The 63,909-nt window shown below is 41.2% G+C and overlaps 2 protein-coding genes and 1 pseudogene across 2 annotated transcripts; all 3 read right to left on the reverse strand.

Moving 5' to 3' along the window:
• Window positions 1-11,785: 11,785 nt before the first annotated feature.
• oaf (out at first) lies at window positions 11,786-39,978 on the reverse strand. The gene is made up of 6 exons (XM_068346391.1): window positions 39,820-39,978; window positions 37,419-37,532; window positions 29,552-29,686; window positions 29,054-29,240; window positions 13,289-13,407; window positions 11,786-12,044 (listed from the first exon to the last, which is right to left on the reverse strand). The coding sequence occupies exons 1-6, from the start codon at window positions 39,910-39,912 to the stop codon at window positions 11,886-11,888; spliced, it is 807 nt and encodes a 268-aa protein (XP_068202492.1). The 5' UTR covers window positions 39,913-39,978; the 3' UTR covers window positions 11,786-11,885.
• On the reverse strand, window positions 18,932-19,050 carry LOC137616816 (5S ribosomal RNA; annotated as a pseudogene).
• A 4,906-nt stretch (window positions 39,979-44,884) lies between the features above and the next one.
• Window positions 44,885-55,003, reverse strand: Chd64 (calponin 3). The gene is made up of 4 exons (XM_068346392.1): window positions 54,845-55,003; window positions 47,696-47,832; window positions 47,020-47,224; window positions 44,885-45,802 (listed from the first exon to the last, which is right to left on the reverse strand). Exons 1-4 carry the CDS (start codon window positions 54,890-54,892, stop codon window positions 45,632-45,634), a joined length of 561 nt encoding a protein of 186 aa, XP_068202493.1. The 5' UTR covers window positions 54,893-55,003; the 3' UTR covers window positions 44,885-45,631.
• Window positions 55,004-63,909: the final 8,906 nt, after the last annotated feature.

Below are 63,909 nucleotides of genomic sequence, written 5' to 3' on the forward strand. Positions count from 1 at the left end.
AGGCCATAATACTAGTTAGGTCTTCAGTGGCTTGTAAGAGTTCTGTTTTCCTGGCCAGTATACCCAGAGCCCAGTCTAAAAAGCTGAACACTTCAAAGGATCGGAAGATTCCCTTGACGAGGTGGTCAAGCTCTGACATAGACCTCATTACCTTAGCAGAGTTAAGGGCATGTCTTCTGGAAGAATCTACAATGCCGGAGAAGTCCCCCTGGGAGCGGGCAGGCACTCCCAGGCCAAGAGCTTCTCCAGTCTCATACCATATGCCCGCCTTAGATGCAAGTCAAGCTCGTGGAAACGAGAAGGTGGTCTTCACTGCTTGCCTACGCTCCTTCAGCCAGTCATCGATCCTAGAGAGAGCCTTCTTAGCCGAGATGGACAGTTTCATCTTGATGAAAGCTGACTGCTTCTTTGCCTTCTTCCTGCTGAACTGCAACTGAGGAGAACCAGGGGCAGCAGGTTTAAACTCCTCGCCATACAGCTCAAGGAGGGAGCGAGAGAGAACCTTATAATCAGCAGCTGCATTAGCAGATTTATCCTCATCCTCCGAAATATTCTCCAAGTCTTGCACTCCTTCCAACTCTGTCTCCCTTTGGACTGAAGGAACTAAGTCGGAGCTTCCTTTAACATCCCGATTACTTCCAATCCGGCTTGCATAAGGATCACTTTCTTCCAGCTGTTCACCTGCGTCCGAGGAGAAAAGCAGATCGCCGGATGCGTCCTGTCGGCGAGGACTTGATGCGTCCTGACACCGGGAGACGCGTGCGTCCTGGCGCCGCGCGCTGGTGACATCCTGGCGTCGAGCGCTAGAAGCGTCCTTGTGTCGAGAGGAGGATGCGTCCTGACGTTGAGAGCTGGAAGCGTCCTTGTGTTGAGAGCTGAATGCGTCCTGACGCCACGAGATGGAAGCATCCTGGAGAGGCAGGCTGGATGCGTCCTGACGTTGCAAGCGGGAGACGGAAGCGTCCTGACGACGAGAATCGTAAGCGTCCTGGCGTCGTCTAGAGGAAGAAGAAACGCGGCGTCGAGCGCTTGACGAATCACGGCGTGTTTCCCTGGGAGAGGAGTGACACTGTCTGTCGTCCTGCAAGGGAGAGGAACTCCGTTCCCTCTTACTAGCCGATTTCTTAATCGGTAATTTGTCGTCCTTACGCCTGCCCGACTGGGGGGGGAGGGCGGCTAAAAGCCTGAACAAGTGACACCAGTTGTTCATGCATGACGGTCATGAAAGATTTCCCGACCGCTGCTGGGTCTCGCGATTCCGAAGGCGAAGGCTGCTGAGTCACGCTGGTAGTAGGAGAAGGTTCTCTCGAGGGTCCCCCGTCACCTGAAAGAAGAGGAGATCCCTCCTTCCTTCCATCTCTAGGTTTAGACCTTTTCACTGGAGCGGTGTCTCAGTCATCGTCGGAAGGAAAAGGTTCCGGGCAACTTGACAGGGGAGAGTGAGAACGGGTCTGGTCAGCTTGCTGTATCCACCTTCTCTTGGTCGTCCTCGAAGCCTCATACTGCCATCTGCATCTAAGAGAGGGGCTCGGGGAAGACACTATCACTTCCGACACGCCTTTTCCGTGGCGGTCATGAGCTGCCTGGGAAATAGCAACAGGACTGCTTGAGGCGACGGCTGACTGAGGATACGTACCTCTCACTCCCTTGCGGCCGTCGACGTACCTTCTCCCTTGGTCCTGGGAACTTGGTAGAGGTCTAGACCTAGGGGCGTGACAGGTTCGATCAGTCGCCACCTCCACTGCACTTTCACAAGCACTAATTCCACTTGGACTCTTACCTTTCAAGGCTGCAAGCTGGTCCTTAAGAGCCTTCATGTCAGCTGCCATCCTGGCGTACTGAGGGTCATCCATAGTTACCGTTCCTGTAGAAGGAGTAGGGGCTACTACCTCAGGAGAAGGTTCAACTTCTACAGAAGAATTAGTAATTAAGGGGTCAAAAGAAATGTCTAGGCTAACCTCACTAGCAGACTTAGATTTCGATTCCCTCCTGACTTTATCTAATTCTAACTTACGCACATAGCGTTTCATATCCAACCATTCCATTTCGTTTAAAACCTCAAATTCTTTGCACCTTTTATCAAGGGCACACTCAAAACCCCTGCACCCAAAAAAAACAGTGTGAGCGTCCTCCGAAACTTTTGGTAACCTCACCTTGCATTCTTCATTCACACAAACTCGAAAATGAAGTTTATCAGACATCGTAATAAAAAAAAGAATAAATCACAAAAGCGATTGCCAATCCACAGGTCAGTATACGTCACCAAAAAATAAGTTCAATACAGCGACACAGGGAAAGCGAGCGAAAAACTCCAATGGTGGACCAACGATGTTATCAGTCCAACCGGCAGAGATGATCTGAGGAACAGAAAACGGGAATGATTCCAAGTACCACCCTGTAAGGATTGTTAACCACCTAACCGGACAACTACCACTCAGCGGTTGCCGTGAGTTTTGGAAAATTCTGCCGGACGACAGAGACTATAGCTATATATATATATATATATATATATATATATATATATATATATATATATATATATATATATATATATATATATATATATATATATATATATATATATATATATATATATATATATATATATATATATATATATATATATATATATATATATATATATAACTGCCAGGTAAATTCTATTCATAAAAAATGGTTTTTATTATCCATGAGTAAAATCTTTTGATAGGAATTTTGATGGCTCAGATTACGTGCAAAGCTTTCATAGCTATTGATCACTCATTCTCATTCACTTGGAACTTACAGTACTGTGGTAGCCCCATTTATGAGTTTAATCCCTTCTAAGAGCAAGCTCACTGCTTTCATTCTTCCTAGATTTGCTAATCTATTGTTTTTCATGATCTAAGTACAAAATCATTCCGCCATTGAAGCTTGTTAACAAGATAGTCACAGGGGGAAGTAGATAACGGGAGGGGTAAACTGCTCTTTTCTAATTTGTAAATGAAAAAAATATTACTTTAATTTATTTCATCTGTTCGAAGAAGAGTACACCTTTGTTTTTTATATAAGAAGTAAATAGTTGTTGTTAACCTATGAACTAAGAGTTGCTACTTCCAAGTCACATGCTTAAGCCACAGAAAGATGACTCATGTAAACCCCTACACAGCTTGTCCTTCCTCAAGCAAAGGACTCAGAGGGGCTTTGGGCTTATCCTAAGAGTTCCCGTCTGGCCAAAAAGGACCAAGCAATCTACAACCAATCAACCAGAAGGCTGATAGGTACCTGTAGTAGAATTTGAAATGGCTTAAGATAAATCCAACACAGGGAACCTCACCTTTCCCATTTACAAGACAGATCTAGACTATAGCAAACTTATAGCAATTAAATCTGAAAGATAATAATCCTCCACACACAATTCCTCTCCTTGGATAACAAGGTGAGCAAAGAAAATTAAATCAACTGACGGCAGCTTTTGAACTGGTGCACAATTGGTTAGCTGTTAAATACAAAAGGCTAGACTAGCACATAAAAAGCCTGGACTGATTGTGGTTGGAAGGGGAAGATAGAGCAAGCATCCAACACATTCTCTTTTCCAACTTATGCCTACCTTTGAAATTTAACCTGAGTTTACCTGTAAACCATAAAAAATTTGCTATTTCTTTCAAAAAGAGTTCAAGTAACTATATAATATGTGGAGCAGCCTCCAAATGTATTAAGGAAAAGTAGCCTAAGGACTGTGGGGAAACATCCTTAAATACAAAGAAGACCTCAGTTCTATAAACCTAAGGCATTTAAAAGTTCCTCTTAAATAACAAAAATGTTACAATTCCCAAAACTGGCAGCATTTTACACAGGCCATAAAGTTGACCCCTTTACCAGACAGTTAAAACATTTTACCAGATTCTCTCAAAGCTGGAAGGAAAAATATTCATAGACAAATCCTCTTTTCTGCTGGAGCTATTAGATGGAAATCAAAATACTGTACATAGCTAATATGAGTCTGAATGAAGTAGCATCTGGTTGCTGAAAAAAAGAAGGCTAACATTGGTGAAAGTTTCCCAGGGTATCTTTGACAACATGACCATTCTCGCAAATATCAACAACCCAGGAACCCACTTGGTGTTGCCATGCTAAATAGCAATGGAAATATTCACTTAGGAAGATAAGTGCCAAGTTATGATAGTCTCAAGGTTCACTGAGGGGGGGGGAGGGTGGAACATTGTTGCTGACATATTGAGGAGAACGTTTCAAATCCTACCATCAGAGTAGTCCCTCCATGTTGAGGTAAGAAAGGTCATGTGACAATTGTGGGGACTCCTTTAATGCATCTATCCAAAACTGTATAATACTACCTCAATGATGATTAAAGCCTCTTATGTTTATTAAACAAAACATCCTTTCCTTACAAACCAATTTATTGTAAATCAATTGCCTTTTCCTTTCCCAACTCTCATTCTGTTTGATTCTAATGAAAATCGGTGAGGAGCATTATACGAGGGTCCCGGCAAGTGCAGTGACTTTTTATCTTTTTCTAAGAACAAGTTGTTGCACCTCTGATGTTTGCTAAGGAAATTAAGCATCTCATGATTAATAAATATATATTCAAAGATGATTTGTGCAATAAAATTATCGTATCACATTGCAGAAACTGTAAACTTCAGCTTTCAGGTTTGTGTAGTACTCTAATTACAGTCCTTAACTACTGAAATAACCACAGTATCCCCTTAGTTACAGTCCTTAACTACTGGAATAACTATATCCCTAGTTACAGTCCTAAACTACTAGGATAACTATTTCCTAAGTAAAAATGTTATTTTCCTTAGTAAAATAAATTTTTGAATATACTTACCCGGCGATCATGTAGCTGCAGCTCTGCTGCCCGACAGAAAAAACCTACGGGCGGGATACGCCAGCGATCGCTATACAGGTGGGGGTGTACAACAACAGCGCCATCTGTCGAGTAGGTACTCAGGTACTTCTTGTCAACAAGAACCAATTTTCTCCTCGGTCCACTGGGTCTCTATGGGGAGGAAGGGAGGGTCCTTTAATTCATGATCACCGGGTAAGTATATTCAAAAATTTATTTTACTAAGGAAAATAACATTTTTCAATATTAATCTTACCCGGCGATCATGTAGCTGATTCACACCCAGGGGGGTGGGTGGAGACCAGCATACATGTTAACAATAGAAGCTAAGTATCCCGTATTTCATTTTAGCAGTTATTCAAAATAACAAACATAAAATAAATAAGTACCTGGTAAGGAAATCGACTTGAACTATTACTCTGCCTTTTTAAGTACGTCTTCCTTACTGAGCCTCGCGATCCTCTTAGGATGCTGAGCGACTCCTAGGTGCTGAAGTATGAAGGGCTGCAACCCATACTAAAGGACCTCATCACAACCTCTAATCTCGGCGCTTCTCAAGAAAGAATTTGACCACCCGCCAAATCAACCAGGATGCGAAAGGCTTCTTAGCCTTCCGTACAACCCAAAAACAACAATAAAAAGCATTTCAAGAGAAAGATTAAAAAAGGTTATGGGATTATGGGAATGTAGTGGTTGAGCCCTCACCTACTACTGCACTCGCTGCTACGAATGGTCCCAGGGTGTAGCAGTTCTCGTAAAGAGACTGGACATCTTTAAGGTAAAATGATGCGAACACTGACTTGCTTCTCCAATAGGATGCATCCATTACACTCTGCAGAGATCTGTTTTGTTTGAAGGCCACTGAAGTAGCGACAGCTCTAACTTCATGTGTCCTTACCTTCAGCAAAGCATGGTCCTCCTCATTCAGATGAGAATGGGCTTCTCTAAACAAAAGTCTGATGTAATAAGAAACTGCGTTCTTCGACATCGGTAAAGCAGGTTTCTTAATAGAACACCATAAAGCTTCTGATTGTCCTCGTAATGGCTTCGTACGTCTTAAATAGTACTTAAGAGCTCTTACTGGGCAAAGTACTCTCTCTTGTTCGTTTCCAACCAAAGTGGACAGACTTGGAATCTCGAACGATTTGGGCCAAGGACGAGAAGGGAGTTCGTTTTTAGCTAAAAAACCAAGCTGTAAGGAACATGTAGCCGTTTCAGATGTAAAACCTATGTTCCTGCTGAAGGCGTGTATCTCACTGACTCTTTTAGCTGTTGCTAAGCAAACGAGGAAAAGAGTCTTCAAAGTGAGATCTTTAAAAGAGGCTGATTGAAGTGGTTCGAACCTTGCTGACATCAGGAACCTTAAAACCACGTCTAAGTTCCAACCTGGTGTGGCTAACCGACGCTCCTTTGAGGTCTCAAAAGACTTAAGGAGGTCCTGTAGATCTTTGTTGTTGGAAAGATCTAAGCCTCTGTGGCGGAAGACTGCTGCCAACATGCTTCTGTAACCTTTGATCGTAGGAGCTGATAGGGATCTTACCTTCCTTAGGTGTAAAAGGAAGTCAGCTATCTGCGTTACAGAGGTACTGGTTGAGGATACTGAGTTCGCCTTGCACCAGCTTCGAAAGACTTCCCATTTTGACTGGTAGACCTTGAGAGTGGATGTCCTCCTAGCTCTGGCAATCGCTCTGGCTGCCTCCTTCGAAAAGCCTCTAGCTCTTGAGAGTCTTTCGATAGTCTGAAGGCAGTCAGACGAAGAGCGTGGAGGCTTGGGTGTACCTTCTTTACGTGCGGCTGACGCAGAAGGTCCACTCTTAGAGGAAGAGTCCTGGGAACGTCTACAAGCCATTGCAGTACCTCGATGAACCATTCTCTCGCGGGCCAGAGGGGAGCAACCAACGTCAACCTTGTCCCTTCGTGAGAGGCGAACTTCTGCAGTACCTTGTTGACAATCTTGAACGGGGGGAACGCATAAAGGTCTAGATGGGACCAATCCAGAAGAAAGGCATCTACGTGAACTGCTGCTGGGTCCGGAATCGGTGAGCAATAATTTGGGAGCCTCTTGGTCATCGAGGTAGCGAACAGATCTATGGTGGGCTGACCCCACAGGGCCCATAGTCTGTTGCAAACATTTTTGTGAAGGGTCCATTCTGTAGGGATGATCTGACCCTTCCGGCTGAGGCGGTCTGCCATGACATTCATGTCGCCTTGAATGAACCTCGTTACAAGCGATATCTTTCGATCTCTTGACCAGGTGAGGAGGTCCCTTGCGATCTCGAACAACGTCCGCGAATGAGTCCCTCCTTGCTTGGAGATGTACGCCAAGGCTGTAGTGTTGTCGGAGTTCACCTCCACCACCTTGCCTAGAAGGAGGGACTTGAAGCTTCTCAAGGCCAGATGAACTGCCAGTAGCTCCTTGCAGTTGATGTGTAGTGCTCTTTGATCCGGATTCCACGTGCCCGAGCATTCCCGACCGTCCAGTGTCGCACCCCAGCCCGTGTCCGATGCGTCCGAGAAGAGAAGGTGGTCGGGGGTCTGAACAGCCAGTGGTAGACCTTCCCTGAGAAGAATGTTGTTCTTCCACCAAGTCAGTGCAGACTTCATCTCTTCGGATATAGGAACTGAGACCGCTTCTAGAGTCATGTCCTTTCTCCAGTGAGCAGCTAGGTGATACTGAAGGGGTCGGAGGTGGAGTCTCCCTAACGCGATGAACTGGTCCAGCGATGAAAGCGTCCCTATTAGACTCATCCACTGTCTGACTGAACATTGGTTCCTTTTCAGCATGCTCTGGATGCATTCTTGGGCTTGAGTGATTCTGGGGGCCGACGGAAAAGCCCGAAAAGCTTGACTCTGAATCTCCATACCTAGATAGACTATAGTTTGGGATGGGACGAGTTGGGACTTTTCTATATTGACCAGGAGACCCAATTCCTTGGTCAGATCCATAGTCCATTTGAGATTCTCCAGACAGCGACGACTTGACGCAGCTCTTAAAAGCCAGTCGTCCAAATAGAGGGAGGCTCTGATGTCTGCTAAATGAAGGAATTTGGCAATATTCCTCATCAGCTTGGTAAACACTAGAGGTGCCGTGCTTAGGCCAAAGCACAGGGCTTGGAACTGGTAAACCACCTTCCCAAAGACGAACCTTAGGAAAGGTTGGGAATCTGGGTGGATGGGGATGTGAAAGTACGCGTCCTTTAGGTCTAACGAGACCATCCAGTCTTCCTTCCTGACCGATGCTAGCACCGACTTCGTCGTCTCCATGGTGAACGTCTGCTTGGTGACAAAGACATTTAGAGCACTGACGTCCAGCACCGGTCTCCACCCTCCTGTCTTCTTCGCTACTAAGAAGAGACGGTTGTAGAAGCCCGGGGATTGATGGTCCCGGACTATGACTACCGCTCCCTTTTGTAGCAAGAGAGACACCTCTTGCTGTAAAGCTAGCCTCTTGTCCTCCTCTCTGTACCTGGGAGAGAGGTCGATGGGAGTTGTTGCTAGAGGGGGCTTGCGCAAGAATGGAATCCTGTACCCCTCTCTGAGCAACTTCACAGACTGTGCGTCTGCACCCCTGTTCTCCCAGGCCTGCCAGTAGTTCTTGAGCCTGGCTCCCACTGCTGTCTGGAGAAGATGGCAGTCAGACTCTGCCTTTTGAGGACTTGGAACCCTTCTTCTTTTTGCCACGTTGACTATCGGCACGGGTACCTCCTCTGCTGGAGGTTCTGCCACGAAAGGGCGGAATGAACCTAGACGCTGGTGTGTCCATCCTAGGTCTAGGCACGGAAGGTAAAGCTGTGACTTTACGTGCGGATGACGCCACCAGGTCATGGGTGTCTTTCTGGATCAACGAGGCGGCAATCCCCTTGATCAGCTCTTCAGGAAAGAGACACTTGGATAGCGGAGCAAACATCAGCTCTGACTTCTGACATGGTGTGATACCCGCCAACAAGAAGGAGCAAAGGTGATCTCGCTTCTTAAGAACTCCAGACACGAAAGAAGCCGCAAGCTCGCCAGACCCATCCCGAATGGCTTTGTCCATGCATGACATGATGAGCATGGCAGAGTCCTTATCCGAAGGGGAGGTCTTTCTGCTCAACGCTCCCAAACACCAGTCCAGGAAGTTGAAGATCTCAAACGCACGGAAAACTCCCTTCAAAAGATGGTCCATGTCCGAAAAGGTCCAGCAAATCTTGGAGCGTCTCATAGCCAGTCTGCGGGGAGAGTCTACCAGACTTGAGAAGTCGCCCTGGGCAGAGGCAGGAACTCCCAAGCCGAGAACTTCTCCCGTGGCATACCAGACGCTAGATTTGGAAGCAAGCTTGGTCGGGGGGAAGATGAAGGATGTCTTCCCAAGTTGCTTCTTGGCCTGCAACCACTCTCCCAATACCCTTAAAGCTCTCTTGGATGAGCGCGCGAGTACGAGCTTCGTAAAGGCAGGAGCTGCTGACTGCATGCCTAAAGCGAACTCAGAGGGAGGTGAGCGTGGGGCTGCAGACACAAACTGGTCCGGATACAACTCCTTAAACAGGGCAAGGACTTTCCTAAAGTCTAAGGAGGGAGGCGTAGTCTTGGGTTCATCTATGTCGGAGTGTTGATCGTCCAAATGCGCAGCTTCGTCGTCATCAGAGATTCCTTCATCCGAATGCTGAGGAGGAAGCGGCAAAGGAGGAGAAGAAAGCTGAACGGCTGAATCCGGCAGCACGGGTGCATGCGTAGCTGCACTGGATCCAACATCATGCCGCTGCTGGTCAGTCTGAGAGCTGGCAACAACAAAAGCGGAGGGGTGGTGCGTGGTGGGGACTGCCGTGGGTTGCGGAGACTGCCGCATTGCGTCAAAACACGGCAGCTTGACAGCACCTTCCCACTGCTGATGCGGTAGCTCACGCATGTCAACGGAGGGTGCCGCACGTCGGCTAACGTCAACATGCGTCTGGCAGGGTCGACTGCGCATCGGTGGAGGAGCTCTCACAGCCGGAGTGTGGGAGCAGGCAGCCGCAGTGTCAGCTGAGCGCACAACCGTGGCAGGTTGTAGGTTAACGGGTGCATCGTCAACCTTCTCAGCACGATACTCCTGCATGAAGGAAGCTAGCCGAGTCTGCATAGACTGCAGCAAAGACCACTTAGGGTCTACAGCGGTTGGTGCGGCAACAGACGGAGTGATTGCCTGCTGCGGAACCACTCTACCTCTCTTGGGAGGTGTGCAGTCTTCGGAAGACTGCGGCGAGTCCGAACTGACCCAGTGGCTACACCTGGGCCGTTGGACTCGCTCGGAAGGGACCTTGCGCTTGAGAGGTCGTGAGACCTTGGTCCAGCGTTTCTGTCGAGAAACTTCTTCCGCAGACGAGGAATGAATGGGCTCACTCGTCTGTTTGTGGGTGGGACGATCTCTGCAAGATACGTCCGCAACCACTGAGGGTACATCTGTACGCTGATCAAGGCCTGTCGAACCCTTTGGTCCTTCGACATTGCTTCTCCCCTGGGCTTGGGAGCTTGCAAGAGGTCCCGGACTGGGAGGACGACTGGCACGAACAGATGCACCCTCATGCGTAACACTGACACTTTTCACAGCACTTGCACTCACTACACTTCCCACTGCACTTTTCTCCCTCAACTCTTTGACGTCGGCCAAGAGTTGATTGCGGTCATTCGCTAATGACTCAACTCTGTCACCAAGAGCCTGAATGGCACGCATCATGTCCGCCATCGAGGGTTGCTGAGAGCTAGTAGAAGGGTCGGGTGTAACCACTACAGGGGAAGGAATAGGTTGTGGGGCATGGGGAGAGGAAAAATCAAACGAGCGAGACGAACTCCTCCTGATCCTATCCTTCTCTAGCCTACGTGCATTCTTAAGGAATTCTTGAAAATCGAATTCCGAAAGCCCAGCGCATTCCTCACATCGATCTTCCAATTGACAGGCTTTACCCCTACAATTGGAACAAACGGTGTGAGGATCTATAGAGGCCTTCGGAAGACGCCTAGAACAGTCCCTAGCGCTACACTGCCTGTACTTGGGGACTTGAGTAGGGTCAGACATCTTGAATTAGTCAAAGGGGGAAATCCAAAATCTATCCAAGTCGTCAACAAATAATCCAAAATCTAATCAATAAAGCTTGATAAGGTATTGATGATAACTCCTGTACAGCGAAAGCTAATAACTAGAGAGAATACATCACCAAAAAGCGTGAAAATCAACTCCAGAAACAACAGCGTATCAAGTAGGTCTTGCCGGTGGCACGACAGAGAGAAAATTGATTCTTGTTGACAAGAAGTACCTGAGTACCTACTCGACAGATGGCGCTGTTGTTGTACACCCCCACCTGTATAGCGATCGCTGGCGTATCCCGCCCGTAGGTTTTTTCTGTCGGGCAGCAGAGCTGCAGCTACATGATCGCCGGGTAAGATTAATATTGAAAATTAAACAATTACAGGTACAGTAGTAATTTTAACCTTGTGCTATTAATTAACAGGTTTAGAAGCATGTTAATAACAGGGCATAGATTCTAGTACATATATATCACATCAGATACACTATGAACATTACATTAACCCTTTTACCCCCAAAAGACGTACTGGTACGTTTCACAAAAGCCATCCCTTTACCCCCATGGACGTACCAGTACACTCTTGCAAAAAAATGTAAAAAAAATTTTTTTTTCATATTTTTGATAAATTTTTGAGAAAATTCAGGCATTTTCCAAGAGAATGAGACCAACCTGACCTCTCTATGACAAAAATTAAGGCTGTTAGAGCAATTTAAAAAAAATTTACTGCAAAATGTGCTCGGAAAAAACTAACCCTCTGGGGGTTGAGTTGGAAATTTCCAAATAGCCTGGGGGTAAAAGGGTTAATCTTCTAACTAAACTCAAAAGTAATTTACTAGAATATTTACAGTAATATCTACTTTCCCATAAAAAAAACAGGAAGGATAATAATAAACCATAAAAAGATTTATTTTAATAAATGTAAAATTCATGCATACACGATATTAGAAAGTATTTTGAGACAAGATATGGCACTACTGAGATTAAATAACTACTCCTTAGTCGTCCCACAGGCAAAGATGCCTCTGGGGCACAAAGTAACTAAAGTTACGACATTTCCGGCAAGTGCGTATACCGCATCTATACGATACGGCTTTCCCAGAGTTGTCTCGGCCCTTACAGTACTTGAGGCCGCATGGATACCATGGTATGCACACCTAGAGAATGAAAAAATCCTTTTAGGTGGGGTATGCAACATGGAAAAATAATGGTTCTTATAGGTAAGAGTCCTATGAAAGCTAAAAGCTAGCTACTTGAGGCCCAGTATGAAACCATACTTGATGTTGCCATGATTTACAATCTTTACATTAACCTTAAGTAGCTTAATTTGTTTGATCAATTGATAGATTTATTAAAGTCTATCTGGCATCATAACTGCTAAAGTCATTGATGCTGGATCTAGTTTGTTTCCTTCAAAATGCAAGGAAAAAAATCCTCATTCATCATCATCTAATTTCAACCCTAAGACGTAAAATAAGCTCTCTCCCATTTCTACTGCCTTGTACTCTTTTTACCTGAGCTTCTATTAGATCTAGGTCTTCATCCAAATACTACTACTTCCATATCTATTAGTTTTCTGACCAACTGTCCCATCCCAAGTTTCAACATTGCAATCTTTAGTGAGACCTTAGTCCTTTGTGCAGCATCTAAACACCATATCTCTGCCAATACATAATCCTTTATACATCCTTTACCTTATAATATGGCTGTGATCCACAACGTCCTAAAGTAACAACAGACTTGAAACACTTAATGTTGTCATGTGCTTCCAAAATGGGGTACAGTACTGTACATGTATTGTGTCGTAGTTTAACAAAATCTGAAAACTATATTTTCTTTGCTTTTTATATAAACATCCTTCAGCTTATGGTCTTATGTTTCATTATTGGTCTTCAGAACTCACTATTAGGTGATTGCCAAAACTAGGAATTTTATTTTTAAAATGAACATTATAGAGAAGCATGTGACTAAGAGAAATAAACAGTAGCTTGGAGGAATTGGTAAGATTGTGTTAGTTTTAAAATTTAGATGGGTAGATATGATTAAACAACAATAACTTTCATACTAGATTATTCTTTTTATACTTTCAACACATAGACATGAATGATGTTTCCTTAGCATTACAACTTAAAGTTTAAAGGCCTCTTCAAATAGGCCTTGAAACCTTTCCATAATATTTAGAAACTCAACATTTATCACTAGTTAACCAATGCTTGAGGCAACTTTCACAAATCTTGACCATACAAGTAATGAGGTTGATTAAAACTGATTTCTTGAGATGAAATGGCTCAAAAATGCAATACTGCTCCAGGTAAGTATACAAATTTGGGTTTTTTTCCCTCCCATATTATGTAAGATTTTCCCACAGAAAAATGCAACAAAGTTAAAAAAACAATCTTACCTGGTAGTGACATGCACAAGGATTAGCAAGATCATGACCTCCATCACCACAACGAGCTACTCCTCTTGTTGGCAAGTGATGTGTAGCATCACTAACCAGGGACCAATCTCCATCCAGTTCTGTAAACAGAAAAATACTTTCTACAACTTATATCATAGGAAAAAAAGAAAGAAAAAAAAAGATAATTTTGAACATAAAAATGACAAATATGGAAGTAATTTGTATTTTTTCTAACAATACAAACCTATAGCTATTTATAGGGGATATTACTTTCAGCTTCAGACGAGCCAGGAGACTTTTAGCGAGGGTTAACCATCCACCCGCTAGTTAACGGGGGGAGGGTAGTTTGCTACACCGCTCACTCAACACACCTGGGCTGAGTAACCACTTTTGCTTGGAGGTTGGACTTCTAGGGGGATAGGTGCTACAAGTTTGTATCGTTAGGAAAAAGTACAAATTACTCGCAAATTTGTCATTTGTTCTGTCACTAATACAAACCAACGCTATTTATAGGGGATGACTTACCACTTAAGAGGGTGGAAGTCCATGCCAACTGGCTTCTTGGCATTAACCCGGGGTACCCCAGTACGTGCTCCGCACACTAGTAGAAATCCTACACCTCACTAAAACCTTGCTAGGTGCGGCCAGCGGCTTATGCAAGCTGTGTGCCAGTGATACTAACAATGTGACTGTCTAGGTAAGAGTTCTTCGAATCGTAGGAATCTTCCAAGGGTACCATAGACATTACCCAATCCCCCTCACTAGGGGTATGGGGATGCAGATGAGGGTGAACACCTGTGAACTGGCGAACGACGAGCAGCTTGCGAACGATGAACAGCTGGGAAACTACTAACAGCTGGCGAGTGACGAGCAGTTGGAGAGTGATAGGTGACTGGCAAATGGTGAGTCAAAGCAGGTGAGGGACGAGAACGTGTAGGTTGATGGCAAGACTGTCGGTAACGATCTTGTGATGGCAAGGGAGGAGGCGAGGAGCGATAGCCACAAGGTGACGAGTGACGATCTCTAGAAGAAAAATGACAATCTTGGGGTGACGAGCAGCATATGAATGATGTGACTCCAGAGGCAAACGTCTAGCAGGGGAGAGAGAAGATCACTAGACTCTAGAGGAACTGAAGAACCATCTCCTGACAGGAGGAGGAGAACGAGAACTAGAGCGTCGAGGAGATGCATGACAATGACTGGAAGTTCTTGGGGTGGGGGGGGGACACCTCACTCTAGGATGCGAGAGATGCCCACTCACAGGAGAGATCTGCCTCAGACTTTGCTCCAACCCCAACGGAAGAGTCGGCTCAGCATGGGGGGAGCACAGTCTTCAGCAACAGCAGCCGACAAATAAGAGGGGCAGGATCCTTCGGCAGTCAGGGTAAACGACACTCCGGGATCATACTGTACCAAACTCAATTGTTCCCCAGGGGAGATATCGATCTAGCAGGAGCTTGGGGAGGAGATCAGGAGACAAAGAAGAAGTCCTAGGCTTCTTCGACTTCAAGGAAGATTCTGAAGGGAAATAATCTCTCTTGGACTTCTTTCGCTGGCACTGATACCTCTCCCACTGGGAGGCAGATCAATCCCTGCATTCAAGGGAGGTGCTGGCCTGAACACAACGCCCCCCTCGGAAAGACGGACGCAAGAAATGCGGGTCCCTATCAACAGAGGACATGAAAGTCCCGCAGGAGCGGCCTCAGGTCCTGGACAAGTCCGCATTAGGATGGTCAAGAAGAAAGCACAATCAGGCTTATTTGAAAAAGCTCAAAAACAACTAAGTCATCAATGGTAAGTCAAAAAGGGAGAAGGAAAGCGGCAACATCAGTTCACCGTACCAAAGCAAAAGTGGTTACTCAGCCCAGGTGCATGAGAGAAAGGGTAGCAAAATACCCCTAACCCTCCAGCTACCTAGCAGGTGGATGGTTAACCGTCGCTAAAAGTCTTGTGGCTTGTCTTTCATTTTCCCCAAAGTAATATCCCCTATAAATAGCGTTGGTTTGTATTAGTGACGGAACAATTACTTATTTCAATACTCACCTGGCATTCATATTGCTTCTTTTTTTAAGCTGGTTAAATGTAGGAGAATAAATATAAAACAATGTTTGAGTTTTTGAAAAAGAAAATTAATTTAGTACTAATTGAAGATATTACTGGAAGCATAGCTACCAAAATTTTCACAGAAGCCAATTCTCATTGTCAGAAAAGTCTTACCTTCAGATAATATTAAAAACCAATAAAAAGGAATGTCAAGGAAATGGCATGGTCAGACATTAACTGAACAAGTGTATTTGTCATCTTTTAGGACTTTATCCCAGGTTTTCATGCTAATTAACAAGTACCTAAACCAAACTTTTATCATTTTACGTTAAGTAAGTGAGGCAAAGAGGGCAGCTGACCTGAGATGGGGTCAGGGATTGGGTCATTCATATGAAGAGAATAAGGTAAAGTTTTGGAAAGAAGTGAAGAGAGTAAGTAAGACTGGTTCAAAAATTGAAGAGACAGTGAAAGATGGAAATGGAAGGTTGTTAAAAGGAGAGGAGGCGAGGAAAAGGAGGGCGGAATATTTTGAAAGTTTACTGAATGTTGAGGATAACAGGGAGGCAGATATAATTGCTGTGGCAGGTGTTGAGGTGCCGGTGATGGGAGATGAGAATGAGAGAGAGATTACAAGAGAGGAGGTGAGGAGAGCACTAGATGAAACGAGAGTAGGAAAAGCATCTGGTATGGATGGTGTGAGAGCTGAGGTGTTGAAGGAAGGGGGTGTGACTGTACTTGAATGGTTGGTGAGTTTGTTTAATATGACAAATTCGAAGATAATTTGTATTTTTCCTAACCATACAAACCTTAGCTATTTACATTGGGTTTACCTTTTAGCGTAGCTGAAATGGCGAGCCATTAGAATTTTAACGAGGGTGTATTACCCCCGCGCTAGTTAGCGGGGGGGGGGGGGGTAGGGGAGTGGTAGCTACCTACCCCTTCCCCCCTTACACACTGGTGAATTGCTTCACTTTCACTCAGAGGTAGGACTTGTCTTGGGGGACAGGGCTGGCAGGCAAATATATGTAAATAGCTAAGGTTTGTATGGTTAGGAAAAATACATATCTTCGAATTTGTCATTTGTTCCGTAACCGAAATACAAACCACGCTATTTACTTTGGGTGACTTACCCCTTAGGAAGGGTGGAAAGTCCCCCAGCCATACTGGTTTTGGCTTTACCCGGGAACTCAGAATCCGAGTGAGTCGCACTCGAGAAAAGGAGTCCCTGCACCTCACAAGTTCCTTGCTCCGCAAGGAACCGTGTGGCCTACATAAGCTTGTGTGTGAAGGAAGAAGTGTGACCCGTCCTAGGCAGTTGACCTGGAGTTCCAGAAGGAACGCTGGGTTAGGACGTTCCCAATACCACCTCGTCAGGGTATGGGGGACGCGACAGTATTGACTCAATACTCGGAACACAAGGAAGCATGGTTTACCTGCAGAGGTTTGAGGTCAGCTATGCAGAGACCAGGATGCTGCTTCCCAGTAGAGGGGAAGATGAAGAAAGAAGTAAGGGCCAGACATACTTCTTTCGTTCATGCAGACTAAAACCTGATAAAAATGCCCTCAACCTTCTGCTACCTGTCCAAAAAGGCGCCTGAGGTTAGACCAGCTGTTGTGTAGCCACCACAGAGCGATAGAAACGTATCGATACTCCTGTGGGTCACGTCCTGCAGGAAGCGGGCTGCGAAGGTCATTAGACGCTTCCAGACTCCAGCTTGTAGCACCTGCGTCACAGAGTAGTATTACTCGAAGGCGTGGGACGTTGCAATGTATCCGACATCGTGCTGTAGGGCGACGTAACGGGGGAGGGTCTGGATTCAGGTCGAGATGAATGTCCTTGAGTCCGAGCTGAAGAGGTATACTGGTGACTCTCCTCCGTGTCCTTCTTGTGCTCCCAACACGGCTGCACACGAGGACAAACTGCAGCTGTTCCCAAAGATAACCCCTCGATTCCTTTACTGGAAAGACGGAGAAGGTTTTGGGGCATTTGATAAAGAATGGTGACTCGAAATCTTGAAGGAATTGGACCGAAGGACCGGGACCCCAAGATTCTGAGTCTAGCCAACAACTCAGGAGCAAACCTGAATGTTGCCTTCCCCCATTCCTTAGATAGGGCGGAGTCGTACGAGATCAAGAAGATTGCTTACACACTGGCCGCGGCCAGAGTGAGCAGGAGCCCCAAGACGGAATACGATTAGAGGCCTGACGTAAAGGGTCTTGAGAAGATCTCTTAAGGGACTAAAAAGTCCGAGCCATGCTCCATGTTGGAGGTCTCACTCCGACTAGGGCAGGGACGTTCGCAGCTTCGCATGAGCGAGGAAAGGTCCAGCGGGAAGGAAAAAGTTATTCCTTTCAGCCTGAAGGTCAGGGAAAGGCTGAGCGACAGGCTTCATTGCCGAGAGCGGAAAGGAGTTTCCTCCCGCCGAAAAGCAATAAGTTAGTTATTGCTGGAGAAGAGGCCTCAAGGGAAGAGGTATATCTCCCACGACACCAACCACAGAAGACTCTCCACTTCGCCTGGAAGACCCCTGTGGATGACTATCGTAGATGACGCGACCTCCGCCCCGCGACTGTAGCGGGTTGTCTCTTCTTGAGGAGGAGGCGTAGTGTCTCCAGGCATGAAGCCGAAGCGACGCCCCGGCTCGTGAAAGAGGTTGCAGTGTGGTTGTTTGAGTAGCCTGTGTCGTGGGAGAAGCTCTCCCGGGAGTTCCGTCAGGGGAAGCAGAGGGTCCGGAAACCGTTCTGCGTATAGTCCCAGTGGAGCTCTCAGGGCCATTGAAAGGTTGACAGACAACCTGGTCTTGTTGAGACCCATTCTCAACAGACAACAAAGGAGGGAAGACGCAGGCGTCGATGTTGTTCCACCATCACCGGAATGCATCTTGCCAAAGAGTCTTGGGGTCTGAGACTGGGGGGAAGAACAGCGGAAGCTCGAGGTTCCAAGCTGTCGCGATCAGGTCCCCCAGGTACACTCTATCTACGAGGCTCTGCTCAGATAGTCGGAGAGAACATTCCTCTGCCCGGAATGAGCGAGCCGAAAGTGGTATTGAGAAGATCTCAAATCATCTCAGTATCTCTACTGCAAGATGCGAAGGTATGAAAATGCGTCCCTTGCTGGTTGGAACACGCCAGTACCATGAAGTCGTCGCGGACGGAACGACTCGGCAGGAGCTGTAGGATCTGTAGAGGGGCCAGACTACGGCCCCTAAGCCTGCCTGAATGATGGAGAGGTATCCTTCAGGTCCTGACCATAGGCCTGAACCGGAACATGACCCCCCCCCCCCTTTCCTTTGACGAGTCCGAGAACAGCATCAGAAATGTGGGGAAAGGACGAGAACACCCATTGCAGGTCTAATCGCTCCTCTGGTCCCATAGGGGCCAGAAAGTCCGGTTAATCGTTGCTTTGAAACCACCGGAACTTGGGCCGCCCCACAGGGAACTTATCCTGAGGCGACCGTTCGGAACTTTAGACGGGTCAATGAAGAAAAGAGACCTAGGAAACGTTCCAAGGTAGGGCTGAAAGCTCTGCTTGACTGAGAACAGGTACTGCGACTCTCCTCAGCCTTGCCACAGTCAACTGAAGGGAAGGCTTGGAGAAGGCGGCAACAGCATCTGGCGACCCCAGGCGGTCACCCATCCAACTACCGACCAGACCCGACGTTGCTTAACCTCGCTGGACGGACGAGAAGCGGGGTTTCCAACGTGATAAGGCCGTTGACTCAATATCATGGCTAGATACTCCAGATGTTGAGGCAGAAGCAGAGAAGGCTCCTAGCAAATTACAGTGAACCCTCGCTACTTCGCGGTTCGACAATCGCGGATTCACCACTTCGCGGGGTTTTCCCATAACCCATATATATATACATATCGCGGATTTTCCGGAAAATTCGAAAATACCGCGAAATCTGAAGATAACCAAATACGATATTTTGTTACCTGTAATTCCATTAATACTGTAATTAGTAATATCTGCTCTTACTGATTGTTCATTGCATTACATATGATATATAATTCAGCACAGAAAGAAATAAAACACGAAAAGAGAATGTGATCATACGATAATTCAGTACGTAGTAAAATTAAATCGAACATGAAACGCAAATCAGATGCAGTCATACCATATTAGAATGGTGTGTACTGTAATGGATGTGCTTCTTTTCCATGAATCTTTTGTATGTATACGTACGTAGTACAGTACTGCATCCAATAATATTCTTTGTTGCAAAAATCACATTTCGAATAAGTACTGTAAGCGTACGAGAGAGAGAGAGAGAGAGAGAGAGAGAGAGAGAGAGAGAGAGAGAGAGAGAGAGAGGCGTAAAATAGCGTACGTACGTAAATTTTTATTATTATTGTTATTATTATTATTATTGTTGTTGTTGTTAATAAAATTATTATTGTTATTATTATTAATCATTATTATTATTATTATTACTGTACAGTATTATTATCATTATTTATTATTATTACGGTATTGTACTTAATCTACGTACGTTCAGTGTGCGCGGGACATCTTCTATGAGTAACCAACGCACCATAGTACTGTATAAGACGGGTTGTGATTGGTTCAAGCGCTGATAGATGACGAATCAAAACTCAAGTTTTGTTATCTAGCCTGTGATTGGTGTTTTGCCCGCATCTTCTACCCGCAGCATCAAAGTTCTCGCGGGGCTGCATCGTTCACTTTCTCTTTCCGCGTATTGCTGAGTAGACGTTCTTAACTTTGTGAAGTTTAATCTGTGCTGTGTGCGACTGTTTTAAGTTGAACTTTTTGTTGAACTTTCTGTTACAATGGCTCCCAAGCGTTCTGCTTCTAGTAAGGCTGGTAGTGAGCCTAAACGCCACCGAAGAATGATGACGATAGCTGAGAAGGTTACGCTTCTCGACATGTTAAAAGATGGTAGAAGTTACGCGGCCGCCGGCCGCCATTTTGGCATCAACGAATCCACCGTTCGCTACATCAAGAAGGACGAGGCGAACATTAGAAAGACTGCTGCAATCACCTTTAGCAGATCAGCGAAGCGAGTCGTTACAACGCGTAATAAAACGATCGTACGCATGGAAGGTGCTTTAGCTGTGTGGATTGCCGACTGCCGGAAGAAGAACATAGCGTTGGATACGAACACCATCCAAACAAAGGCTTTGAGCTTGTATGAGAATTTTGCTGCAAAGGAACCTAAAGAGGACGACGGCAACCATGCTGAAGATGATGATGATGCAGATGATCCTCAACCAGGGACATCCACTGATTCCCAGCCTCAGAAACGTTTTTCCGCAAGCAAAGGATGGTTCGCGAAGTTTCAGAAACGCTTCGCCCTGAAAAGCGTTTCCCTGCATGGGGAGTCTGCTTCCGCTGACACTGCCGCTGCTGAAACTTACGTGAACCAGACTTTCAAGAACATTATCGCTGAAGGTGGATACAAGCCGGAACAAGTCTTTAATATGGATGAAACCGGCTTGTTTTGGAAGAGAATGCCGTCGCGAACTTTCCTGTTCAAAGAGGAAGCCAAAGCCTCTGGCTTTAAGGCATTCAAGGATCGCGTTACCCTCGTGATGTGTGGCAATGCTGCTGGATTTTTGTTAAAGCCGGGGCTTATTTATAAGTCGAAAAATCCTCGCGCTTTGAAAAACAAAAATAAGAATCTCCTTCCCGTGTACTGGATGCATAATCAAAAAGCATGGATTACGAAGATGCTGACCTCCAACTGGTTCCACCAGTGTTTCATCCCGCAAGTCCATGAATATCTCTTAGAGAAGGGCTTGCCATTCAAGATCCTTCTCCTTATGGATAACGCTGGTGGACACGCAACTGACCTGTCGCGTGAGGGCGTTCAGGTTGAGTTCCTGCCACCCAACACCACGTCATTAATTCAACCAATGGACCAGGGGGTTATCAGGGCGTTCAAGGCCCTCTACACGAAGAATACCTTGGCGGACCTCGTTGCGTGTGTGGATGCTGCCCAAGATGACGAGGATGAAGACTTCAACTTGAAGGCGTACTGGCGGCAGTACACCATAGCCATGTGCCTGCAGAATATTCAAAAGGCACTTCAAGAGATGAAACCTGCAACCGTAAATGCGAGCTGGAAGAAGCTGTGGCCCGATATTGTTTACGACGACAAGGGATTTACTCCGTCGGAAATCCAACACTCTGCAATACGGAAATCTGTGCAGTTGGCTGCCATAATTGGGGGTGACGGGTTTGGCGACATGACAACTGAAGACGTCGACGAGTTGTTGGACTGCCATTCCCAGCCCCTAACTGACGCAGACCTCGAAGACCTGACGAAATCGGCAAGTGAGGAAGAGAGTGAGGGTACCCAGGAAGAGACCCAAGAAAATGTCGAAGAAACGGGCTTAACATTAGAACGGCTCGCCAAGTTCTGCAACCATATGAAGGAGGCGAAAGAAATGTTGCAAGAGTGGGACGAGGATATGGTTCGCTCGATGCAATTCTGCAACAAGGTTGATGACATCACGACTCCCTACAGGATGCTCTTGGATCGAAAAAAGAAGCAGCGGCAACAACTTCCGATCACAATGTTTTTTCAGCCTCGCAAAAAAGAGCCAGTTCCTCCTGCTAGTACGCCTTCGGAAGAAATTGAAGAAGTTGAAGAGGTGTCCCAGGAAAAGACACCTCCGTCTGAAGAGACGTAAAATACTATCATTGACTGCACAGTAGAACACATCATCAGCTTCATCATCATCATTTCTACTGTGCAGCAAATTCATCGCCATCGTCATTCAAGTTTTTCTTGAACTTCTTTCGTGGTGAGTACAGTAACAATCTTTATTTTTTACTTTAACCTGTTTTATAGTTTAGTAATGTACGTACTGTATGCATTAAGTTAAAGGGAAGGTTTTAAAAGTCTACATGTTGTAACCTATCATATTTTTTTTGTTTAAAATTTACATTTACGTACGTAAAACAATCTCTCTCTCTCTCTCTCTCTCTCTCTCTCTCTCTCTCTCTCTCTCTCTCTCTCTCTCTCTCTCTCTCTCAAATTGTTTTCCTGCTTTGCTACGTACAAGTACTGTATAATTTATATTTGTAAGGTAACATATTTTGTAAATGCTTTTACTGTAAATACTGTATGTACTGTATCATTATTTATCACTATCATCATGCGTGTTAAATGCCTTGTTTGTTCTGAGCGTGGTTGTTTACTGAGCGTACACGCCGTCGTTTCAGGCGGCGTCATAAAGAAAAAGATTTCATTTGGAAGTCCTAAGAAAAATACGTAAACTAAAACATTGGTAATAAAAAAATCAACATACAGTACTGTATAATCAATATAATCGATGCAAAAACTAACCATACGTACATATATGTGTACACTAAATGAGTTTGTTTCTTCATTATGATCAGAGATGAACGTAAACAAAACATTGGTTGCCATTTTTTATCGTGCTTTTTAGGTGTTTAGGAAACACATGATATAAAATCGCATTTAATATTTGTGCCTGTTTTAGTTTAGGGTGCTGTAGTACATGCATTAAGTGTTCTGTACATTAAAGGGTGGTTTGTTAACAGTACTACGTACAAGGGAAGGTTTTAAAAGTCCGAATATACATGTTAAATAAATAGGTAAATATGCTGTCACTACTTCGCGGATTTTCACCTATCGCGCCCGCGTCTGGAACCTATCTACCGCGATAAACGAGGGTTCACTGTACCATGATTCCTCACTCATGATAAGGATCCGGAAGCTTGTCCCGGCGTTGAAGAAGGTCGAACCCGAGCCTAAAGGAGTTGACCAGACCTCCAAAAGGCGAAGGAGGCGGAAGCCCACTCCTGAGCGACCATGAGGAAAGCAGGGAGAGTTCTCTGGGGAAAAACCTGCGATGCCACGGTGGGATCGCCACACCGCATCTTAAGCAGGAACACCTGTAGTCTAGGCTGAATTCCAAGAGCTTCCTGGAAGATGGATGGAATGGAAACTGAAAGTACCCGTCCTTCCGATCCAGGGCCTAAGGAGTCCTGTCGCCTCGTTACCAGTCTGATCGATTCTGCTGTTCCACGCTAGATGAAGTTTGTTCGACAAACTTGATCAGAGCTGAGAGGACGACTACGGAATACCCGTCTCAGATGCTTTCCTACGAGAAAGGATCGACTGAAGAAGCCGGAGGGGTGAAGCCGTCGACGATCCTATGGAGGACCTCCTCCTAAGGCATGGATCATTCTGCCCAAACGGGCAAAACTCTTGCCGACCTCATGGCATAGAGGTTCAGTGACACTGAATTCGCTGACAGAGACGGCAGGTGTGATATCCTTGGCTGATCACGGAGATTGTGCAGGAATCGGCCTCGGGAGCTGTTATCCGGATGAGTAACCTTAGGCATCTTCCCAGCGTGAGACCTGCAAGGGGGGGTTGCCAATCCTAGAGTTCGTGAACTCTGCCGCTCCCTCTAGGATTATGCCCCCCCGGGAGAGCCTCCCGTGCTACCTGTTCCTGACAGGAGGGGACTGCTATTGGACACCTTGTCTTAGTTGCCGTAGCCGGTCCGATAACTTAGGCCGACGAGGCTGAAAGAAAGAGGCGCTGGAGGCCTGCAGGGTCTGGAAGAAAGGGCCTCGGGAAAGTGAAAACGGAAGTCGACTTCCCCGTACAACCGCTGTCTATGTCTCTGTCCTTGGGCACAAACAAGCTCTTTCCATGGATGGAAGGGTGTCTGAGTTTGTCGACATCCACGGATGAGACACCCGAGAGGAAGCCCTCGGTCATTGCGTCCAGATGGTCCAACATCAAGCTTGCCCGCAAGTTCGAAACTTGGCGACGAACCGCCCAGGTGCTTGAGCCCGAGAGGAGGAAAGTACCCATGAACTTCCTGTAGCTTCCTTGAACAAAACCTCGGGTCGCAACCGAGGAGGGAAAGGACCTGGTAAGCCCCTTTCACGAGATGGAGAAGAGGAAGGGGTAAACCAGTCCCCCCTTGGCCGATGGAGAAATCTCGAACGGAAAGCTCCCCGGAATAACCCCTCCAGGGAATGACGGGGGAAAAGCTAACCCAGGTTCTGGAAAGAAGCATGTTGCTCAGACCTCCCTGAAGATTCTTCCTGCTCTTGCATGTGCCATGCTCTGCGTTTACGGGGTGAGACCGTGTTCTGGAAATACGCTCCAGAAGACTCGCCAGACTGGTCATGCTGCGAAACCCCAACGGGAATCGTGGTCGCAATCGCCCTGGCGCTCGCGCGATGTTAAATCAATGGATTGCGCGTTGCCGAACGTGGAAGCGCCCATGCGCGGGCACGCAGGAATGCAAACGAAAGTGCGCGAAGGAGCGCAGAAGGAGGGCGAGCGTGGTAGGAAGGGCGAGAGCTGGTGGTCGGCGAGCGATGACCCGTAGGAGAGCAATGGATACTGCAGGAATCAAGCCGACGTTCGCGCGATGGAACACCGTAGGTTCGCGCGACGGAACACCGTCGGTTCGCGCGACGGAACACCGTCGGTTCGCGTGACAAAACACCGTCGGTCCGCGCAACGGAACACCGTCGGTCCGTGCAACGGAACACCGTCAGTCCGCGCGACGGAACACCGTCAGTCCGCGCGACGGAACACCGTTGGTCCGCGCGATGGAATACCGTTGGTTCGCGCGCGGGCGAACATTTGGAGCGCATGTGCGCGGTCGCCCATGAGCGTAGGCGCACGGGCACGTGGGCGTGCGGTCGCGCGGGCACGTGGGCGTGTGGACGCGCAGGCATGTGGGCGCGCGGGCGAGCGCAGGCGGTCGGGAGACCGATGGCACGTTGACGAGCGATGGCGCGTTCTGGCGAGCGATGGCCCGCAGGCGAGTGAAGGCGCGTTGGCAAGCGATGGCGCGTCGGCAAGCGATGGAGCGTTGGAGAGCGGTGGTGCGTTAACAAAACGCTAGCGCGCAGGCGAAGAATCGCGCGGGCGCGTAAGCGATCGCTAACGCGTAAGAGACTAGTGCGCGCTAACAGAAGGCGCGCAGGTGCATCAGGAAGGTGAGCGCTGAAGCAAGCTGTTAAACAGGCGATCCTAGACGGTCAGAAAAAACCGTTGGCGCCCATTGGTGAGTGGCAGAAAAGGGCGCGCAGATGTGCGCTGGCGATTGAAGAAAGCTGGCGCACAGCAAGACCGAAGTAAAGGTGAGCGCTGGCGAGCAGGAGGAAGATCTACGGCAAGACTCAGCTACCGGAGATCGTGGTCCACAGCAGGAGAGCGCTAGATCGCTACTGATGGTGTCCAGGGAAACTGACACGCGTGGCAGATCGATGGCGATCGTTAACGCGTAGGAGATCGCTGACGAGCAGGCGAACGTTGACGGGTCTGTGGTCGCTGGCGAGCTGGTGATCGCTGGCGAGCAGAAGGCAACGCGTGGAAGCCTGTGCGTAGAAGAAGAGTCCTTGTCCAAGACCTGAACCGAAGTTCTAGATCGCGAGGGCGAACGTGGGCGCACAGGGCGCGTAACAGGAACCAACAGGAACAGCAGAGATGATCATCAGGAGAGCGCTGACGAACAGAAGAGCACTAGCGATCAGGAAAGCGCTGATGAGCAGGAGAGCGCCTGTGCGCTAACACTGAGCAGGAGAGAACACTGCAGAAGGGCGCGCAGGGGAACCCTGCACGCAAGGGAAGAACCCCCGTGGGAGGCAACCTTTTGCCCCGAAAGGATAGTTGTCCGTCGGGAGCTGAAGTCCGTCGGAAGACCGTTGTCTGTCCGTCGGGAGACTGAAGTCCGTCGGAAGACCGTTGTTCGTCGGGAAGACCGATGCCCGTCGGAAGACGAGGTCAGACTGCTGTCCATCTGCACCAGGGGCGGAAGATCAAGAAGAAGGAGTTGTAGGCTGCAAACGGAGATTCAAAAAGGCGCCTCTTAGCACCCTTATAGGGAGATGGGAGGCCCTTACGACGTAGCGGACGGTGAGCCTTACGGTGAAGGCGGCCAACAGCAACAACAGCAGAAGAGTCCTCCGAAGAGGAGTCTCTATGAGTGTACTCTCTCGCGAACGAAAGAGAAACACTTCGTAGAAGAGACGGGTCAGCAGTGACCTAAAAGGAGCAATCCTCCGAAGAGGGGCTCCTGCAGTTGCCCAGCCCCTTGAGCGTAACTGCAGGTGCGACCGCTCAGCACCAAGAGCATAGTCGCACAACAAAAAAGGCAAGAGAAGAACCCCCCAAAAGGGGAAGAACTCAAGCCTGGACAGGAAAAACTTCCCTCGGAAGGAAAGTTACCCACCCAAGGAGGCGAGCCTCCTGAGTGTTCTAAAATGAACTGGAGAGCTGTCAATCGTCACGGGAATACTTCCAGGAGAAGGAGACACGCCCCTGACGAAGATCTATAGGGGAGACAGCAACAGCCGAATCCCCAGGCCTCAACAAGACAGCTCACTCCGTTGTCACATTACAGAAACGAACTAGATCGGTAACTGTGAAAAATAAAACAAAAATCATTAGTTAACATTCATTCCCCCAGGAAGGCTCCGAAGAGGAATCCCGAGGGAAAGAAACACAAGAATTACACAACAGGCACGTGCCCTCACAACAACTTACACTCAAGGAAAGAAGAGCTTTAACCAACACAGAATTATAACAATTATAATTATGTAACTATGTAATTATGTAATTTAAAAATGAATGAACACTAAAGAAAGAACGAAGACCCCGAAAGGAATCGTTCTACAAAGCTGAAAAATCAACAAATACAATTAGATTCATAAACTAATTGAGACAAAACGTACGGTGTAGCAAACCCCCCACACGGGAAGGAAGCTACAAAGGCGTAGTAAAAGTAAAGTAGTAAAAGGGTGAACGACCTCAAGAGAGAGAGAGAGAAAGACCGAAGTCAAACTCGATCGCGACCCATGAAATTACACCATGGTGGCCTAACTGCCGAGGGCTCCATGGAGATATCGTACACTACACACACAAGCACAAACTCTGAAAAGGAAACTTACTGATTTCTCTACTCAAATATATACATAAACATGAGAAAATGTTTACATATATATTGAGTAAAAGAAAAGTATGTGATTAAGTAAAGACAAAACAAACAATGGCTGCCAAGCGAGGACAAAGACAGAGACGTCTGTCCATGTCCGAGCCAAAAGTGAAAGTGAAGCAATTCACCGGTGTGTGAGGGGGGGAGGGGTAGCTAGCTACCACTCCACACCCCTCCCCCCCGCTAACTAGCGCGGGGGTAATACACCCTCGTTAAAATTCTAATGGCTCGCCATTTTAGCTATGCTAAAAGGTAAACCCAATGTAAATAGCGTGGTTTGTATTTCGGTTACGGAACAAATGTGTTTTGTGTTGTCAGTGGTACCAGTAGATTGGGTTTGTACGTGTATTGTACCACTATATAAGGGTAAGGGAGATGTGCATGAGTGTTGTAATTCAAGGGGTATTAGTTTGTTGAGTGTAGTTGGGAAAGTGTATGGTAGAGTACTGATTACTAGGATTAAGGATAAAACAGAGAATGCAATCTTAGAAGTACAGGGTGATTTTAGAAGAGGTAGGGGTTGTATAAATCAGATTTTTACAGTTAGGCAGATATGCGAGAAATATTTAGCAAAAGGTAAGGAGATGTATGTTGCGTTTATGGATCTGGAGAAAGCGTATGATAGAGTTGATAGGGAAGCAATGTGGAATGTGATGAGGTTATATGGAGTTGGTGGAAGGTTGTTGCAAGCAGTGAAAAGTTTCTACAAAGGTAGTAAAGCATGTGTTAAAATAGGAAATGAAGTAGGCGATTGGTTTCCGGTGAGATTGGGGCCGAGACAGGGATGTGTGATGTCGCCGGGGTTGCTTAACTTATATGTTGATGGAGTGGTGAGAGAGGTGAATGCTCGAGTGCTGGGATGAGGATTGAAACTGGTAGACAAGAATGACCATGAATGGGAGGTAAATCAGTTGTTGTTTGCGGATGATACTGTACTGGTTGCGGATGCAGAAGAGAAGCTTGGCCGATTAGTGACAGAAGTAGTGAGGGTGAAAACGGGTGTAAGAAATGAGTTAGCAGCTAGAGTGGATATGAATGTGTTGAGGTGGTTTGGCCAAGTTGAGAGAATGGAAAATGGCTGTCTGCTAAAGAAGGTGATGAATGCAAGAGTTGATGGGAGAAGTACAAGAGGAAGGCCAAGGTTTAGGTGGATGGATGGAGTGAAGGAAGCTCTGGGTGATAGGAGGATAGATGTGAGAGAGGCAAGAGAGTGTGCTAGAAATAGGAATGAGTGGCGAGCGATTGTGACGCAGTTCCGGTAGGCCCTGCTGCTTCCTCCGGTGCCTTGGTTGACTGCGGAGGTAAAAGCAGTAGGGGATTTAGCGTTATGAAGCTTCATCTGTGGTGGATAACAGGGGAGGGTGGGCTGAGGCAGGCACCCTAGCAGTACCAGCCGAACTCAGTCGAGTCCCTTGTCAGACTGGGAGGAACGTAAAGAGGAGAGGTCCCCTTTTTTGTTTCATTTGTTTGATGTCGGCTACCCAAAAAAATTGTGGGATATGCCTTGATATATGTATGTAAATTAATTTTTTTATCTGTTCTTAATAATTTGTGGATCTGAAACCTTTTCAAAATCTTACACCAATCATAGACATTTTTCTTCCCAATCCATTCAAGTAGGACCTTGCTAACCACAAACAAATACTAACCACATTAATAATGGTTACAAAATTTCATGTTGCAGACGTCAGCCTTCTGATAAAAATACTTTCCTATAAATCAGCCTATTCCTCATATACCTACTAGAATGATATTTACCTCTTCTCTGAGTAGCCCAGAGCTTAATGTCTTGATCTGATGCATATGTGGATGAAGGTGCTAATGCACACATACGAGGAATATGTGGAGAGAGGATACTTGAAGCAGAAATGTCAACACTCACATCTAGTTCAACTTCTTCTGTTCTCCGATCCTCCTCTGGAGATCTTACAGTTCCTGGATTTTTCTGGAAAGGAAGTATACAATACATGAATACACACAGTTAAAAATAGTAAGATCTTCCACTCTCTCCAACTTAAATGAAAACAAAAAGGAAAGGTATGCCATATTCAGTCTCAACTAAATATGATGGATAACATATCAAATGGCTTATAGTAAATGTATTCCTTTAAAAAGCTAACACACACACCCCTATAGTATATAGATGTTGTGCTTACTCCTATTACAGCTGTGTGAGGCTTACAATGCATAAAGAATAGTTTCTTGTCCAAATATGAACATGAGAAGAAATACAGGTACAGTACTTCAGAAACGTACCTGTCGCAACTTTGACATGGCATCAGAAGAAATAAAATTGCTCTTGAAGAACCTCATTATAAAACACATGACCTGATACTGAGACTGTCCTAATTCTTCTTCCCCCAAGACAATGACTTTGAAGATCTGAAGTTCCTGAAAAAAAAAAAAAAAAAAAATGCATGAACAGTTAATAAAATTTATGCTATATAAAAAACTACATAATGTGAGGAGGCACACCAATGATGACATCTTTATCTTTATGAATTTAGAATAGTGAGAAATATAGGGAAGGCACCCTAAAATAAAACTTCTGACATGCAAATAAAACTGCCAAGGAATTGTCACAATTAATGTAACCTAGAACATCATGTTTCATGAGTAAATAAACAATATTGTTATCAGTTGACAAAGTATTAAAATGCTGATTAACTGATACTGTTTGTATGCCAGATCACGAATACTTAAATCATAAATACAGTACACCAAAGCTGCATGATGGTGTAAGTCATACATGAAAGCTGTCAATAGACCCCATTTTTATCTAATATCTTACAATGTAACAATACTGCTTTCATATTTGCTACATGTAGGAAACGACATAGTAAGAATGATGCATTAGAATGTTACTTTTACATAGAATATAAAAACAGAAAGAAAAATGATATTTTAATTATAAAATAAATTTTTGAATATACTTACCCGGTGAATATATAATAGCTGCTACTCAGCGGCTCGACAGAAAACACACTAAAAAACTCGCGAGCGATCGCTATAAAGGTTGCGGGTGTGCCCACCAGCGCCACTATCGGCCAGATACCACTCTTGCATGTAAACAAACCCTTCAATTCTTCTCGTCCCGCTGCGTCTCTAATGGGGAGGAAGGGAGGGCCTTTAATTTATATATTCACCGGGTAAGTATATTCAAAAATTTATTTTATAATTAAAATATCATTTTTAAATATTTAACTTAGCCGGTGAATATATAATAGCTGATTCACACCCAAGGCGGTGGGTAGAGACCAGAGTTAATTAAGTTTACAGCGTATGAGCTAAGAGTTTTTGACAGTTATCAATATAACAAAATCAAAATATATAGGTACCTGGTAAGGAAGTTGACTTAGACGATTACTCTGCCTTATAAGTCTGTCTTCCTCACGAAGCCCAGCGATCCTCTTAGGATGCTGAAAGACTCCCAGGAGCTGAAGTATTAAGGGCTGCAACCCATACAACAGGACCTCATCAAACCCTTAATCTGGGCGCTCTCAAGAAATGACTTTGACCACCCGCCAAATCAATCAGGATGCGAAAGGCTTCTTAGCCTTCCGTACAACCCAAAAAATCAATATTAAAAACATTTCAAGAGACAGATTAAAAAGGATATTGGAATTAGGGTAATGTAGTGGTAGAACCCTCACCCACTACTGCACTCGCTGCAACGAATGGACCCAGTGTGTAGCAGTCCTCGTAAAGAGTCTGGACATCTTTTAAGTAAAATGACGCGAACACTGACTTGCTTCTCCAAAAAGTCGCGTCCATAATACTTTGCAGAGATTTATTTTGCTTGAAGGCCACGGAGGTTACTATATCTCTAACTTCGTGCGTCTTAACCTTAAGCAAACATCGGTCTTTCTCATTCAAGTGAGAATGAGCTTCTCGTATTAAAAAAATCTGATAAAATATGACAAAGCATTCTTTGACATAGGCAATGAAGGTTTCTTAACTGAGCACCATAATGCCTCAGATTTACCTCGTAATGACTTAGTACGGGCTAAATCGAACTTAAGAGCTCTAACAGGACATAATACTCTTTCCAGTTCGTTGCCTACGATCTCTGATAAGCAAGGAATATCAAAAGATTTAGGCCAAGGACGAGAAGGCAGTTCATTTTTGGCCAGGAAACCAAGTTGAAGTGAACAAGTGGCTTTTTTCTGTAGAAAAGCCGATGTTCTTACTGAAGGCATGAAGTTCACTGACCCTTTTAGCCGAAGCCAAGCACACTAGGAAAAGTGTCTTGAGGGTGAGATCCTTCAGGGAGGCTGAATGTAATGGCTCAAACCTGTCTGACATGAGGAACATTAGGACCACGTCTAAGTACCATCCAGGAGTTGCCAAACGACGTTCCTTAGAGGTCTCGAAAGACTTAAGGAGATCTTGGAGATCTTTATTGTTGGAAAGATCTAAGCCTCTATGTCGAAAGACCGAAGCCAACATGCTCCTGTAGCCCTTAATCGTGGGAGCTGAAAGGGAGCGAACCTTTCTCAGATGTAAAAGAAAATCTGCGATTTGGGCTACAGAGGTACTGGACGAGAACACAGATGCTGACTTGCACCAGTCTCGAAAGACTTCCCACTCCGACTGGTATACTCTAATGGTAGAAGCTCTCCTAGCTCTTGCAATCGCACTGGCTGCCTCCTTCGAAAAGCCTCTAGCTCTTGAGAGTCTTTCGATAGTCTGAAGGAAGTCAGACGAAGAGCGGGGAGGCTTTGATGGACATTCTTTACGTGGGGCTGACGTAACAGATCTACCCTTAGAGGAAGACTTCTTGGAAAGTCTACCAGCCATTGAAGTACCTCGGTGAACCACTCTCTCGGGGGCCAGAGGGTAGCAACCAACGTCAACCTTGTCCCTTCGTGAGAGGCGAACTTCTGCAGTACCTTGTTGACTATCTTGAATGGTGGGAATGTATATAAGTCCATAAAAGACCAATCCAGTAGAAACGCGTCTATGTAGATTGCTTCTGTATCTAGGACTGGAGAGCAATAGATTGGTAACCTTTTGGTTAACGAGGAGGCAAAGAGGTCTATGGTGGGTTGACCCCAAGTAGCCCAAAGACTCTTGCCCACGTCCTTGTGGAGGGTCCATTCCGTGGGTATCACCTGACCCCTCCGACTGAGACAGTCTGCCAAGACGTTCAAGTCCCCCTGGATGAATCTCGTCAACAGGGAGATGCCTCGAATTCTTGACCATAAGAGAAGGTCCCTTGCGATCTCGAGCAGCGTGAAGGAGTGTGTGCCTCCTTGCTTGGAGATGTACGCCAAGGTTGTGGTGTTGTCTGAGTTGACCTCTACCACTTAGTTTCGAAGAAGCTTTCTAATATCATCAAGGCCAAGTGGACTGCTAATAGCTCCTTGCCGTTGATGTGCATGCTCTTCTGACTTGAGGTCCACAGACCCGAGCATTCCCGACCGTCCAGGGTCGCACCCCAACCCAAATCCGACGCGTCTGAGGACAACACGTGGTTTGGGTTCTTGACTGCTAGGGATAGTCCCTCTCTCAGACTGATATTGCTGTCCCACCATTTCAGGCATGCCTTTACTGGTTCGGAGACTGGGAATGATACCGTCTCTAATGTCTTGTCCTAGTTCCAGTGAGAGGCTAGATGGAACCGGAGAGGCAGAAGGTGTAGTCTCCCTAGTGAGACAAACTGCTCCAGGGATGAGAGAGTCCCTATGAGATTGTTCCAACTCCTGACTGAATAAAAGTTTTCTTTTCAGCATTAGTTGGACTTCGAGCAGGGCTTGACTGCGAATCTCCATCCCCAAATATAGAATAATCTGGGATGGGATCAGTTGGGACTTTTAGGTTGACCAAAAGTCCCAACTCCCTGGCCAGACTCAACGTCCAATGTAGATCCTGCAGACAGCGAAGACTGGACGATGCTCTGAGAAGCCAGTCGTCCAAGTACAGGGAGGCTCGTATCCCCGATAGATGGAGGGATTTTGCCACAATCCTCATGAGCCTCGTAAACACGAGAGGCGCAGGACTGAGGCCAAAGCACAGGGCTCGAAACTGGTACCCCACATTCCTGTAAACAAACCTCAGAAACGGTTGGGAATCCGGGTGTATAGGAATGTGGAAGTATGCCTCCTGAAGGTCGAGAGAGACCATCCAGTCGCCTTCCATAAATGCTGTCAAGACAGCCTGGTAGACTTCATCGTGAAGTTTGCCTTGACAATGAACACATTGAGCGCACTTGCCTCTTACGTACTCCTGCAGTGAACATGGCTGCCAGATCATTGGAGCCATCCCTGAGGGACTTGTTCCTGCAGAGAACGTGGCTGTCAGATCATTGGAGCCATCCCTGAAAGCCTTGTTTATGCATGACATAATTGTACAGCAAAACTTCAAACGCTCGAAAATAGCTCTGAAGTCGACCTGTAAAATCTTGGAGCGTCTCATGGCCAGGCGCCAGGGAGAGTCTATGAAGTTTGAGAAGTCTATCTGGGCAGAGGCAGGAACTCCCAAGCCGAGAACTTCTCTCGTGTCATATCAGACTCTCGCTCTATAAGCCAGCTTAAAAGTAGGGAAAGCAAAGGCTGTCTCCCCCAAACTCCTCCTGGTGATAAACCAGTCGCCTAGCAAACGTAAAGCTCTCTTAGAAGAGCGAGAGAGCACTAGCTTATAAAACAACGGCTTCGAAGTAGCTAGGCCTAGTGTAAGCTCTGACGTTTAGGCGAACGAGGAGCAGCAGTTACAAAAAGATCCGGACAAAGATCCTTAAAAATCAGCATGATTTATTTAAAGTCCATAGAGGGCTAAGCAGCTTTAGGCTCCTCTCCGTCTGACAGAGTCCTCAAGGGAATATCAGTAGGAGGGGGAACAGCAACTTCCTCATCTGAAGGAACCTTGTCCGACAATAGCCGAGTCTCAAGCAAGGGAGAGACCTACCGTGGTGGCAATGCTTTACAAGCAGAGTCCACACGCACTGGTGCATTAGTAGCGGACCAGGACGCAACGTCATGTAACTGCTTGACAGTCTGTGAACTGTCAACAACAACAGGTGCGTGAGGACGCACAGCGTCCACTCGAGACTGCTTTGACCGCCTAGTCTGAGCAGTCAAAACAACTCTAGAATGCGGAGGTTGACGCTCAGCGTCAAAACAAGTTAACTCCGATTGTTGGCGAACGTCCTGAACGTCAACAGGAGCTTCAGCAAGTGGCCTAACGTCCAAATGTGGCTGAAAATCCACAGGAGACCGCATCGAGTGTGGTTCTAAACAACCTGACTGACGTGACTTGGCTACGCCAACGTCAACAGGACGCACAAAGGAACGTTAGGGTGGCTGAAGGCCAGGATCTCTATGAGATAAACGGCTAGGCTCAACGGACTTATCGGCAGAATAGTCTTCCATAAGGGAGGCAAGCTTATTCTGCATGTCTTGCCGTACAACCCATTCAGGATCAACGGGAATGGTTGCGGTAAGAGACGAGGGTAACGTCTGTGACTGCAAAACCTTGCCTACAAAAAGACTCTCAAAGTCTGTGTTACGCTTTTGTTTAGGCGGCGAGCAGTCTTCCGATGACTGCATAGGGTCAGAGCTGTCCTAATGGTTAAAACCAGGACGCTGGACCTGTCCTGAAAGGACTGACTTTCGCTTAAAGGGCCTCGAAACCTTGTTCCATGGTTTCTTATGCGAAAAGCCTTCGGATGACGAGGAGAAAATCGTCTCTCTCGCCTTATGGTAGGGGTGATCTTGGTAAGATACACCTGATACCATAGAGGGAACGTCTGTTCGCTGATCAAGGCCTCTCGAACCCATAAGTCGTACGACATTACTTCTCCCCTGGGCTTGGGAGCTTGCAAGAGGTCCCGGACTAGGCGAACGACAGGCACGAACAGACGAACCCTCGGTCGCAACACTGATAACACTTTGCGCAATATCACTTTATCACTACGATTTTCTGTTTTGCACTTAATTCACTGAAATCGAATTTTTTAACAATTCACATTAGGTATGAATAAAACTGATTTCTACCTGAAGCACGCAATTCTACCCTCTATCAAAAGGTTATAATTGCGAAATCAGTCGTATAATGTAAGCACATTAATACCAGCAGAAAAAAACAGTAAACATATTTTAAGATAAAAAAATCAGTGGCTGGGGAAGAGACTAAACACTAGTTCATTCAAAACTACGTTTTCAATCTCTCACCGTACAGTGCCTTGGGACGAGAATAAAAAACTAAAAACGTTTTATCCTTTCTCCCAGTACAGAGACTAGGGACGAGAGTAACTCGAGAACAACGTTACTCGCTTGGGACGAGATAAAGATCGGAACGTTCTCTCTCCTCTCTCTCCCTCCGTCTGTATCTCTCTCTCTCTCTCTCTCTTGATTTCGCACCGAAGAGAAGAGCCCACTTATGTTTCGTCAAAAAACAGGTTATTTGACCAAAGGAAAAAACTGAAAGGTTTTTCAATTAAAAAGTTCCTTTAAAATAGAATTTAAAACATTTAAGCTTTGAAAGAAGAATGAACAAAACGTCAGAATCGATTTACTCTTTCTGCAAAGTGAAACCGTGATACTCTCTCTCTCTATCGTAACGATAGAACGCAAACTGCGTAGCATAAATAAACTAAACGTTAGTTCATCTTTGAAACAGTACGAAGACTATTCAAAGAAAATCTTTCAAAAAATATCTACTAAAAAAATTCATTTAATAAGTTTTAAATCATTAGCTCTGTAAAAGTTATTTACGATAGAAAGGGCTCAACGTTGTTTAACTTCGGTTTCCAAGTTAGGACCGCCTACTCTCAGGAAAGGTCGCATATAAACAAATCATTAAAATTTATCTTGATGTTTATTATAAATGGAAAGCTAATCTAAGAGGCCTAATAAAGGCGGGTGAGAATAAAAAATATATAGAGGAAAATCTATAAATAATTTATAACGTGATAAGATAATTGCTAAAAGCCTAAACACACTTCCGCTGAGGGAAGGGTCGGCCATTTAAAAGTCAAGGAAAGTCCAAAAAACAATCCAAAGTCATCAAAAATTAAATCTATCCAAAAACGAGTTCAAGATTTAAGTTGAAGATAAAACACCTGTACTGCGAAAGCTCAAACCAAAATGAAGTACTTCACCAAATATGTTAAGAAAACTCCAGGTTCTACAGCGAGTATGAATACGTCTTGTCGTCAACGTCGACAGAGAAGAATTGAAGGGTTTGTTTACATGCAAGAGTGGTATCTGGCCGATAGTGGCGCTGGTGGGCACACCCGCAACCTTTATAGCGAGTTTTTGAGTGTGTTTTCTGTCGAGCCGCTGAGTAGCAGCTATTATATATTCACCGGCTAAGTTAAATATTTAAAATAACTCTTTGGTGGACCTTTTTCAATATAAAAGCTTACTAAGACATAATTACAGTTGGTAGTATTTGTTTTTCATATCTATAGACATACAAACATCTACAAGTATTTCAATACTGTATAAATATTGCCTTACAAAGCATACAAACTTTTAGCTCAAATCTAACAAAGTAATCTGCAGGATGAGCAGATGTTCATACATAGCATAACCATAGAGAAAGTCACAATGAAAGAACCATTCAAACACTTTCCACATAAAAGGAATACAGTATATGTCTGTGGCACTGGGAAGATAGAACTTGGACATTTAACTATGATTTGTTTACAATGAACTATGACAATTATTCCTATTGTCAAAGCACATTGTATATTTTACGTATGCAAAACAGATATGTGATGGAAGGCTAAGATATTGACTTGAGATTATAAGTTGGTTTATGACTTCTCAAAACATGAATGATGAATTGCAATAATGACTGGGAGGTGGCAGAGAATTAGCAGAGCACCTGAAAGTCCATAACAGTTTCAATGACCTTGCATAGAACGGCTATGTTAAAAAGGTATTAAGGGGTATCAATTAGGCATTTAAGCATAGCTAGAGTTTTAGTAGTTACTGTAGAGCAAAATGACATGGCGAAGAAACCTATTCTCCTTTTCTAACCCACACCTATGAGACATATGAAAGAATGCATATGCATGTCCACAATTAAGAAAAAAAGATGACATTGGAGAGAATCCAATTTTGCACTTGGCAATATAAGTTAGTAACTTGAAATCTTCATAATAAAAGTTACTTACCTGTTTAAAATCAATAAGCTGGGTGACATATGTTCCATCATTTTGGGGAAACTCCAATACCACTGAATCATCAGAAACATTGGCAGTGATGGTCTCCTTAATTACTTCACCCCCCTGAAAAAGAAGATGTAATGAAGTACTAGCAATAACATTGAACAAATTACAATAAAAGAAAATAAATATTGCATATGCAGTATTATGAATCTATAAGCTGATGTAGGCTACAAAAACTACTTTGTTGTCACCAATACTTTCTACGTGTTTACTGCAGTTATTATTAAGTGTTGTCATTTATTAAAAAGTAAAGCTGTATTACAGGTCACCATATATGTACTGTATATTGTACTAAGTAACAAACATTCTGAACATTGCCTCACTAAAGAGGGAGGGGCAGATTTTGAATGTTTTAATAACCTTCATACAGTACAGTACTATCAAGTCCTTTGATACTGTAGATCTCTAAAATGCTTGTATTTCTCACCCTATTGACTGTGCTACATTCACACAATAAGTGATAAAACGAAAATTTTTATACAGTAATCTAATCATTGCAACTTTAAATCTGATATACCGTACATAAATGAAAAAGTATTTTCTTTTTAAGCAATGTAATTTTGAAAAGATGCAGCAACATTTACATCTAAACATAATACAACACAGTACTGTAATGTTGAACTCATCGTTTCACACTGACAAACCCCTTACTTCAAGCACCTCAATCAATGCAACATAAATAGCTTTTTATGTTTGACTTTAGATAATAGATAAAAGGTGCTAACTCTTTGCTATTAGAGCCACACCTAACTCGCAAAAATTTAAATCTGATTTTAGGATTTATGATTCAGTTACAGGATATACTATTTTCAAACTGATCAAAGAACTATTAATATTCTTATAACAAACAGCTAAGCTTTTATAATCCAATGAAGGTTTAGTGCATAAGGATTACAATGACTATACAGTATTTGTTAAATATTTGATTAGTTAAACTATCAATATATTAGAATTGTTTGAGAATTCTCAATATTTCTTCAGTGCATTGTTAAATGCTTTTCTAGATTTCTTTGTTACCCATAGGGAGTAGTGCCGTCAGTTTACCTCACACAAAACACTGTGGGCATTACTCAAGGGTCTCTGCTGCATTCCATCAGTCACTAGCTGCACCTGCTTTATATCTTTCTCCTTGACTTCTATTCTGCTTACTTTTTATATTTTTGCTGTCCAAATTGAAAAATCTAACTTAGGCCACATGTCCTTCTTCATTGTTAGGGGGGTGGGGGACTCTATGTTCCTTACTAAGAGCTAACCTTCTTACCTACATTAACCTAGGACACCATGGCTTTATTCCTTGCGCATTCTTGTATTTGTGACCCATAAGAGAATAAAGTAGTATTCGAAAACATAGGATTGTATAGCTTTAGAATATTTGCAAGCCTATACTAAAGAAAATCCATGGACCATGAGGATATTCCAAAAAAGCTACATCCTAACTAACCTTAAATGGTTTGTAGATCAGCGGATACAGGTCTACTTATACTGTACTGTACATAAAAAATGAGAAATGGAATCTTAATTTACCACGTCAAAAAGATTTGTCCTAGTCTAAAGTACACTCAACTAACCTTAGCTATGCTGTCGTGTCATTTCAACGGGCCACTAGCTACCCATACAAGGACTACTAAGCCAAAACATCCGCTGTTCTACAAACTATCCTTAACTTAACATAGCCTAGGGGCCAAAGTAAATTTTTCTAAGAAAACAATATGATTTTTGGACCCGTGTCATGGTGCGGATCAAAACCAGACTTAGAAAATTTTCAGAAAGGTGGGCGAAACAACATTTTTTATTTTGACCAACGACCTCAGATTTAATCGTGAAACCTAATGAACTAGTAACGATTAATTAGTATATGCTGTTTAAAATCATGTGGGGAACATATTGTTCTTGTAAAATAAAACCGGGCCAAAACCTAATAAAGGGGCTTTGCTCCTCTGCAACTAATAACCTAACCTGACCTGACCAAGAGTATTATAGTAATCAAACGATGATTCTTTGCCTTCCAAAAGAGTGATGGTAGGCCTAATTTTCCTCAAAAGTGAGAAAGTATTCTGCTGGTCTACCCATAACAGAAAATTATCTACAATCACAAAAATTTTACCAAATACAGCTCTGACCAAAATTGACAAGTCACCATCGACCTACTGGATTTCATGTTGCACTATTAACAATTACTGTAACAAGGCAAATGGTAGAATACCTAACAAAGATGATAAATAAAAAAAATATCAAATCAACTAGGATATTACTAATTTATAATCTACTGCAATATATGGAAGCCTGAAAAACTAGGCCAAATGACTATCTTATTCTAATTACATGTAACTCCCAATGGATAAATTACCTGAGTTTTTACGTTCACCACCAGCTGTGTCAAAACATCTCGTAATAAACACAATACAACTAAAACAATCCATTGTCCGCTTAATAAATGCATTTTCCCCGTGAAGGGAAACGTCGAAGGTCGTCTGACTCGTCTGACAGCGAAATTGCAGCACAACAACACAAACGGTGCAACATTTCTGCAACAAAAACAAATCAGTACACGATTTCACGATTCTTGTCGTCTGATTCGTCGGGACCTGAATACTTTGATATTAATACATTGATTATTTGAAATAAAAAAAAAATGTAAATACTGAAGGGTCAAATAGTATATTTTCTACTGGAAAAATATAAAACAAAATTATACCCAGAATTACTGAGACATCTGAATATGCTTTTTACAAAAATCTTTTTTCAAACTTTTCGAGAAATTTGAAGTTAATTAGCGATCTTAGCATATTGGTACCAATGCTCTGAATGAGTTATCGTTTCTTGATTGATTGACATTAAGTCAAAGCCTCCAAATATTTTGTTTGTCAAAGGGCTCCTAATTTGTATTAGGTTAGGGAGGGCGACTAAGGCATGCATCCTATGTAATCTATTCCCCCACCATAACCCCAGTTTCTTAATCGTGCCCCCCCCCCCATTATTGTTTCCTGAAACTAGACCGTTAGTTCTAAAACTATTCGAACTGCATGTACAGAGAGAATCCATGTCTACTTATTTGAAAGAAGAGGGGTATTTTATGATTTGCAAAGCTCTTGGTCAGATTAGGTTGAAATTCTTGGGGGCGGGAGTTATCTGATAGGTTAAAACTCAATACAAAAGTCTATTTTTTTCCTCAAGTACAGATATTCTGCAACTTCATTCTCATGAATTTATGTCAAATAAAGGCGCATTTTTACTTAAAAAATACAAGAACTTAAAAAACATCCTTTAATTCCAAAATACAGGTCTAGCGGATGCTGAAAACTTTGATATAAACATCTGATAAATTTGTAGGCTATATTCATAGTAATGTCCCTCTAAAATGTAATGCAATTAAAGTTGCATTGAAATAATAGCTGAATTAATCGCAGCTGTCAAAAGTATGACAGTACGTTTTGTAACTAATGAGTTATTGGGTCATTTGACTTCCCAGACAGTACTACATTGGATCCATCTCTGGTTACGACTAATTTTGTCTTTGCCTACACATTCACCGCCGAATAGTCTGGCCTATTCTCACCGCATTCTCCTCTGTCCTCATACACCTGACAACAATGGGATCACTAAACAATTCTTCTTCGTTCAAGGGGTTAGATACTGCAATGTTATTGTTTAGTGGCTACTTTCCTCTTGGTAAGGGTAATAGATATTTAGCTATGGCAAGCAGCTCCTCTAAAAGAAGGACACTCCAAAATCAAACCGTTGTTCTCAAGACTTGGGTAATGCCAGAGCCTCTGTACCATGGTCTTCCACTGTCTTGGATCTGCGTTCTCTTGCTCGGGGTACACTCGGGCATGCTGTCCTATCTTATATTACTTCTTGTTTCTTTTTTTTTTTCAAGTTTTTTTTATAGTTTATATGTGAAGATCTAGTTTAATATTATTACTGCTCTTGATATATTTTATTTTGATTGCTTATTCTTCTTTTGCCGTTTCTTTTTATTTTCTTGTTTTAATTCCTCACTGGGATATTTTTTCCTGTTGGGTCTCTTGGGCTTGTAGCATCTTGCTTTTTCAACTGGGGTTGTAACCTACTAGTAGCTTGTAATAATAATAATAATAATAATAATAATAATAATAATAATAATAATAATAATAATGTCTGAAAATTAATCCATGCCCTAAGATGTTTGGTTTTTCCATATGTATGTACATTTAAGCTCACCTGGTGACAACATCAGCAACTTTATCTTGAGGCTGCCTGCTCTAGTATGACTGCTTCTCGATGTAGCACCTATTCCTGATCCTGAATCTGCAAGTGGAATTCCTAAGAGACCATAAGTTGTGATGAATTACTTGTCTGGTGGTGCTGCTACACAAAATACTGTATTGCTGGTTCAGACTCCTACGTCTATTGACGCCAAGGACCTCGGCTAGGTTTCGCCAGTCGTCTCTATCTTGAGCTTTTTATCCAATACTTCTTCACTCATCATCTCCCACTTCATGCTTCATAGTTCTCAGCCATGTAGGCCTAGGTCTTCCAACTCTTCTAGTGCCTCGTGAAGCCCAGTTAAGCGTTTTTGTGAACTAAACCCTCTTGATGAGTGTGAAGAACATGTCCAAACCATCCCTGTCTACCCCTTACCATCATCTCATCCACATATGGCACTTAAGTAATCTCTCTTATAGTTTAATTTCTAATACTGTACTGCCCTGGCATTTAATTCTCAATATTCTTCTGGGGGCTTTGCTCTAAAATCTACTAAATTTATTGGAGATTGTTCCATTGTCATACTACGATTCATGTTCATATGGTAAATGATTCTACCTCATTAATCCTTTCTCCTTCCAATGATATTTCATCTTCCATTGTATACTCCGTTCTCATTATCTCTGTCTTTTCTCTATTTATTTTGAGCCCAAACTCGTGAGAAATTTCATGCATTCTGGTAAGCAAACATTGCAAATCATGTGGTGTTCTGCTAATAAGGACAACATCATCAGCATACTCTAGGTCAGCTAATTTCCTATTACCAATCCTTCTCCAACATATCCAACTCCAACTGTTCTACACATTACAAAATCCACGAGGAAGATAAACAACATAGGCGACAATACATTCCCTCGGAGTACTCAGATGTTCACTGGAAATTCATTTGATAGGACTCCACTAACATTAACTTTGTACTTGCCATGTTCATGAACAGACTTAATCAAATTAACATATTTAATTAAAATTTCATAATAACGCATTACTCTCCACAAAATTGGCCGGTGCACACTATCAAGAGGCTTTTTCATAGTTAGCAAATTCCATCTAAAGTGGATTTCTATATTCCACGCATTGATGTACAACATGTCTTAAAATGAAAAATTTGGTCAGCACAACTTCTACCTTTTCTGAATCTTGCTTGTTCATCTCCCTTGTTTTTATATGATAGCTTCGACTTCAACACATTGAACTCTTTCATGGACAAATCAAGGTCTTCATCAGCTTATGTATATCAATTAAACTATTCCCTTCGTATCTCCTATTTATGATCTCACTAAAGTGTTCCATCCAACGTTGCAGTTCTTCATCCTCTGTTGTTAAGATAGATCTCTCTTTTTCATGGGTATATGCTCCTTCTAATTTGTTTCCATATATATTTCATTAATGATTCTGTGTGCAGATAATTTGAATGCTGTGCATATTTTCTGAATCAAATTGGCTATATAAATCAGATGATCACTTTAGCCCCAAGAATTAGATTTGCAGGATTTGATGTCGCTACAAGCAGGGTTAAATGCTTATTTATAACACCCAGATTGACACGTGCCTTCTCCCATAATACCCGAGAACTTAAGAACAACATATCACTACACCTTTACCTTCATCTGATCACAATTATATTTGAACGTACCCTTATGGTCAAATTACATTTAGAAGTATAATTTCTAAATGATGTTTTGTCACAATTTTAGTCATCTCCAGAAATAAGGTTAGTTTATAGGACATCTGTTTATATATATATATATATGTATATATATATATTATATTATATATATATATATATATATATATATATATATATATATATATATATATATATATATACCTATAATTTCCCTCAAACAAGGATTTTTTTAAATATTGCTGTGAACTTCTGGCAATTTTATAATACAGTATATTGGATTACCTATTTGTAGAGCACACAAGAAAAAAAATAGACCCTTAATGTTTACAGCAAATAAGACTATCTACCTTAGTACTGCCAGGAAGATTTGTTTGCCAACAAGAATTTTAAGTCTAACTTTTCCGAGATGTCATCGTATTCATTTGTAGTTTGTTTTAACAGCAACATATAATCATTTGTAGATTTTAAATAAATTTAATTCTTTATTCAGGCTATTGGTATTGTGCTTAATACTATCTTTTTAAACCAATTAATTCGGAACACTTAGGGGCAGCGAAAAATCTGTTACAACGCATGTCAATATAATGGAATTCAATCAAAGTTAAGTTATAAAAGTAAAAAGGTCTAAGATCATCCCTCGATTTATAAGGGGACCATTTATATCATATTTTTAGCAGTACCAGACAAACTTGGCTGAATCCCTTGTCAGGCTAGTAGGAGCGAAGAGAGTAAGTCCCCCTTTGCTCCTTTTTATGTCACCTACCTCCCAAAAGGGGGTGGGGGGGTGGGAAGGGGCTTGGTCAAGAGATAGATTTATATTTTCGTAGAAAAATTACACTTCTATCCCTACATCCACCATTGGTATGAAGGATACAGATGGGTATTAGAAGTGGTATTCCCGTAAAACTAATGAAAAATAAGTTTTTATTAACAAAAAAATCCATCTAGCTAACATTATAAAGGCTTGCAAAATTCAAAGATGTGTATCATACCAACTAAAAGTCCCCCTTTGTTACAGGGTAGTGAGAGCAGCAGACTAAGAACAATTTAGAGAAAGATTAATTCGATTAATAAATTTTGGCTATACATCTCCGCGTTGGGGCTTGTGAGGCTATTCAGAGCTTATGTGCAAGTAGGTAAAACTCTAGTTACACTGAAGTAAACGTTGAATAATAAAGTGTTTAGAACATAATATTGCCTTTTACATCCTTAAACGTTGCCAGTTTCATCTGGAAATCAAAACTGACAAAGAAAGTAAGTGGAACTTCAGAAGTTTCAAACTAGCAGCAAATATTTTTGTTAAACAGGCTGACACGTCTGAGCTATATTTCCCTATCGGAGCACTTGGCCATATAGCATCCTGCTTTTCCAACTAGGGGTTGTAGCTTTGCTTGTAATAATAATAATAATAATAATAATAATAATAATAATAATAAGCCACAAATATCATGACACCATAATACTATTTTAAACATCATACAAAAACGATTCAAGATACCGGGTATATCTTAAAAGGTTTGTTTGAATAAAAACTACCAGAAAACATTATGATTTTATATTTTCGTACAAAATTTTTATAAACTTGGAATGTGACAGAGAAAGAAGGAATATAATAATACTGTAACCTATGTACAGGTCTAATGTTCTATTGCTTTGATTTGTGGAGGAGGGATCTGAGATTCGAAAAAATACGCGTGCTTTTTAACAAGAAATTTGGAAAGTTAAATTATAATTTTCGTTCTACAAGAGATCAACACTAAAATTCTGTCTACTTTATTGGGAGAGCTATATCATTTAATAAAATCTATGAAATATCAAATATATCTTCATGATACTTAAATTAAATCTTTTTGAATCTGGAATGATTTGGGAATGACTGGGAATTTCATGATAAAAGAGATGAGAAATAAAAGGTGATGTGATATATATCTAATTGAAAAAGGGGTGGGGGGAATGAGCTGATGGAATTTATATATAAATAATTTGAGCTTTCACATTTCACGAAAAGAAATCACACAGCTGAAACAGCTAATTTGATATCAGTATGGAAGTACGTCCGAGTTTACAAATGGAATAATAGGCTATCTGTATTGTTCCCTTAAAAGATACCTATAAGATTTGACTGTAGAAGTCACGGACAAATTTTAAGCCATTTTAAATTATACTTAAGGATACCTGAAGTAAATCAAAACGTCATCTTATCTACAGTATTTTTCAGTTTTTTTTCTTAAAGCTGGCTAATAATTTAACATTATATGTAGGAGTTCACAACGGGACGCCTGACCATCTACATGTGGCGTGTGTTGCCAAAGGACATTCCGGATTGGGTAGCACCCTTGTTGGAGCCGTACTGCAGGTTGACGATGCCCTCGGAAGCTCTGAGCTGCTCCTCGGAGAAGTTTCTGACGTTCTTCTCGGATTCCTTGGGGCCGATGGAAGGCTTTCCGAATTGGCCGCCCTGGAAGGTTTTGGGAAAAGTTTAGAGTGTTTTAGGATTGATAGCTCGAGTGATTATAAATTTTCCTGAATAAGAATTTTGATTAAGGTAAGGTAACTTAAACAATAGTTTTAGAACCAGACATATAAAAATATCAATAAAGTATGTTTTATACCTCAGTATCATGGAATGATAACAGGTTTGCATGCAAACTGTATTCGTAATAATGACATCCAATAATTTTCATTCATCATGATGGGAAAATGTTCTCCTAAGAAACCCATACAACTAGAAACATGGGTACTGTATATAGTCATACTTTAAGATATTGCTCCTAAGCTTCAACTACAACCCGTCTTATTCATGTCCTAAGCATAGTGAATATATAAAATATTCCACTTTTTTACTATAGTTATACATTCTCTTCCTTTCAGAGCCATACATATTACTTCCCTCTTAAAGTAATTCAACTAAACCTTTAAATTCCCGTTATTAAAATCATTCTTTTCTTCAAGACTATACAATACTGTACATCCACGCCTCTTCTTAAGACATATGTATACACACAATTCCCATTTCAATAACATCTATGAATACAGTATACACCAATTCTCCTTTTTAGATCACACTGAATTTACATTGGCACTCCCTTTGAAAAACACATACAAAACTTACATAATTTTAAACATTCTAACCCATAAAGTTTGCATTACCATATCAAAATCAATTATACTATTAACCGCATACTGCCCCTTTGATATTCATCCATATATACAACTCTTTTTTTTTTTCTTTTTTTTAACTAAATGTATGCTAGCTCATTCAAAACAATGTTTATACACAACCCCTTCCAAAGCTGTATGATCATACTTGCCAAACCATATAGCTATATACACCCTCTTGGAAAACCAAAACCATATACAGTTTCAATCATTATTAAACCTGCATGTAAAACCTGCATGTAAAAATGCAAACTTAACACTTTCAAACCTAATAAATATACAGCTTCAATATTAAAAAACCTACATAAAAATACAATGCAAACAAACTTATACTATACCCTTTGAAAACCACAAATACACAGTCCAAATCAATATACACCCTTAAATTGACAAAAAAAAAAAAAAAAAAAAAAAAAAACCTACATACATTAATCTTCTATACAAACACACTTTCCCTTTTCAATCCCCACAAAACTAAGATCCAAAGCCACCTTCGGAGGATTTCCCCCTTCTTACCTTTCTCCCCAGGGACTGCAAGCAAATGACGACTGCGTTAAGGTTCTGGCGTTCCCAGAGATCAACAGTTTGGAAGGTCTCCACGGAGGGGACGCCACAGGCCTTGGCTCCTTCCACGAACTGGTTGATGTTCTCCATGCACTTGAAGGCCATCTCGGATTTCTGGATCTTCTTGATCTGGCCTGGTTTCAGGGCGTTGATTACTCTGCAAGACAATAATAATAATTATCATAATTATTAAAAACAGATGTCCCATAAACTAACCTTATTTCTAGAGATGACTAAAATCATGACAAAACATTTAGAAATTATACTTTTGAATTTAATTTGACAATAAGGGTGTTTTCAAATATAATTGTGATCAGATGAAGATAAAGATGTAGTGACATATTGTTCAAGTTCTCAGGTATTATTAATTTGAGAGAGAGAGAGAGAGAGAGAGAGAGAGAGAGAGAGAGAGAGAGAGAGAGAGAGAGAGAGAGAGAGAGAGAGAGAGTAAATAATATTAAAGTAAATATTTAAAAACAGAACAAGAAGTTTAATATTAGCTTGATAAAAACAGAAAATCTTAATTTTTCCGTTACCTAAACTGATACTCATCACCAAACTACAGTAACATATTAAACGAATAAATGTTGATCAAACTATATTAAATCTCCTAGACCCAAAGACTTACTCGCAAAGCAGCTGTCCGTTTTTGAAGACCTCATAGAAGTTGTCCATGTCACCGGACTTGTTGAGGTCGGCCCCGGTGATTTCGGCAACCCATTCCAGGCATTCTGCGGCCTGTTCTTCGCTGTATTTGGAATTGATCTGGAATGGGAATGAACTTTTGAGTATAACAAGATTTTATCTGTAATGGGTGGCACAATAAGACAAAAAATGTAATTTGGCTAAAAAAATATTTTGGGTCAATAAAGTAGTTACAAAAGAGTAAATGTGATTACAAAAAGGTAATTTAGTTAAAAATGTGATTAAAAGATATTGCGAGAAAATAATAGAATATAGATTTATCTGTAAAGGGGGATGAACAAAGACAAAAATTATTTGGTTACATAAAATATGATTATAAAATGTCGCTATTAAATAATATAATTTCTCTCATGAGGCAGAGACGAAGGCACAAAAAGTAAATTGGTTACAGAAATGATTCGAAAATATTGCCCAAAATATAATAAAATAAAACGCAGGAAAATAATAAATTCCTTATTGATTTGGAGATCCCTTCGTCGACAGAATTCCCTTATTCAGAAGCGACGCGCCCTATCTTAAAAATTCACTCCTCGGTCATTAACCTTAAGATGATAATATGATTGCGTGCATATCACAGCCACCCACCACACGCAAACACTGTATTCGCACTGTTTGAATCATATTGGGTTGGAAATTCAAATAAAAGATTTTTCGTTTTTGCTGCAACTGGGATTTTTCAGCACAGGTGGAGGTATGCGCTACACCATGACAGTCTAAATTATATAAATTTAAATACAATTTACAGATTCGCGCGTAGCTGTAATATCAATCTTCATTAAAAAAGCAAACAATATTTCACCACCGCGACTAATCTTCATTACATAACACTTGGAATTGAAAGAAAACCTAGATTGTATGTAATTCCATCCTGTCTTGTCTAATCTTAAGGCATCCGGTCTCAAGACCGTCTTGCCTAAGCGTCGTTATGCTAAAGACTAAATGATATGGGATATGAACGTTCTCACTCAAAACAATACAACCTTGATGAAAAATGTAACCTTTGAAGAATAGAAAATAAACGAATAATTACCTGATGACTGACATAAGCCAAATTTATTACGGTAAAAAGAATTCCACATTAAACATCTATAAATAAAAACAGACTGCGTCTAACGGATCTAGGTCAAACACCATCCAACAGTTCCACGCTCATGCTGGTTTAAACGCTATACCCTCATATCCATTTACGTACACCGTACGACTATCCACACGCATGGAAAAGCAAGGGTGTAATATATGCCGTGAATGTTCAGCGTGTACCAAACGGGTGTGCATACATGCCAGACTCACGAAAATTATAAATAAGTAAACTTCGGGTATAAAAAATCATAGTATTTCTCAGCAAAGATAAGAATTATTTCAAGGAATGTGCAATTATGTATGGGTGGTTGATTTGTATATATACTGTACAGCAATAAATACTGCCGCTTTTATTCCTCTGCAGGCCTCATTCATGTCCTTATTCACGCCTGGGGTTTCACCAATTTCCATCACCAGGCTGGTCATTGCAGAATGGTAAGAGACTGTCCGGTGGCTCACAGCACAGTAAACCAACCTAGTAGGGGTGGCCTTGGGTAGTAGTTTTGCTAATCATGAAGATATAAAAACCCTTTAACCATGTTAAAGTATCCCCATTCATAAAAAAGTCTTAATGCTCAGATTGGAAAAGTAATGATATACCAAGTGCAAATTCCGCAGACTTTCTTTATCAAACTAAGATCTTTTGCTGGTCTGTCAAAGAAAAATTCCATTCAGCTCAGAGCTTATTTCTCATGGCCAGAATTTCTCTATTGAGAGAGAGAGAGAGAGAGAGAGAGAGAGAGAGAGAGAGGAGGCATTTAGAACACTCCAGACTGAGAACTCTTGTATTAAACCAAGATGGGCGTAAACCTTAAAAAAGCCGGCTTCCACGGTCCAGCCCACACTGGGAGGTGACTTCATCCGGGGAGTATGCAGAGTCGTGATAATGGCCTCTTGTGCGTGAACTAACAAAAAATAAATTGGAGATTGGCTTTTATTCTTTGGAGAATTTCATTTGCAGTCTAGGCTATATAAATCCTAGGCCTACACGAGAAATGTTAGACCCAGTAAAATTATACTCTTAATTAGAAAATTCAAGTTTTAGGTCTAGTTCATATAAATACTAGCCTATACAGAAGTCTTAGCTCCAGTAAAACGAGAGAATAATTCGGAATAATTACATTATCGCAAAAAATAACACCATAAATCCGAATAAATTACTTTATTTTTTCTTTCTAAAAGCACGACAAAGGCCAATATAAACAACAGGTTGACCAGTACCATATATGGGTAGGCCAACTTTTACTGGGGTTCGTATTTTATGCTAATCACGTGATTAAACATTTGGTTGTGTCGAGGAGTTAGGCCTATTGAAGAATTCTAGCTCTACGCCCATTATAAAGCAAGTCTAAAGAGACTAAAAATCCGTAAGGCAATCATAGCTTTGTTATTTACAAGGACTTTAATAAACATACTTGTGGATATCCTAAATATAATTCTATCAAAGATAAAATAAGTATAAAGAAACGAAAAACTCAGGAGGTAATCATTGCTTCGTTATTTACATGAACTAATAAACATCCTTGGCATATTAACGGGAAAATATCTTGGATCTGGGGATGAAACATTGATAAGATAAAAGACGTTTTCAATTAACAAAATCGTAAAGTTAAACTCTTCTGGTTGGTTAACTTAGTATAAGACTTCCACCACACGAAATATCATCTGACAAAGAAACCATAAGCCTAAATGTTATTTAAATACCAGTTTGGTAAAATTAAAATGTAAAGTATCAGTTTCCACCGGATAAGTGTGAAATTATGCCAAACGTTAACCATCGCTTAGTAAATCTCCAGGAAAGAAGAAACCTAAGAATTTAGGCTAAAAAGCCGGTGCTTTTGGGTTACCCTCCTATGGGGGGAGGAACTCTTTATCCTCCTCAGGTTGTAAAGAAACAGGTTCTTGGCGGGGTGGGTAAGGCAGCAATCGAGGGAGTGGAAAATCTAAAGAATAAAAGCGTAAGGATGAAAAACAGCGTAGGCGTGTGCATATATTCACCTGGATATATCTGACACACAAGGACTAAGTTTGAAATTTCTTTAAAAATAGATTTTACAATCAACTTGGCACTTTATCTCGTATTATGGGCATGTTCGATTTGTAAAGGTTATAACATTAAAACTGAGGATAACTATAAGCCAAGAATATAACCATAAATTCATGAATATTTATCAAAATTTATCTGATCAGTTCCCGACGTTATTGTCCATTAAAGAAACATATCTCCTTTTGTAAATTGCTAAAGTATCGAAACATTCAAGGAGCATGCTTAACAAAATTGAACCTTAACCACCGATTAGTAGAGTCAATTTAAAATTATAATCGCCCCGTCTGGTTGTAAGGAACGCACCACTAGAAATTCTTCCTCATGTCGCGACAGGGAAGAAAACTTGGCCCATCAAGAGATCCAGAGTTCCTGGGATCTTTAAGTCTGGCGCCTCTTGTCTGAGCGAGATACTAAAGAACTCCTGCAAACTTCTAACGACTGTCTGTTTCAAGAGCTACAATTGACCAAGATCTTAAGGTTATTATATAGGATATATATAATAAACTCCACGTATTATTAACGTGGTCTAGTTCTGGTTTTCTCAACTAAGTGCAGGGACCACTCATCCAACTCTGCATCACGGTTTGGTCTAATATATGAACTTATTACTTTTTGTAGTTTGAGTCTGGGAGGCCAATTGGCACCGAAGATCAAGGGGGTGGGGGAGGATTACTTTACTTTTACGGGTTCATTTCTCGCCCTCCATCAGACTAAAAGTCTGTTCAGGCGGGTCTTGGTGTGTGAAAATAATTTCTTTCCAGTTAATATTTTGCTCTGTATCTTATCAGTTATTTCGCTAGCATTTGTATTCAGGCTTAATAGTTTTCAGGTCACTATCATAACACTTTCTAAAAAGATAAGTCTTCAGGTTTTTCTTGAAAGCTGCCACATTTTTGCTATTCTTGGAGATTGGGGCAAAAGTCAGCAGATTGTTAAAAATTTCGTATATCAAGGGGCATTATTAACAGCTTCATTACCGAATAGTAATTGCAACACATTCTTCGGTAAAGAAACAACGACATTACAGAGCTACGTACTAATTCATGCCTCAGCCAGTCAGTACAAAGTATCGAATCAATATGCCTCTCAGTCCGGGAGTGGTGAAGGAAACAGCTTTTTAGTAATTCATCCTAACGTTTTGCGCTGAAATGACAGCCAAATTAATGACCATTAGTCAATAGCCACTCTAAAGCCAACCCAATAACATGTAAAGAGTGCTCGAGGCCATAAACGGCTTACACGAGATACTGTACAGATAACTGTCAATAGATGTGAACTGGAATATGACAACACCTGAGAGGGGATATCATAACGCAGTGACTGGGTTTGTGTATCACCGAGATCAGAAAAGCCATCGGAATCCTGGCCATCCATACTAGGTTGGTTAGCTGTGCGATCAGACTAGTCTCCCACCATCATCACTCTGCAATGACCAAACCCCTGGCAAGCTAAAGGACTTTTCTGAAGCCCTTGTCCTACAGTGGACCATTTGTTTGAAACTAGGTACAAAAGGCTAGGCTGATAAAAAATATAAAGATCTTAACAAAAAGTATCCGTGAAATTTGGATACAACATGGACTTCATAACTGAATGCATAAGTAGTGAACCCCATCAAATTCACACTGTCAAGCGTTGAAAAAAAAAAAAGCAAGCCTCTTATGATATTGTCAAAGCCTTGTAATTCTGTTCAATAACCCAATCGTGTAGAAATGATCTCCCACAATTCATCGCCAGATTTCATCTCCAGCGATACAATCTCAAAAGTATCGATCAATTACATTCATGTACTCTCGTTGGCAACAATTGTTGTTCTCAGTTCCAACAGCTGAGAGAGAGAGAGAGAGAGAGAGAGAGAGAGAGAGAGAGAGAGAGAGAGAGAGAGAGAGAGAGAGAGAGAGAGAGAGAGAGAGAGAATTACTCTTCTCTTTAAACTTATGTAATAAGAGTTTTCAGGACTGATACACATTTTTCAGTAGATTTTCAGGGTCATTATCATTTGCCAAGCTACAACCCTAGTTGGAAAAACAAGATGCTATAACTATGACCAGGGGCCACAACAGGGGAAATAGCCCAGTGAGGAAAGGAAACTAGGAAAAAGTAAACATTTTAGGAGTATCAACATTAAAATAAACATTTCCTATATAAAATATATTTTTTTTCAACAAAACAAGAGACAAAAATTAGATAGGATAGTGTGCCCGAGTGTACCATCAAACAAGAGTACTTAAAACCCAAGACAGTGGAAGACCATGGTACAGAGGCTATGGCACTACCGAAGACTAGAGAACAATGGTTTGATTTTGGAGTGTCCTGCTCCTAGAAGAGCTGTTTACCATAGCCAAAGTCTCTTCTACCCTTGGCAAGAGGATAGTAGCACCTCAACAATTACCGTGCAGTAATTAACCCCTTGGGCGAGGAAGAATTGTTTGGTAATCTCAGTGTCGTTAGGTGTATGAGGACAGGAGAATATGTAAAGAATAGGTCAAACTATTCGGTGGATGTGTAGGCAATGGGGAAAGTGAACCGTAACAAGAGTGAAGGATCCATTGTAGTGTTGTCTGGCTAGTCAAAAGCAAAGGACCTCTTCACTCTCTAGCGGTAGTATCTCAACGGGTGGCTGGTTTCCTTGCCAACCTACTGCAATGGTATATTATGCAATTCTTTTAACATATAGCTATGTATAATAAATATAATACTGAATGTCCATAGCTACTTGGATCCTATCATTCACATGTAGTAAAAGTCTTAGTGCGACAAAAAACTTGAAGTAATTCAGAGCAGATTTCTACAAATATTACGGGCGAAAGAGTATAGAAACCCATCCTTATGTCATTTATAAATACTTCGGATTTCTCTGTACATTCATCTCTAATTATGACAGCTCATGTCCCAAGTAAAGCCACATCTAGATTTCACCGAAATTCAATGATAAAAAATGCTAAGCCTCATACCTCAATAATCAGATATTGCTTTATAATGTATGAAATGCAAATTGCAAAATACTTGACTGCACAACTGATGTATTTGCAATTCATACGCATTCCTGAATACATGGCTATTCTATCATTGATACTCGGAGCAAACAATGTTTAATTTGTGGGAATGAACAATACATCCGGGTTTCTAAAGATCCGGTTGTTATAAATGTTGCACATACATTGTTTATCTATAATACCTTTAATATTTCATGCTCTGATGGCAATATGGTATTAAAGCAAATAGGCTTATCGAGTTTGCTTATCGTATGTTATCTTGTTCCCTACATACAAGACGGGCTTGCACGGACGATAATACAACTAGTTTGTGGTATCTTTTACATTGAAAAGTATAGAATAGATGGGTTTTCGTGAACTCGCAAGATAGAAAGTTTAAAAATACATAACTTTAAACATATTGCACAAGTTGGGTAAAGTGCAGAATTGGTCTATAATTTAGAAAATAACGATCGTTAACAGCTAAAACTTAATACTTAAAAAGGAAGTAACGTCGACTACAATTACTGTAAAATCAGCAAATGCTCACGATATAACATTAAACAAAGATATTACACCTACAAGCAGGATTTTAAACCTAGATTTTGATAAATCATCGTATGCCCTGAGTAATACACAATCTAAAACAAGATTTTAAAAGAACCGCTGTTCTGTACAAACTAATTTTGACGCGTGGCACTAGACAGCTTCGCTATCTTTTACCGGCATTCGAGTATTTCACCCTCTCCCGATACTCTTCTCATTAGCTACGTTACTCTATCAGACACATCAGTAAATAAGCTGTAATCTATCCCTGACGTACATCTATTTACGGGTCTATATGCTTCAAAACAGCAGTTTTCCCAGACAGCATCGCCTTACAGATTAATCAATAGCGTATCTCCTGCTAGGACAGTCTGAAGCTTAGCTGTGAAGAAGGCAAGAATACCAATTCGATTGACTTTTCTCTCACCTTAGATTGGGCTTCGGCAGCGATTCCTGACTTGGTAGCACGATTCATGGTGGCTTTTGGTGTAAGGTTAGATTACGACGGAATAGAAGAGGAGTCTAGGAGGTACTTCCACAACGGCGACGAGCTGTCAACTGAGCTAGTACGGCCCCCGCCCGCCCTTTAAACCCCTTTTACCTTCGACCGAAGCCATGACGTCATGGCTATGTTTTTAATGTTTTTTATGTATTCATTTCCTGACGATTCATTTGTCATGAGGGTATATGTGAGCAAATAATAGTCTATATTTAGAAATGCCCCTCTAGCTTATCTAATTAACAATTAACTAGTCATCATATTTCATAGAATTAATTCACGCTCTGGGCTTGCAAACTATTTTCACGGTCAAGGTTGGCTATTATAATGTTTTGTGGGCGCTTCTAGACAAAGGCAAGATTTTCATATGGATAATTTATATAAAACAAGTTTCATAAGATCTATTATAGAATGTAAATCATGAACTCCACCGGATTAAATGTAGAACCCCCAAGTTTTGTTTTCTCAAAAACTAAACAAGATAGGCTTTTAAACAACAAATGGCAACTTTATATTTCTTGCATAGTCTTCGGATCAAAGGTGAACATTTAAAATTTCACCTTCTCCCGATGACGGTTAAAATACCTGACTGCAACTGGCAGAGTAGATTTAAATCTGATGCTCTTTACATTGTTGATGATACTTGCTTAACTTTTCTCATCGCTATCATGTTGTAAAAAAACGAAATTATTTGCCTTGAGATATTAATAATAATGTGATATGATTGCGAAATAGTTATAGCCTTTTTTTTTATCGTAATGGCGGTTGTATATACATGCTTAGGATACATACATCTCCTGCATAGGCTTACTCATGAATGTTTGCATTGCAAATTGTGTTTAATGGTCTATGGACCGGCGTAGGCCTATCTCTTGCATACCTAAATTGATGTTTACGGGTTATGTACAGATAACATCTGGAATTTTTTGGAGGTTACCCAACCGACCAGGCTCAGTAATGGTTAGCGAATTCGTTTCTCACGTGCAATTACTATTTTTGTCTGCAAGTACATACTCTACAAGAGAGAGAGAGAGAGGAGAGAGAGAGAGAGAGAGAGAGAGAGAGAGAGAGAGAGAGAGAGAGAGAGAGAGAGAGAGAGAGAGCCGTAACCTAATTTTCATATTAAAAGCCCTCCTATTAAAACATATTCAATTCTTTCATCTATCAAAGCTTTCTTCCGCATACTCAAAATGGTTTAGATATCACTCATGTATGGCAGAAGCAAGGGACAGCAACTATGCTCCAGCAGGACAATGCCCTAGAGACAGACCAAATATCACCCAAGCTAGGAACAAGGAGGGCCAGGTAATGGCTGCTAATTACTCAGCGCGTAGCTACTCCCTCAAACACCCCATCCTTAGCTCACAATGATGGTAAGGTTGCAGACACCACAAGAAATTATCGAGCTTGAGGGGGACTCGAACCCCAGTCCGGCAGATCCCCAGGCAGGAACGTTTCCAATAAGCTATTACAGGATAGAAAAATCGTATGTTGATCCATCATTGCAGGACGCCTTGCAATGGCTGCAAAGTCACCTCTTCTGACCCTGATGACCTAAGAGGGATTTGGACGAGTACCAGACATGGTCCAGAGACGGTCTGATGTTGATGGGCACCATAGTGATTATAGGAATGTGATATCCGGTGTTCCACAGGGTAGTGTTCTTAGCCCATTACTTTTCATACTATATACACATGACATGTGGTTTGGCCTAGAAAACAAGCTTGTTGCATATGCAGATGATGCTACTCTCTTTGGATCAATTCCATCCCCTGAATGTAGATCTAGGGTTGGTGAATCCCTTAATAGAGATTTAGCTAGAATTAGTGCATGGTGCAAATTATGGGGTATGAAGTTGAATCCTAACAAAACTCAAAGTATGATTGTAAGTAGGTCAAGGACGGTGGCTCCTCAACATCCGGATCTCAGTATTGATAATGTTTCTTTAAATATGTATGACTCTTTCAAAATTTTAGGTGTGATTCTCGACAGTAAATTTAATTTTGAGAAACATATAAGGTCTGTGTCTTCTTCAATTGCACGAAAAATAGGCTTATTGAGAAAGTCTTTCAAGATTTTCGGTGATCAATCTATTCTGAAGAAGTGTTTTAATTCTTTCATTCTACCTTGTTTTGAGTATTGTTCTCCTGTCTGGTCTTCAGCTGCTGATTCTCATCTTAATTTGTTGGACAGAAACTTACGGTCTATTAAATTTCTTATTCCTGATCTAGATATTAATCTCTGGCATCGTCGTTCAATTAGTTCATTATGCATGTTGCATAAGATTTTTCATAACTCTGACCATCCTTTACATTCAGATCTCCCTGGACAATTCTATCCTGTTCGTAATACTAGGCAGGCAGTTAATTCTAATAGCCAGGCCTTCTCCATCACGAGGCTCAATACTACGCAGTACTCTAGAAGTTTTATTCCAGCTGTTACCAAGTTGTGGAATGATCTTCCTAATCGGGTGGTTGAATCAGTAGAACTTCAAAAGTTCAAAGTTGGAGCAAATGCTTTTTTGTTGACCAGGCGGACTTGAGTCTTTTATAGTTTATTTATGACATATTTGTTTTTGATGTTGTTAATAGTTTATATATGACATGTCTGTTTTGACGTTGTTACTGTTTTTAGAATGATTTATTGTTAATTTGTTCTCTTCATTTATTTATTTCCTTATTTCCTTTCCTCACTGGGCTATTTTTCCCTGTTGGAGCCCCTGGGCTTATAGCATCTTGCTTTTCCAACTAGGGTTGTAGCTTGGATAGTAATAATAATAATAATAATAATAATGATGCTTTGCGGCTGAAGGCCAAGGGTGGGGGGAGGGGTAGAGTGGTTAGTTGGGTATGGCGGGGAGTGACTGATTGATTTACTGGTGAAATTTAATGAAGAAATTTGAATTTAATTAGGGAGTGTGGAGATTTATGGAATATGGGTACGTTGAATGAGCAGAAAGTTAAATTATAGATACATGAGGTAAGTTGATAAAATTACCAATGAGTATATAAATGAAATTGAATTTTAACGAACAAATCAGTCAATTGCGAAGAATAAACGTAAGCAAATGAATTAATATATATTCAGAGTATAAAAATTAAAGAATCAATATACAACACTGCAAGTGACCAAAATTAGAAAACAATATTCTCTCTCTTTCTTTAGCAGTTTTTATACTTTTTTTTATTCACAATTTTCTTACTCATTTTCTTCTATTTTTTTTTTTTTTGCTGTATCATGTTTTTATCGTATGTCAGATTTTCCTCAGTAGTTGAATAACATTTGAGTTTATACATACGTACATGCTTATTTCTTCTACTGAATCATACATCTTATAGCATATGTTGTATGCGAATTGTTACATACATACATACATAAATACAGAATTAGTTATAGAGCAGGTGATATAGGGAATGATATGCATATGCATAAATGCTAGTGTTTTTTTTTTTATTTCTAAGACATACGCCATATATTTCGGTAATTTCTTTTATAAATAGATACATACGGTAATTTAATTCATACATACATAAATACGGTAATTTCATACGTATATATGCGTTCATACATACATACATACATACATACATACATAAGGTAATTTCGTACATACATATATACATACAAACGGTAATTTCTTACACGCAGGATGTAGCTGGTCAGGGCACCAGCCACCTGTTGAGATACTACCACTAGAGAGTTATGGGGTCCTTTGTCTGGCCAGACAGTACTACAGTGGATCCTTCTCTCTGGTTACGGTTCACTTTCCCTTTACCTACACATACACCGAATAGTCTGGCCTATTCTTTACATATTCTACTCTGTCCTCATAAATATGACAACACTGAAATCACCAAACAATTCTTCACCCAAGGGGTTAACTACTGCATGGTAATTGCTCAGCGGCTACTTTCCTCTTGGTAAGGGTAGAAGAGACTCTTTAGCTATGGTAAGCAGCTCCTCTAGGAGAAGGACACTCCAAAATCAAACCATTGTTCTCTGGTCTTGGGAAGTGCCATAGCCTCTGAACCATGGTCTTCCACTGTTTTGGGTTAGAGTTCTCTTGCTTGAGGGCACACTATTCTATCTAATGTCTCTTCTAGTTTTGTTAAAGTTTTTATAATTTGTATAAGAAATATTTATTTTAATGCTGACAATGTTCTTGAAATATTTTGTTTTTCCTTGTTTCCTTTCCTCACTGGGCTATTTTCCCTGTTGGGGTCCCTGGGCTTATAGCATCCTGCTTTTCCAATTAGGGTTGTATCTTAGCAAGTAATAATAATAATAATGATAATAGTAATAATAATAATAATAATAATAATAATAATACATACATACATACATACATACATACAGTAATTTCATGCATACATACGTACATACATTCATACATAAAATCCTAGGCACTCATCCTAAATGTAGCTTACCTTCAAAAGAGGAAAAACTCTGTTAAGGATAAATAACCTTCGTTTATTTTTCTTTCTTATCTCGCAACACTCCACTGGCGCTCTCTCTCTCTCTCTCTCTCTCTCTCTCTCTCTCTATAATTCACGAGAGAGAGAGAGAGAGAGAGAGAGAGAGAGAGAGAGCACCACTTCCTTAGGAGTTTCTATATTAAGGTCATGGGATATTTTGGAGGATTTCACGCATAGGTAATTTTGATCTCATTCCGACAGATGGAAATTTGGACAGATGTGATGATTATTTTCGAGTTTGAAAAAGTATAAATATATCTTTTAAGATCTAAGTAGTTTATAGTGTCAAAATTCCAAACATGAAAGTAAGAAGAAGGTTAATTATTATTATTATTATTATTATTATCATTATTATTATTAATAGAAAATTTGGAAAAGCAGGGTGATATAAGCTCCTTGAGCTTATAGCCTCCTGTTCCAACAGAAAAAAATAACCCAGTGAGGAAAGGAAATAAGGAAATTGATAAACTACACGAGAAGTATTAAATAATTGATAAAATTAATATAAGAAAGAAGTAATCTTGCTACAAGTTTAACAGACAGGTACAAGCGGCACTTATTGGTCAGCAAGACCCAATAGCCTAAAGAATAAGTTTCAAATAAGAAATTTATCAAATTTTCGAACCTTCTGAAGAAGAAATTCTTATTATTTCGTTCATAACAATCCAGGAACCAATGAAGCATCGCTTTGGCCTATATAATGAGTCATCAAGGGTAACCCAAATACGCGTGGTTTACGCATGCGCAAGTCTATTGTGCTACGGTGATGAGGGTAAACAACAAAAGAAAGTCTGAATGCGCGCTTCAGTGCTTGCACCTGGCTCTCTTGAAAGGGCTGAAAGCTTGATTGATTCTGCTTTTCAGCTTGGGGGAAAAGGTGGGATATGCTTTTGTAATATTATGATTATATTAGTGTTCTTTTTTCAGCATGTTTTGGTGTGAACTATATATCACAAGAAATGCAATTTAAATTTTTTTTTTGTTGTTGATAATACTGAAAGAACATTATTCTATGACTTTTTAAATAAAAGGCACTTTATCTATTTTTAGCTATAAATTACAATGTACAATGTATAACGAGAAATGAAATAGAATGCATAAAATATGCATCATACTATGTATACGTGGGGATACCTTAACATGGTAAAAGGGTTTGTGTATTGTCATGATCAGCAAAGCTTTACTATACCTTGTTAGGGACACCCATACTAGGTTGGTTTCCTGTGAGCGATCAGACTAAAGAATCCCACCATCACCAATCCGCAGTGGCCAGCGTGGTGATGAAAATGGCCAAACCGCAAATATGAATAAGGGCATGTTTGAGGCCTTTATCCTGCAGTGCACTCGAAATGGCTGCATTTGTAATACAATGCAATGTAATATAGTATAATATATATAATATAACAATCTTTTGAAAATGTTTTGAAATGCACTATACCTCTCAATATATTGTTGATTATACCGAAATAAAAATTGTCAATGTTTCACTGATTGAATAATTACATTAACAACAACATCAACAAAACAACAACAACAACAAATGCAGCCATTTCTAGTACACTGCAGGACAAGGGACAAGGGCCTAAGGCATGTCTTTACTCATGCCTGGGGTTTGGCCATTTTTCATCACCATTCTGGCCAACTGCGGATTGGTGATAATGGGAGACTTGATGGCTCAAAACAAACCAACCTAGTATCGGTGGTCTTGATTATAAAATTAAAGCTTTGCTGATGATGGTGATACACAAACATTTTTATCACGTTAAGGAATCCACAATTTATTAATAAGAATAAATCATTAATTCATTTTTAATTTTAACTTACAATATACAGTACAATACATAGCAAAAATTATTATTATTATTATTATTATTATTATTATTATTATTATTATTATTATTATTATTATTATTACTAGCCAAGCTACAACCCTAGTTGGAAAAGCAAAATGCTATAAGCCCAGGGGCTCCAAACAGGAAAATATCCCAGTGAGGAAAGGAAATAAGGAAATAAATAAATGATGAGAACAAATTAACAATAAATCATTCTAAAAAAAAGTAACAACGTCAAAACAGACATGTCATATATAAACTATTAACAACGTCAAAAACAAATATGTCATACATAAACTATAAAAAGACTCGTGTCCGCCTGAACTTTTGAAGTTCTACTGATTCAACTACCCGATTAGGAAGATCATTCCACAACTTGGTAACAGCTGGAATAAAACTTCTAGAGTACTGTGTAGTATTGAGCCTCATGATGGAGAAGGCCTGGCTATTAGAATTTACTGCCTGTCTAGTATTACGAAAAGGATAGAATTGTCCAAGAAGATCTGAATGTAAGGATGGTCAGAGTTATGAAAAATCTTAAGCAACATGCATAATGAACTAATTGAACGACGGTGCCACAGATTAATATCTAGATCAGGAATAAGAAACTTAATAGACCGTAAGTTTCTGTCCAACAAATTAAGATGAGAATCAGCAGCTGAAGACCAGACAGGAGAACAATACTCAAAACAAGGTAGAATGAAAGAATTAACACGCTTCTTCAGAATAGATTGATCACCGAAAATCTTAAAAGACTTTCTCAATAAGCCAATTTTTTGTGCAATTGAAGAAGACACAGACCTAATGTGTTTCTCAAAAGTAAATTTTCTGTCGAGAATCACACCTAAAATTTTAAAAGAGTCATACAAATTTAAAGAAACATTATCAATACTGAGATCCGGATGTTGAGGAGCCAACGTCCTTGACCTACTTACAATCATACTTTGAGTTTTGTTAGGATTCAACCTCATACCCCATAATTTGCACCATGCACTAATTTTAGCTAAATCTCTATTAAGGGATTCACCAACCCCAGATCTACATTCAGGGGATGGAATTGATGCAAATAGAGTAGCATCATCTGCATATGCAACAAACTTGTTTTCTAGGCCAAACCACATGTCATGTGTATATAGTATGAAAAGCAATGTGCCAAGAACACTACCCAGTGGAACACCGGATATCACATTCCTATACTCACTATGGTGCCTATCAACAACAACTCTTTGAGATCTATTACTTAAAAAAACAATAATAATGCTAAGAAACGACCCACCCACTCCCAACTGTTTGAGTTTGAAAACATAAAATATATGCATCATACTGTGTATACGTATCTATTTTCTTTAGTTCTCTAACTTACTGTGAATGAATTAAATGAATTAAAATGTATCAAGGCATGTATCCAAGATTAGCAATACCTGTAAAACACAAGGTTCCAATAGGATTACATACTGATAAATCATATCTTGAATCTTAATCTCTGATTAAATTGGCAAATAAAAAGTTATGTATATCGACGTGTGGTCAATCATTAATCAAACGATAGATTAAATGAATCATAGTTTTGGAATTATAACATCAAACATTATTGTGGTGAATATGATTTTATGAGTTATTCTCTTTTTATGTTGTAATTTTTACAATTTTCACATTTAGGTATCTTGATTAATAATAATAATAATAATAATAATAATAATAATAATAATAATAATAATAATAATAATAATAATAATAATATGTACATGTTTATTTTGTCTGATGCTAAAAAATAAACGTGTTATATTGATATTCATACTAAAAAAAAACAATCAAGCAAATATAGATCTAATTCACAAAATAGAAATAATTCGTTAGTCATTTAACATTTATGTAACTTAAGAAATAGATTTCTATTTCTATTACATAGGCTTCGAGCTTGTACCAGCTCTTCCTTATGAGCAATTACTATCAATATCATCAAGAAATAAACAAATTATGACGGATGAATTAATGAATGAATACATGAAATACACTCTTAGTATTATTATTATTATTATTATTATTATTATTATTATTACTTGCTAAGCTAAAAACCTAGTTGGAAAAGCAGTATGCTATAAGCCCAGGGGCTCCAACAGGGAAAATAGCCCAGTGAGGAAAGAAAACAAGGAAAAATAAAATATTTTAAAAACAGTAGCAACATTAGAATAGAAATTTCATATATAAGCTACGAGAACTTTAACTTATACATTATGTATTTATGTGCAGTCTGGAAATGAATACATAAAAGCAATGAAAAAAATTATGAATATATTTTCCTCCAAATTACTTTTTCTTTCTTTCCGTTGCCCCTAATTGCTCAGGCTCTTAAAGTTGTGACAAGCAATCAACCAATGAATCTCTCTCTCTCTCTCTCTCTCTCTCTCTCTCTCTCTCTCTCTCTCTCTCATCTCTCTCTCCCTCTCTCTCTCTCTCTCTCTCATTTCACCTTTCAAGTAGTTTTGATCATTGCCTATTTTAATCTATATCTCTTTTTCTCTATCATTTGGTCTTTCAAGTATTTTTAATTTCTCTCTCTCTCTCTCTCTCTCTCTCTCTCTCTCTCCTCTCTCTCTCTCTCCCACTTTTATAGTACTTATAATCTCTCTCTCTCTCTCTCTCTCTCTCTCTCTCTCTCTCTCTCTCTCTCTCTCTCTCTTTTTTT

This window comes from Palaemon carinicauda, chromosome 22, assembly GCF_036898095.1.
Source record: "Palaemon carinicauda isolate YSFRI2023 chromosome 22, ASM3689809v2, whole genome shotgun sequence".
Classification (NCBI taxonomy): domain Eukaryota; kingdom Metazoa; phylum Arthropoda; class Malacostraca; order Decapoda; family Palaemonidae; genus Palaemon; species Palaemon carinicauda.

Coding starts and splice junctions, on each gene's coding strand:
- oaf (XM_068346391.1), bottom strand. CDS start 39,912: ATGCATTTATTAAGCGGACAATGGATTGTTTTAGTTGTATTGTGTTTA. Junction 29,241..29,551: donor CCATGTCAAAGTTGCGACAG/GTACGTTTCTGA, acceptor CTTCCTTTCCAG/AAAAATCCAGGAACTGTAAG. Junction 13,408..29,053: donor CTGGGCTACTCAGAGAAGAG/GTAAATATCATT, acceptor TTCTGTTTACAG/AACTGGATGGAGATTGGTCC.
- Chd64 (XM_068346392.1), bottom strand. CDS start 54,892: ATGAATCGTGCTACCAAGTCAGGAATCGCTGCCGAAGCCCAATCTAAG. Junction 47,833..54,844: donor CTGCCGAAGCCCAATCTAAG/GTGAGAGAAAAG, acceptor TTCCCATTCCAG/ATCAATTCCAAATACAGCGA. Junction 45,803..47,019: donor TGCAGTCCCTGGGGAGAAAG/GTAAGAAGGGGG, acceptor AAAACCTTCCAG/GGCGGCCAATTCGGAAAGCC.